This window comes from Aristolochia californica, unplaced genomic scaffold (assembly GCF_029961685.1).
Source record: "Aristolochia californica isolate CCGP_79_NKW_82.1479 unplaced genomic scaffold, dmAriCali1.0.hap1 SCAF_13, whole genome shotgun sequence".
Classification (NCBI taxonomy): domain Eukaryota; kingdom Viridiplantae; phylum Streptophyta; class Magnoliopsida; order Piperales; family Aristolochiaceae; genus Aristolochia; species Aristolochia californica.
Window position 1 is genome coordinate 25,030,981 of NW_027181804.1, and position 72,089 is coordinate 25,103,069.

Below are 72,089 nucleotides of genomic sequence, written 5' to 3' on the forward strand. Positions count from 1 at the left end.
ATTAGGCTTCAATCTTCTTTTTCATGAGGGGTCGGCCTACAGTTTACACAAATTCAAATTGTGCAGATATCGAGTAGTGAGCAGGAGAGGAATCTTACATAGGCAAGGCTTCCTGCAGCAGCAGTGCTGTGTCAGTACAATTTTGAATCGTATCTGGAAGTGAGGTTTGTGCAGCAGTGTCACAAATTCAAATTGTCACTAGCAGTAGAGCGTGTCCAGGCTACCATATCATTTGTGGTGGCAAAGCTGCCGGGGCCAGTTCATTTTAAATGATTTAACAGCCCAAACAATTGACTAATCAATGCTCATAGCTTATATTAGTCACGACTTTGCTGACAAGGGAATTAAGGAGAAAAAGATCTATGAAGGAAGCAATAGAAGTCTCTACAGAACAATAAGGAAGAAAAAAATAATTGGCCATTTTTTCATAGACGAGGAGAAATGTATTTATAGGATTACAACAAGTGTCGTAGCATTTAAAATTCTTTAGCTACGTGTCGTAACTGGATACAATTTGAATTGAGTTCATCCGTTATCTTTGATCTCTATCATGCCTTTGCAAGATGGAGCTCTGAGAGGAGAGTCCAATCTTGGTCTTCAAGAGGATGAAGTGTGTTCATGGAAGCAGTTTGGTGAGAGCATATACTAACTGATTAGCAGATGAGACATGAGTAACCTGAAGAGCGCCACTCTGGACTTGTTCTCGAATGAAATGGTAATCTAAAGCTACATGTTTCATTTAAGAGTAAAATACTGGATTGGAGCACAGATTTATATCACTGATATTGTCACAATAAAACACCAAGTTTATTGAGAAGAGAGCAGATCCAACGGATCTCACCTGCAGTGGTTGCAACAGAGCGATATTCCACCTAATTAGAGGATTGAGCCACAATTCGTTGTTTCTTAGAACTCCAAGAGATAGGATTGTGACCTAGGTAAACAAGATAAACACTTGTAGAAGTGAAATCATCTTTGTTTCCTACTCGGTCAGCATCAGAGAATGCATGGAGAAACAAAGAAGATTGTTGATGAAGTACAATACCATGATTCAAAGTCCCACAAAGATAGCACAACAATCGTTTGACAACATCCCAGTGGTCAGTAGTAGGGTAACACAATTCACCATATAAGCAATGTCAAGGCGGGTAAGAGATAAATATTGGAGATTACCAACAACAGTCTGATATTCAGATGGATCAGAGAGTGTCGTACTAGGTTGAAGTGTGAGTGTAGATGTCGTGGCAAGAGGCGTAGCTATGAGTTTTGCATTTTTCATGTATGTACGAGCAAGGAGATCAGAAATATACTGTCATTGAGACATAAGAAATCCTTGAGAATGAGGAACAACTTCAATTATGAGAAAGTAAGTCAAGGAACCAAGATCCTTGAGTGAAGATCTCTGAGCAAGAAGTTGGATGAACGTTGTCATAGTTTAATCATTGTCTCATGTAATAATAATGGCATCCACATAGACCAGAACATACAACACAACAGTAGTGAGAGATAAATAGAGAGGAGTCAACATGAGAGTTAGTGAAGCCAGAGGTGATGAGAAACTGGCGTAACTCATGATACCAAGCAAGTGGAGTTTGCTTGAGACTATAGATAGCCTTGTAAAGTTTGTAAACATGATGAAGATGATCGCGATCAATGAAGTTCGGTGGTTGTGCCATAAAACATTCTCAGATAGGGTACCTTAGAGAAATGCCTTATTGACATCAAGTTGTCAAAGTGACCAACCACAACTTATTGTAAGGCTAAGAATAACACAAATAGTGGTAGGCTTGACAACAAGACTTTAGGTTTTATAATAATCAACCCTAGGGCACTGGTGAAACCCTTCGGTAACTAAGTGAGTCTTGTACCTATCAATAGCGCCATCAAAGAGATATTTAGTACGAAAAATCCATTTGCAACCAACCAGATTTTACGAGAGATCCAAGGGAACAAGTTCTCGTGTCCCATTCCGAACAAGAGCATCATACTCATTAGACATAGCCTGACGCCATTTGGGATCAGTGAGAGCTTGAGTCACAATAGTTGGTTCACGGTCGACAAAAGTAGGAAGTTGGGTTGTGAGGTTTAATTTTTGGATGGGCTTGTAAATGTTGTTATTGGATCTGGTGACAATAACATAGGGAGGGGAGGAAGCAGGTAGAGATGATGGGTGTGGGTCAGCCAATGAGGGAGGTGTTTGAGTGGGATTAGGTGTTGGAGTGGGGTTAGGTGCAGATCAACAAATGTCCAAATCTTCAAGGACGAACTCCATCCAAAAGCAATGATCCAAATAACAAAAAGGTCTTGATCTCAACTTGGGATGCAATAGAAGATGAATTTAGCTACTTAGAAGAAAAGGAGAGCAATGTTGGACTCATGACATTTGAAGATGTTGAGTCTACTACTTCCGAAGAGGTAAGTAACTCAGACTATGAAACTAAACTTGAATTATTATTAGAAAAATTAATCCATAGTCTAAACAAGTACACAAGTACAAAGAAATTGCAATGCTCAATTACACGAGATTGCAAAGCTAAAGGACGAGTTTAGTGTCGTAAGGGAGGCTAATGAAAGCCATATAACAAATGCTTCAAGACAAAGTGGATTGCTAGACAAACTATCATGTGATAGACTTGTATTGGAAAATAAGTGTTTAGACTTAGAACAACAAGTCAAAATTCTATCTTTCAAATCCACATCCAAGAGGAAAGTTGGGAAGAACAAATAGAAGCAAATCAAGAAGTTTTCTCTCATTCCTCACAATCGATGCTACTATTGCAATGAAGTGGGTCACTATGCCCACACTTGCAAAATTAAGAATGGAAATGGCATCAAACAAACTTGGGTACCCACAACAATTAAAAAAGTTGTGGTAACCCAAAACAACATAGGAAAACAAATCTAGAAACCCAAATCATCTAGGGCTTCAATTGTTATCCCAAAGTGACTCAACCTAAAATGGATCTCTAAGGATTAAATCTTTGGTGATGTGGGCTTGTCTTCGAACCAAGGCACCAAAAATGTTTGGATTTTGGATAACGGTTACTTAAGGCACATGGCCGGTGATAAGAAAAAGTTTGTTGAACTCATTGGAGGTCATGTAACATTTGTTGTAAATGTACCATAAAAAGAATCGGTAAAATCAGTACCTCAACGTCTTTCATATCCGATGTGTATTACATAAAAGGGCTGCATGATTTACTTAGTATTAGTAAATTTTGTGATAAAAGGATAAATACTTAGTAAAAAACAAAAATAATGAACTAATTGTAGAGGACATAGAAATAGAAATCTCTATATAGTGAACATAGTTAATTTGCCCTCAACTAGTGGCATGTGCTTGGGTATGAATATCGATGAATCTTGGTTATGGAATAAGAGACTAGGATGTATAGGAATAGATTCATTGAACAAATTAGTGAAGAAAAACCTAGTGAAAAGACTACAGGATCAAACATTTGCAAGAGAGAATCCTACTTGACTTCCCCAATGCTCATCTTCTTGGTGAGGCCAACACTTTCTTCATCTAAGAAATATCCAAAGCGATGGAGGATGGAGGTGATCTGTTGAGAGAAGGGTAGTCCATCGGCCCAAGCACTCATTGCTACATCCATCATTTGATAACCTATGAAGTATCCAAAGACGATTTCTACATGTTGGATAATCCCCCATAACCAGAATATATTGGTTGTATTCAAACGATAGAAGGTGCCCTTCCTAGGGTTGAGGATGCGGGTCACTCTCTCCACAAAAAACTGAAGCTCCATATAAAGATCCTTGAAGTTTATCTCATAAGAGCTCCTCCCAATCTGTCTGAATACCAAAGATATGGTGTCCTGAAAATTTTGAGGGTATTTATCAGACAAGTCTTGTAGCTAGCTCTCTTTGATGTACTTCTTCAAGCCCATAGAGGAGGTGCCAAGAATTTCGTTAAGGTCTCTATAGTATATATAGATGGTGGTCTTCTTCACATAGGATGTGATTTTCAGGTTCCCAGGTGAGGTATCTTCTATTTCTAAGTTGCTATAGAACATCTTCACCAAAGTGCAGTTAATGGGGTTTTGGCATTCGAATAGGCTCTTGTAAGGTGCAAATGCTTCTTTAAAATCCAAAACCTCTACGGAACAAAATCCTAATTTGAGCCGGGTTGGCTCTACCATGCTCAGAGATGGGAAAGACTTCAAATACCTGCTTCTTTGGCTCTTGGACTGAAAATGGTCCCTCCAGTGACATTTCTTCACAATGTTCCTCTTCTCTTGGAGGAGATCCTTCCTTGCTGTCCTTTTTATCCTAACCAAGATGATTTGGCTACTAAGAGGCTAAAATCAAAATGGGAGTAGCTTCCGATCTAATTCGATTGATCAATCAATCATTTTAAGTTGATCGATCAAGCTTCTGCATTGATCAATCATACGCCCCATGCATAGTGAACAAAAGTGATCTTTGGAATTTCTTTTCTCTCATAACATGAAATATTACAGCAGGTAACAGGCAAGTAGTTCTTTTTTCGTAAAAAATTACAGCAGATCTCCGTCTCTCCTTTTCAACAATGAATGCAATTACCCTCTTGTTACCTGATACAACAGTTAATACGAACAGCTAACCAATAACTTAGATTCCATTATCTTTTCGAAACTATTTTTCCCTTTATATATGTTGACAGAAACTACTTCCCTGTCCTTTTGAGCATTGTCAAAAAAGTAAAAAGAACATAAGGAAGACTATCAAAAATAAAATAATCACCTTTATAGAAAGATTGACAAAGTGACTTCCTGAAGAGTTCCTCCTCACGTCCTAAGACTCCAAGAGATAACAACCAAAGATTTATGATACAAAACTATGCAATAAGTAATAGCATACTACCGCATGCTCAAAAGGAGAGAGCTGCCACTTCGGCCAACAGTAACAAGAGATGTAACAGGGAAATGTTGATCCATGTCTGTGGATTGACCGAAATTATGATTAGGAGAAAAAAAATGCCTACAAATTTTAAAATAAACAACTCTACATAGTTGAACAAAAATTTTAATGCAATGATCAGTTTTTTCACTTTGTTCTGGTAATAACTCTGTGAGTGAGATCCACAAGGGCTCGTCTTGAAATTAGGATATCCTCATCGTCACTTTTTGGAAGAGCATAAATTGCTGCAGCAGCCTGTTGTGCGTGTTGGGATGCAAGTTCTCTGGTTCTCTGTATCCCCTGACTCTTTCCAAGATAATCTAGAGCCTGTGAAGGTTTGAGCTGGTCAACCAGTTGATCTCACACATGCACTAAAATTTTAGCTCCAATACCTAAATAGGAGTATGTATTAGCCGATGCATGGTATTGTTGATTAGGCATGGCAATGAGGAACCCTCCCAACCCAATCCATTTGAGATGGAGATAGGTTTCCCACTTTACACTGCAGGGTGGGGAAGGGTTTCCCCTGAAAAACCTGTGAGGAGTCAGGTTAGGGACGAGTTCTCCTTGAAAACTCAACCCAACCCAACCTGGGCTATATATAAGTAGGTATCTTTCTCTACCACTTTTTTTCTCTCAGATTTGTTTAAATGACAGCTCAAAAAGTAGAAAAGTAAATGAAACAAGGTAATTTTGAGAATGCATAAATGAAAAAAAGGAATACAATCACTTTCACCTTCTCCATCAATTGGGTGTCGTCTGGGGACAATCAGGGATGGGACAAAGTTTACAGAAACCCAACGGGGTTGGCAGGGACAGGGCATGGATAAGGTTCAGGGGTGGGTTAGCAGGACAGGTACAAGGGCCAAACCCATAAAGGGTTTTTGCATGAATTTGTTTATGTGGCAGGTTAGCAACAAAGGATCAGGTTTCCTCAAACCCGACCAATTGCCATAACTACTGCTGATAGTGTTCTAAATTGGCCATACCAGCCCATCAACACTCAATGTGGTAACTTAAACTGATCCCACAACCACATGTATGAGAACAATATGTTTCAAAGATGCATACCCATCCTAATGCAGACATTTGTTCTGTTTAGTCCTATTGCAAGTGAGACAAGAAGTTGAAGATTAATACAAGCATTTCCGATGCATGCTTAAGGTGCCGCCCTGTAAATACCACACAAAACTGGCTCTCCTCACACCAAAAATAGAATTGAGTAATAACACTTACAAGATCAACGTTGGAGGGGTCATCAAACCCTCGATCAACCACATCACGTAATTGAGGGAACTCTTCCATGGCAAACAATATTGGAGCCGTGATGATTCCCTGCATAAACAAGCACAACAGACCTTTAGGAGACTGCCATAAGTAGAACAGACAATTAGTATCACTTTTTTTTATGCACACGCATTTCAAAGTTTAGTAAAACCTATTCAACAAAAACAAATGTGTCAGAATTTTTATCACCATGAGCAGTTTGACATCTCAAAAAATTGAAACTAAACAATGAAAACAGTGTTATTACACCCAAAGTAGACCCACCAGTAGAACTGGGTTCAATCAAACCTGATCCCTGATCCGCGTATAATGTTATAAATCCAAAGAGAAGACAAAACCAGCTGACTCATCTTGTTTTAGTGGTTAAACTGGCAAACTAAAAACATAAATAAATCGGTCCTCATCAGCCCCCTCTTCCACTTCAACCGTGCAGATGCATGGAGTGTCCTGCTCTTCCACTTCTTGATGATGGGGAGGACAGTGACCTGCTCCTCCTAGTAAGGTGAGGGGTGACCAGGAGGGGACTCCGCCCCCTCCCCATACCATCATCCTGATCATGGGAGAAATTTCTTCCTGGTCTTTCTTTAAAATAAAAAATAAAAACAAACAAAAATACATCATTTTGAGTCAAGCAAGGGGCAGACCTGGTTGAACATGGGTTGGCCAAACCCAATCACCTCACCCAATTGATAACAGGGTAAGTTTTATAACATTGACAAAGACAATGCACTTACATCCCCGCCCCCCAAAAAAACAAAGGTTGGCCAAATCCAATCACCTCACCCAATTGATAACAGGGTAAGTTTTATAACATTGACAAAGACAATGCACTTACATCCCTCCCCCAGCACCCCCAAAAAACAAAAAAACAAAAAAAAATCATTCTTGTCAAAATAGGAAGGGAGACTCAGCCAACCCTCTCCCTTCTTGATGATGGGGAGGACAGTGACCTGCTCCTCCTAGTAAGGTGAGGGATGACCGGGAGGGGACTCCGCCCCCTCCCAATACCATCATCCTGATCATGGGAGAAATTTCTTCCTGGCCTTTCTTTAAAATAAAAAATAAAAACAAACACAAATACATCATTTTGAGTCAAGCAGGAGGCAGACCTGGTTGAACATGGGTTGGCCAAACCCTATCACCTCACCTGATTGATAACAGGGTAAGATCTATAACATTGACAAAGACAATGCACTTACATCTAAATTGAACGCATCCATTCATAAAAAAATAAGTGTAAAATAGAAAGTAAATGTAATGATCAAACAAATGAAAGATTAACAGAGTGGAGTACTACATGATGAATATCAGATAATGAGCCTTTGCCAAGGGAAGCTGATGTGCCAGTGAAATCAAGGACATCGTCAATCAACTGAAATGCCAAGCCCTAGAGCATACAAAATTTTGTTCAGTTCCTAACCCACCAAAAAAAGCTATGACCTGAAGATCATGCAAGTACAAACATTAATTTGAATGGATGGAACTTACAAGATTACGACCATAGTCAGAAGCAAATTTTGAAACTTCTGCTGTTTGTCCAGCAAGAACAGCAATGGCTTGGCAACTGTTTGAAATCAATGAAGCTGTTTTACAGTATGTCTTTTGCAAGTAATTCTCCATGCTGCAGGAAAAGAAAAGAATTAACCTCTATTTCAACATCAGATGATAAAACCAATGAAACGATATGACTGCTAAACAAGGGCAAGGCATGCATGAAGCAGTTCTGGTGACAGGCTGTTTAACTTTTATGCTTTAATGTGACAAAGTTTTGTGGGTTCTTTTGAATCCTCATCAAGATAATGTTATCCTACAGAATACAGAATCCCCTACAATACACCTATAGAATTAACCAATTATAGATAATACTGTGACAGCATTACTTGTAAGCAACAACAAAGTACAAAGCTTAGGCACTAAAGCAGTTTTTTCCCCGTTTCTGTAAATGTGCTAAAAAGATCAAATATTTTGTCCAAGCAGATAAGTAGTTGAAATAAAAACAAGCAAGCGAGCATCTCCATAAATGAGCAAAAATGACAGTTGCAGACTTGCCAATGGATTTCATTGCAATTTGCTTCATTTATTTTGCAAATATTATTTTTCTGCAAGTTGAGAACTATCAATCATCACAATAAGTACAAAACAAGATGCCTAGTTTTAAAGGAAACTTGCTTTCAAAAAGAATTTTATAAGCATATAATTATCTGTACCTACAACGCTGATCAGCTGTAGTAGTCATCTGCATGGTCTCACCTGTAACTAAATGCTCTATAGCAGTTGACATTAATGTTACAACCTGCAAATAGAAAATCAATAGAATAAATAACTAAAAAATATAAAATATGAAAATAAGTAACCAAAACGCATTTAAGAAGGAAGAAACAATGATCAATTCAGGTACATTGACGCAATCACACAAGAAAACTGAGTAAATTTAAACCAAACACTGATAACATATCCACCACCATCACATAACAGGAAAATCCAAAACAGCAATTGCAATAAGTATCTATTTAATATACATTGCAAAAAGTAGAATGATTGTCACGGGGAGTCCAGCAATTGAACCAGAAAAGAAAAAATTGTGTTGAAGAAAATGCCAAGAGACCTTCCACTGCAAAGCTTAATTCAGAAGACAGACTGATTACTTGTGAGTGCAAGCCAAAATCAAGTTTCTGAAATCAAAATGACCACCTTTAAGATGGCAAAAATTAGAAGTCCTTTAAAAAAAAAAAAAAAAGTTAAAAACGTTTGGTTTCAACTGTTAAATACTTATAGTCATAAATGTCACAACTGGCTTAGAAACCAAAATTGATAAAGATGGAAAAGGGAAAAAAGCATCCAATCGAAATGATTAGTAAAGATACCTCTGTGTTCTGTAATGATGCAAGTGCTACACAGGCTCTGGAAAGTAGAAAATCTCCTGCTAATACAGCAATCTGTGAAACATGTGATGAAGGCAAGATTAGGATTTAGGTTATTTCTCATTTCTTCCCAGGTGTACATGTCCATCTCAATCATTTGGATGCAACTTCTTTTTCTCTTTCATGTTAGTCAAGCAGTGCTCTCGCTATTTCTATTAAAAATTGAATTAGTACCCTGTACATCATGAGATAAAGACCACAAACAGAAAACAACAAGTAGGTTGCTTGATCAGAGTGATAAGCTGAAATAAAGATTATGTTACAAACATAACCCTGAAAAAATAGCTACCAAATAAAGAAAATTAAAACATGTGCTTGCCATCAACTTCTGTTAGTTCACTTAAACTAGAATTTTCATCAAACCAAAACCTTAAACTATGATTAAGGGGGAAAAAAAGGTGCCCTGGTAAAAAGTAGGCAACTTTATATAGTTTGTGACCCGTGGGTCTGTTATCTTAATGCAGCCCGTACATCTTATGTCAGAACCACCCACAGGGCCATGCACAAGCTATTATCCTATTTTGTATGAGCTATTTTGTATGCCCTGTACTAATATTGCATGCAAAGAATTCCACTAACACAAAAGTCCATGTCATGAGGTATTTTTGTCTTTCTTGAGGTTCCGATCTGAGGCAGCTAATGGAAACAGACACAGAGGGCGTATAGATTTATTAATTTTCAGAGGGTAATTGTTGAAAGTTATTTTCCAGAGAAATTTGTCTATAAATACCATTTTTTATGTGTTTAAATATAGGTATCAGTTTTATCTATTTACCATTAATTCTGTCCAATAAAAAACTTACCCGATTAAGAATTTAGATTAAGAATTTAGGTAAATTATTAGCTGCTTAATAAATGGAAGGATACCCAATATAGTTACTTGAGCTCACCATTCTCCTCCCCTTTCTCTCTTTGCCAACAAGGAGTGATAGGGCTTAATGGGGGAGTCACGGCGGCAGAAGGGCAGGGAATTCCTGATCCGTCAACAGGAAGAAGGGAGAGGGGGGCTGCGGTCCCTCTCCTCCACCTTTTTGTTCACTGACAGGGGAGGGACCCCGCCTCCTTGTTGTTGATGGCTGGGAGTGCCTTCCCCTTTGTGCCAAACACAGCCTCCTCCCCTATTGTTTTGCCAAGTCACAGAGAAGATCTTCCCTCACTCAACCCAATAGCTAGCTGACCTGATTGGGGTCAGCCAGTTTTCATAAGTTCATTGTTTTAATTGCTGTAATACCACAGTAAAAGACCTGGTGAGTTTGAACCTGGTTCAACTGGCCAGTTCAATTTGAGACAGATAACACTGCCCAAACCCCAAAATTGTATGTATTTCTCTCCTCTAGCTCCATGATCCTTCAGTATTCGACTGAATACAGTTTCCACTAGGTATGGAAATGACTTTTTGGTTGGCTGGGGGAGGGTAGTACGTGCCCTTTCTTGCCACGTAACAGGCATGCAGAACAAGGGAAAGCACTGCCCTCCCCCTTTTTCTCATTTTAGAGTCAGGAGGAGGGCTGAAGGACTTGCTCTCTTTTTCTTTTCAATCTCTGTTAATCAGAGATTGGAAAGAAAAATAAAAAGGTGGGTGGAGCCTTCCGACTGCACTGTCTGTCATGCAGAGGAAGGAGGGAAGGCCCCAACCCCTATTTATTTTGAGAAAGGGGGGAGATGGTGCCTCCCCTTCCATAAAAATAAAAAATAACAAAATCATTTCCATGATTTCCAGTTTTACATTTTCAATTTTTTAAAACTTTATGGATAAAAAATATTATATTAATTATCCACTTATTTACCATTTACCTCATTGTTAAACAGGTAAATAAGCAGAAAAGGATCACGCTAATAGATAATCTGACAAAACAGAATAAACTACTGGTAATGACAGCATACAGCATAACAATTCCTCCATGTACCATTACAAAATCCTCACAGATAACCAGATCAAATTATTCACCTTATTCCCCATAACAACATTCAATGAACCAATACCCCGACGAGTATCTGCATCATCTAAAACATCATCATGAAGCAGGCTTGCCACCTAACAGAAAAACATGTTGGGTAACTACATTAGTGTCAACAGTTTCCATACATGAGACCCAAAAGAAAAAGAAAACAACAGCCTGTATTTGATGAAAAAACAAACATGAATCATTTCAGTGATCTCAGCAATAGACTGTTGCCTGGAATATAGGTCCTTCGAGACATTATGATCCACACTGTCAATGGTGGATCCTGGTATGGGCATATTCAGAGCTGATGACATCAACAACAGCACCTGTACATATGCAAACAAGTATGTCATTCCGCTACCACATTCAATAATGACGTAGAGCTCTGGTAATATTTAAACAGGGTTGAATTTTCAGAAGTAAACTAAAATAGGTAACAAAAGATTTGGAGCAAAGCTTACTGTGGGCCGAAATCTCTTTCCTTCAACCCCCATCCTGAAGAAGTATTCAGCAGCTGAGGCCAGCTTAGGCACCTGAGTCAAATTGTAAATTTTTTATACCACAAATGTGTACTTGAGGAATTATTAGTTCCTTTTGTACCCTTAAAGACAAATGAAAAACTAATTTTAAGCACTTGGAAGAAGGCACAACAACAAAAGAAAAAGGGAAAGCAAAAAACCTCAGCTATAACCATCGAACGCAATTTATTGGCCACAGCAGACAACTCATCCGCAACAAGAGAAAATGGATCTAACAATTCCTGCAAATAAGCATACATTCTAACGAGACAATCAGTCAACAGCCAAAAAGTAAATAACGTATGTATTGGTCAGCAACCAAAACTTAAACGATGATCACTCGCTCATCCAGTAACAGACACAGGCAAAACAGATCATGGCAGTGGCAAGGAAAAAAGACCCAAATCTTGGGAAGGGGCCGCTTACTGATGGATAACAAACATTGAATAAACCTCAGCCTCTTAACACCTGACTCTGCATCTTACAGTTCAATGCACGAGAAATTTTTTATTTCTCCTTTTAATTAATGACTTCAATGAATGAGAAAGGCATCCTTTGTCTTGACAGTTGAGTATATTCCAAAGCTGAAAACCTCTTCTTATTTACCATCCTTTTTTGAATTATTAGCTGAAGACCTCTTAGAAGAGTGTATATGCAGGTAGCATCACACTGATCACCTTCCAGATATGATATGCTATTATAATTCCTTTATATATACTACACAGAAATTACGTTATGTCAGAAGTAAAAAAATTGCAAAAAGGCCAAAACTAACCTCTTCAGTAGCACTCCTCTCTTGGTGGATTTGAAACCTGACATTAAAGTAGGAATGTAAACTGTGATACTGAGCTCCCGTATCCAAACCCTACTAATCATAAAATATCAAAGTTACTGTGAGTCCCTAAAAAAGTGAATTTAGGATAATCACTATCTCAACACAAACAAATAAATGAATAGAAAAGACAAAACACAATTCACATAGAAAATTTTTTGAACATTAATCATAAATAACAACAACTTAAAGTTCCCTTCTAAAACTTTCAGGGGAGAAGGTGGAGACAGTAGCTGTAGCATTTGAAGCATTCCGGTATTTTCTCTCCTTACAGGCAAGAAAACATGACCCTAACCCTTTATTTAGTATCTCAATGATGCTAAGGGATTTTTCCCAGACGCAATAAATATGACGTGGAGCTTTTGAAAGGACTGTAAAATATCCAGCTGGAAACCTAATATAGAGTTCCTAAAGATGATTTGAAAAAGCTTCGCTGCCACTTTGAATGTGGAGCCTTAGCCGGCAACTCGGCTCTTTATTACAGAGTTAAGAAGGCAAAACTGTATTTCTCAGGATATAGGTAGAACTCAACGTATGTCCTATTCTGGAATCCACAAGGAGTGAGCACTCTCTAGCAGCAGTTTTCGTTCCAGGCATAGTGGAGATCAGCCTCTTGATACTCAGTGGATCACGTTCTACCCTCAGATATTGTCAGGGGCAGTCGTAACCTCAAATGCTAATTCGATTCCAGTCCCACACTCAAATGGATGACTGCACTTGAATCTCGTGTTTCGCCCTCATCTTATTCTTAAGATGAAACTCGGATGACAATACTTGAACCTCGCCTTGCTCCTTCCGTTTCTCCATTTGACGTACGGTTTATGACTTTTACGTTTGCCGTCTTTTCAAAAAGAATCGGAAAACCCACCCCCTGGATCCTTAGAAAGGTGACCAGTTGAGAACTTTCAACGACCAAATTATGTCCCAAAAAAATAGCGCCTATTTCGTACTCCTTGACGACAGAAGAACGATCTCGAAATTAACAGGAAAGAGAGAATTCGCATCTAAAAATCGAAATGCAGAAGAAAAAGAAAAATCAATTACATTAAGACGCACTCCAAAAGTAACAAAGAAGATAAACAAACCAAGACACCAACAACAACCGAAAGCCTTGTCTTTTACCCCTAAATGGGGAGAAGCAAGGATAAAAAAAAAAAAAGCTGAAAGAATCTCAAAATCGAACAAGTAATTACATTCTCAAAAGCCTCACCTTCGAACCATGAGGAAGACCTGAAGGAATCTCAAAAGGTCGTGGAAATAAGAAGGTGTACGAACTAGCTGAAAATAATTTCAAATACCCATGCTGAAAACCTCCATGGAATCTCGTATTGGAACTCAATCTCCTTAAAACCCATCTGAGAGACATCTAAAAATCTAATCGAAGTCTCGAATTCAGAGACACGCAGATCAAGCAGACGTCAATAGACGGACCGGGAAGAAAGCAATTATAGAGAAGACGGATTCAAAGACCTGAGATGAGAGTTATATGAAGTTTGACGGCTCAGAACTAGGACTTTTTTTTTCAAAGAAGAAAAAGGCGGAATCCGTCATTGCCAGTGGCAGTGAAAAATTCAATTCATCTTAAATGAATTAATTCAACTTCAATTCATCATTGGGTGTTAGTGTAGACGATGCATTGGAATCAGATTCCAATGTTAGTACCCCAAATGAAAAGTATGATATAAACAAGAGAATGAGTAATTTTACAATATACTTAAATAGAATATATATCTAAATAGATAATTCACTAAAATAAGCATGGTTACTACACTTATAAGTAATTTAACGTATAGTATTAAAATATATATAATATCCTAATTAATAAAAAATTATATTATATTACTTAATGATTATATTTTATTACAAATTAATACAATAATTACGTGTGACTAAAATAAATAAATAAAAATAAAAAATAACATAAGCGCATATAATAAATAAATGAATTATTTTTTAATAACATAAGATATGTTTTAACATTAAAAACCACTAATTCAATACAATAATAAAAATTAATATAATAAATATATATATATATATATATATTTATCAATAACATAATATATATTTTTATGTATTATTAATTAATAATATATTATCACAAAATTTAAAAACATTGGTTTAATTAATTATAGCAATTGGATAATTAAACCAAAATAATTTATCAAATATTTATTTTAACAATATTTTAATTATGACTATTAAATCACTAATTTAATATAGTAATTATAAAATAAATATATTAAATGAATAAAAATAATTATTTATAAATAAAAAATATAAATTACTATTTTATGATGATGGTTTAATTTTTCCTAACGTAGGAAAAATTAAACCATCGTCTTCCTCACGGCACGTGTCGTCTTCCTCAGCAGCGGGCCAACGGGCAACGGTGACGGAGGCGGCTCTTCGACGGTACGCCGAGAGAGAGAAGAGAGGGAAGCCTAGAGAGAAGAGAAGTTGGGAGGCCGAGAGGCTCTGCAACGGAGGTCGAGAGGGAGAGGAGACGGAGGTTGAGAAAGAGAGGAGAGGGAGGCCGAGAGGGAGGGAGGCTGATGGGGGGGGGGGGGAGGAGCGATGCGCGTCCCGCACTTCAAGTGTTTGATTCGCAAAACATGTCTAAATCCAAATTCCCCCTTTTTTGCCTGAACGAATGAATTGATGTGATTCACTTGAAGTATAATTCATTGTACACTAACCCCTTAATCTAATGAACTAAATAATGCGGGAGTAATTCATCTCACTTCATTTTGGACTAACCCCCCCTTAGGTAAGATATATTGCCCTTGAAGGAGAAATCTCCTACAAGAAGCAACTACAAAATTTTATATTGGGGTTAATCAACATCAAACAAGAGATGAAGTTCATCCCAATTACTTAGGTCAAATATATTGCCCTCATAGAAGAAATCTCCAACAAGAAGCAACTCCAAATTTTTAGATTATTATTTATAAATTGATTTAATATTTAAATTTTATAAATTGATAAAATAGAAATGCCCTTATTTTGGTATCACTCTTTTAAAATTATAAGGGCTTTTACCTCTCACAAATGAAGGAGAGGTGGGTCCAGTCTTAAAATATTCTAAAATCATTAGAATGTTATAATCAAAAGATAAAATTTGAGAAAGTAGGGTGCCCCTCCCCTTTACTTTGCTTGTCATTAGTGTCTGTTGTTTTGTTCCCTCGACCTAGTTCTCTCCTCGTTGATTATATATAAATGATATCTCACTTTTCTTCCCAATTTTATGTTAAGGTCCCTAGTCATGGATCGAGTAACTCGGTGTGGGATTTGTGAATCCAGCACTGTAAGTGAATGGTTGGTCTCAGTAAGGAGGAAGAAAGGCCCTTTCTTTGTGTTGATCTCAAATAGGAGAAAAACAACTCTCTTTGAGAGTCTATACTATTGTTTAGGGTAAAGGCAGAGAGCCCTTACTGCTGCTGCTAGAACAGGAGGACAATGACTCTCCTTTTTATCACAGAAAAGAGGGTTTGGAACCCTCTTGGCTGTTGTTCGTGATAGGACTAAAAGCCCTCTAATTTCTATAACTTTTGGCTCAAGTATTTGGGTATCCTTACCTTCTTCTTGCTTGCCTTGATTCTGCGATTAATTGAAATTGGTGCTGCTCGTGCTAAGAAGGTTGAGGACCCTATATTCTTGCTCAGAAAGGAGGGTATAGCTCTCCCTTGCTGCTGTGATGAAAAGGAGGTTGAAGCCTTTGTTTGAACTTGAAAAAGGGACAGTAAACTCCCTTTTCTTCTTCGATATGGATCAATGGAATAGCAATCAAAGGATGACAGAGAGATATTCAGATTATAAGGGAACCTGGACCTATAGCTCATGAAGGAGACCTCCAAAACCTAGAGCTCGTCAAGAAAAAATCCAAATCCTGTTTACCTAAGTCAAGACTTGCCCTTTTCTCATTCATTTGCCCCCTAAGTAGGCTTGACATCCCCCCTAGTTTTAGGGTTAAATATTACAATTTCCCCCCTATGATAATTTAACTTAAATAATGAATGAAAAATGAATTTAAAACAATATGGAAAGAAAACTATTAACTTTGTAACTCAGTGCGCCTCCGTTGTATGACTTGGTTAGCTATTGTGTCCACAACATCTGCCTCCCCTTGGAGAAAGAGCTTGTCCTCAAGCTCGTAAGCTGGGTATACCTGGTTGAAGATGTCCAACCGCTCCCATGTAGTTGCTTTAGGTTCTATAGCGGTCCACTGGACGAGAATCTCCCACTAGTCATTGACCAAACGGGCGCGTAACACCGCGGCTGGTGTGTGGATCACGTGTCCGTTGTCCACTGGAGGAAGGAACGGAGTAGATGTAGGCAGTGACCCCGTATATGGTTTCAAGAGGGAGACATGAAACACATCATACAACTTGGTCGTGGCTGGCAGTTGTAGTTGATAGGCCACCAGCCCCATGCGTCGAATAATGGAGAAAGACCCAAAATACTTGGGGGAGAGTTTATGGTGTGGTGGTCCCGTAACAGACTGTTGGCGGTACAGTTGTAGGCGTAGCCAAACATAGTCCCCTACCCCGTATTAGACGTCTCGGTGTCCCTTGTCGTAGACATCTTTCATGCGAACATGAGCTCGTCGTAAGCATTCTGCAATATTCTGTAACACCAGGTCTCAATCCATGAGTGCCTGATCAATGGCGTCCACGCGGGTGGACCCTGGAGTATATCAGAGAAGGCAAGGGGGATCTCGGCCATAAAGAACCCTTAAGGGATTAGATTGCAAGGCGGAGTGGAACGAAGTATTGTAACAGTATTCAACCCACGGTAGCCATTGAACCCATTGCTTCGGACGATCGTCTACAAGGCACCGTAGATACATTTTGACGGTGTGGTTAACCACCTCGGTTTGACCGTCTGTTTGAGGATGATATGCAGAGGAGAATTTCAATTTCGTGTTGCTTAGACGAAAAAGTTCCCGCCAGAAAGTGCTAGTGAATACTAGGTCCCAATCACTGACAATAGATTTTGGAAGGCCATGTAATCGGACAATGTGCTCAAGGAAAGTCTATGCTACCCGTGATGTTGTATATAGATGAGTCATAGGAACAAAATGTGCATACTTGGAGAACCGATCGACCACCACAAAGAGTACTGATTTTCCGGCTGACTATTGAAGACCCTCAACAAAGTCCATCGAAATATCGGCCCATACATGTGTAGTGAGGGCGAGAGGTTGTAGAAGACCTGCTAGACTTAAGTGGTTGGCTTTGTTGTGTTGACATACCTGACATGCTGAGACATATGTCGCAATGGAGGTCTTCATGGCTTGCCAATAAAAATTTGCTCGAATATGTAGCTAAGTTTTCTGAATACCTTCATGTGTGTTGTCATGGTATGTAGAGAGGATGGTTGGAATCAACTCGGAAGTGTGGGGAAGATAAATCCATTGTTTGTAACAAATAAGTGACTCATGGATGTACCCTCTGTAATTTTTTTGTGTAGCTTCTGTAGGATCGGAAGAGTGGTATGGGCTTCTCTCACCAAGCCTAGGATGAGGAAACAAGGCTGGCTGATCGCATATATGAGCTGCTGATGTTCAAAACGTTGTGACAAGGCATCCGTTGCCTTGTTTAATCTCCCGATACGGTACTCCACCAAAAAGTCAAATCCCATAAATTTACTGATCCAATGCTGTTGTGGCGAAGTTGTAGACGTTGTTCAAGTAAGAATTTAAGGCTATAGTGATCAGTACGGATGAGAAATACACAGCCCTATAAGTAAGGGCACCAGTGTTGGACCGCCTTGGCCAACCCTATTAATTCCCGTTCATACGCTGCCAATTTGTGAAGACGAACTGCTAACTACCAGTTGAAATATGCAATGGGATGTGACTACTACTGTAAGACGACCCCAATGCCCCCATCAGAAGCGTCACACTCAACCACAAATAAGTCTTTAAAATTGGGAAGTTTTAAGACAGGGGTGGAGGCGAGAGCTGTTTTGAGGGCCTCAAAGGACTGTGTGGCCTCCTCATTCCAATGAAAGGAATTCTTATTGAGGAAACTGGTCAAAGGTACTGCCAATGGACCATAATTCTGAATGAATTTGCTGTAGTATCCGACTAGACCCAAAAATCCTTGTAATGTTGAGCAAGACTGAGGTTGTGGCCAATCATGAATTACCTGAATCTTCTTGGGATCAACAATGACCCCTTCATGTGATATAATATGGCCGAAATTAGCGACATGTGAAGCCGCAAAAGAACATTTGGATTTCTTCAAATAGAGTTGATGTGCTCGTAACAATTCAAAAATAATTTGTAAATGTGCTAAATGATCTTCTCCGGACTTGCTATATATGAGTATATAAAAAAAAAACAAGTACGAATTTCCGAAGATAGGTGCTAAATACCTCATTCATCAGTGCTTGAAAATTGGAGGGTGCATTTGATAAATCGAATGACATGACCACAAATTCAAAATGGTCGTGATGTGTGCGAAAGGTTGTCTTCTCAATGTCGGAGGGGTGCATACGAAGCTGATGATATCCAGAGCGTAAGTCCAGTTTAGTAAAGACCCACAACCCATGTAATTCATCTACGAGCCACTACCGGAATAGGAAACTTATCCTTCACTGTTTGAGCATTTAACTCTCGATAATCAATACAAAATCTCCATGTGCCATCATGTTTCTTCACGAGCAATACGGGTGAAGATAACGGGGACCGGCTACTGCCAATAAGGCCCTGTTGTAACATAGCCTGGCACTATCGCTCGATTTCATTTTTCTGTAGGTGTGGATACCGGTACGATCGAACTACTACCACATCAGAACTTGGTTTTAAACAGATCCTATGATCACAGTGCTTCAAGGGAGGCAATCCGGAAGGCTCTTGGAAGAGGTCAGAGAACTCGTCGATAAGATTTTCAATAGTGTTATCCGGTTGGTCCTATGTGTGCATGGTATGAAGGTGGTTTGTCCACCTAATTGCCCTGTAATAGCACTTGGCTACCGCACAATACAAAACTCATAGTTAAAGCAGAGAAGTTCCAAAGAATGGGTCCCAATGTTTGCAACTATTTAATGCCTAACACCATATCAAAGCCGGCCAGATGTATGACAAAAAAATTTGCATGAAATAAAGTAGTACCAATGGAAAAATTTACCGCTTTGCTGACCCCATAGCTAGGGACTTTCTCCCCATTGGCCACTGAAACCGAGGTTGTAGGATGTGGAAGGATCTGTAATTGAAGATGATGAGCAGGTGTTAAGCTAAGAAAATTGTGTGTACTTCCCGAATCTACTAGTCCCACAAGTTCTTGGTCGAGGACTTGAGCTCTGATTTGCATAGTTTTAGTAGATTTCTGCCCTGTAATAGCATGCAAAGAAATTGTTGGTGGTTCCTCCTCAATAATATCATCAATATCTTCTGTATCCTCTATTTCATCCACTTCGAGTGAAAACAACCTTTTACATTGGTGACCTACCCGGTACGGTTCATCACAGTTGTAGCACAGATTCTTGGACCTTCGTTCAACCATCTCAGAACTTGTTAATTTTTTTATATACTGAGTACGATAGCGCGTGTCAACTGCCAGAGTAGTAATCAAATTGTTTTTGGGAGGAGGTAATGCTAGATGTGGCACCTGAGGAGAAGTATTTCGTCGCCCTTGCCAAGTGGAGGAAGTGTTCCGTTCCCCTTGCCAAACAGGCCTACGATGCTAAAGTCATTGTCGTTGTTCCATTGCCCGAGCCAAATCTGAAGGGGAATGAAGTTCCACCTCTAACCTCAGAGATTCATTGAGGCTTGCTGTAAATAAGCGGACCTGCTGCTCGACTCGTACCAACCGGCCAGCGCGAGCCAATTTTTCTTGGAACTGTTTTTAATACAGTTCAATAGATCTGGTTTGTCTCAATAGTACCAAATCGCCCAAAGGGTTGTTGTGGGTGGGAGGGTCAAATCTAATTGTACATAATTCTTTAAATTCCACCCAATCCAGCACCAACCTTTCTAGTTCCACCTGGTGAAACCATAGTTGTGCCTCCTCTAACATATGCAAAGAGGCAAGTGCCACCTTATTAAACTCAGCAGTCCCTTGATTTAAAAAAAATTCTCTCATTTATGCAACCAAATTAAGGGGTCCTCTGACCCAGTAAAGGTATGAAAATTTAATTTTGTGTACCTTGGTATTGAACGTCCTCTCTGCGGTGCTTGGACAACAATGCTCCCAACCAATTGTTCTCCCCTTGGATCTGGAATAGAACGTCTCTCTGCCATTAAACCAGAAAACATGCTAGTTAGACGTTGGATACTAGATCGTGTTTCCTCATGTCTATCTTCCATCTTTTTTTTCAAAACTTCAAGTTCTTCCTTGTTGGATGTATCTCCCATGTTACCCTGCTCTGAGATCAAGTTGTTATGGTCCATAGTCATGGATCGAGTAACTCGGCATGGGATTTTTGAATCCAGCACGGTAAGTAAATGGTTGATCTCAGTAAGGACGAAGAAAAGCCCTTTCTTTGTGCTGATCTTGGATATGAGAAAAACAGCTCTCTTTGAGAGTCTATATTGTTGTTTAGGGTAAGGGCAGAGAGCCCTTACTGCTACTACTCGGACAGGAGGAGAAAAACTCTCCTTTTGATAATTGAAAAGAGGGTATGTAACCCTCTTGACTGTTGCTCGTGATTTCAGCCCTCTAATTTGTATAACTTTTTGGCTCAAGTATTTGGGTATCCTTACCTTCTTCTTGCTTGCCTTGATGCTGCAATTAATTGAAACTGGTGTTGCTCGTGCTAAGAGGGTTGAGGACCCTCAATTCTTGCTCGGAAAGGAGGGTAGAGCTCCTCCCTTGTTGTTGATATGGAAAGGAGGCTGAAGCCTCTATTTGAACTCGAAAAAGGGACATCAAACTCCCTTCTCTTCTTCGATATGGATCAATGGAATAGCAATCAAAAGATGATAGAGCGATATTCAGATTCTAAGGGAACCTAGACCTAGAGCTCATCAAGGAGACCTCCAAACCCTATAGTTCGTCAAGGAGAACTCCAAACCCTGTTTACCTAACTCAAGACTTGCCCTTTTCTCATTCATTTGCCCCCTAAGTAGGCTTGACGTTCCCCCTAGTTTTAGGGTAAATATTACAATTTTTCCCCTATGGCAATTTAACTTAAATAATGAATGAAAAACGAATTTAAAACAATATGGAAAGAAAAATATTAACTCTGTAACTCAATGCGCCTCCGTTGTATGACTCGATTAGCTATTGAGTCCACAACATTTTACATATTTTTTTCTCTACTTGGTAGAGAGTCCACTTTAATGTAACTCTTAATTTTCTTTTAAAATGTCATGAAGACTAAGTATTTAAATATGTGAAATCCTTAATTATCTATACCCATTCTTATGAAATTTTAATAAAAATTTTACTCACTTTGGATAACATTTCCTCAAGGCTCCACCTGTCATAGGGAGAAAAAAGAAAAACTCATAATGCATAAAAAAAAAAGTAATTTGTTGATATTATGGGAAATCACATGGAATGTACACATGGGAAATGTAATTCCATTAGGTGCTAATGACAATATTACAATGGTGAAAGAAGAATATGGAACTAGTTTGAAGGAAATATCAATAGGGTTTACTTGATAAATGATAGGGTTTGAACTATTAAAGGTGAGAAAACAAAAGAATGTCAGGAAATAAATACTTTCAACCCAATAGATGGAATAAGCATAAAAAAGCAAAAAAAAATGAATAAGATATTGAAACAAAACATGTTATGAGGAGGCAAGAGAATGCCTCTTTATGGAAACATTTTTTTTCTAAAATTTTGAAGCCACTTCAATGAGGATAATGAGAACAATGATATTGTTTAATACGACAACTCTATAGAAATCATACAAACATGAAATAAAACATTAGAGAGATAGCATAATAGACAAATATGCATTTGCTTCAAAGAAATAAAATGGAAACACTATTTTAGCTTCATAACTTTAGATTACATGAAATGGAATTTTTTTACCACAAATAGGATATTTTTTTGTTTCTCTTGGATATCTGTAATTTCTCCTATATATAACTTTCCCTAACTTCAGCTAAAAAACCCTCATGCCTTGAAAAATGTACTAATCTAGTGAAGCAATGTGCCAATAAAACTTGAATTTCTCACAAAATGAAGTTTTTGAACAATGATTGCTTGTTTATGAGAGACTAAGAGAGAAAGAGACGAAGCATGCAAACCCAAACAAAAAATAAAATGTAATCTGAATACTCTGTTCAAATCAAAAGATAATTAAAGAAAGATGAAAATTTTGAATATCCATTATATTATTATTAAATATTATACTTTATTAATGCACCAAATACAAGTTATATAATAAGTAGGACCCACATCAAAGCAATATGAACTCTTTTTCATACTTTGGTTGCAAGTATTGATTCATAAATCTCATTGAGCATCCTAGAAATGTCTTCTTTTTTTTTTAAGTTGAAATCAATCTTTTTCACTTTATGGATTGGATCCATCTATCCACAAAGAGATAAAGATAACTCATGTTTTTCAAGGAATTTGATTTCGACCAATATTCTTTTATTCTAAATTGAATTTAAGATGCGAAAATACTAAACAAATGCTTTGGTGAGATTCAACTTAGAGTTTATAAAAAAACCTCGTTGAAAATTTGAAAAAAGGTAGTTAAAAAGCAAACCATAATGAAAAGCAAGAAAATGCAAATTTGGAGGACTGAAAATAGAGAGAAAAAAAGTTCAATGGAAGACAATAAACTTGTGAGAAAGAGAGAATAATTAGTAACAGAAAACAAAGTATTAGCTTTTCTAAATGGAGATTGAAAATAAAACCAAATTCCTTGTTTGGAACAATCCACCATGACTCAACCTCTTCTAAATGCAGATCACCTCCCACCTTTGGTTTCTTCTCAAGTTCCAGTAAATAGTTTTTTTGGAGAAAGTCGAAAAGCACCACCAAAAGTAATCTAATTCTTCGCATCTAACCATCGACAACCAAGGAATTAACAATTGGTCAACCGAGATCTCCTCTCCTACCAAAGCCTAGAGTAGCACATAGAGAAAGGCAACCATCGATGGTAATTGCGAAGTCATAGACTCTAAACTTGAGGGAAAATTTAAGTTTTATAGGGCAGATATTTCACATAATAATAACATTTTCAATACATTTTCAGGCTCCACTATTCACCTACACAGTCACGAAACATCAAAGCAAAGACCAAATCAATGGAGATTGGCCTAGGAAAAGGCAAGAAGAGCCAAGGGAAAGAGGAGAAAAGGAAAGGGTGTACCTACTTAGTAACATAGTTGATGGTGATCCTGATATCCTCTCTTGATTGGAACTCTCCCAATTTTCTCTTTCAATTTGAAACTTTATGGGTGGGGCACAATTTCAAAAAAAAAAAAAAATTATGTCACAAAATATAATGAACTAATAAAAAATAGAAATTCGATTTGGTTTTTCATATTATTCACTCATTATATTTCATAATTATTTTACTTTTCTCACATCTATTTAGACCTAATTGGGTACTTGCGTAACAATAGAGGCTATGTAAGAAAGAAATGTATAAATTTATTATATTTTATTAAACTTGAAAGTTTTAGGTGACTACATTATCTAACAGTTCTTATAACCTTTGTTACAAAGTAAAAATTAAAATGTCTAAATAAGTAAACACATGATATATAAAAGTAGAGGTAAATGTCATATTTGATAAATAAAAGAAAAACATAAAAAAAGTAGCAGATAATGTAGTAATTTAGAGCTATGACAACTTGGGAAATGATTCAAATCGATTGACAGCTTTACTACAACACTTTCAATTGGAAAAGAATACACGTAAAGAGGAGAAAATCCATTTGATAATACACTTGAAATAACATAAAACACAATTTTCAATTATAAAATATTTGTATATAAAATTTTAAACTAAATAACAAAAGAGATAAAAGAAAAATAATTCATGGTATGAAGGCCAGTATTAATTTTTCATATATTTTTATTTTTATGTAAATAATTTATTATATTTTAATTTCAATACTCTTTTCTTCATGTGATTCTTTTTTGAGTTGTTTCTTTTGACTACTATGTTTGTATGCACTTAAAAATAAAATTAGTAAAAACAAAAAATATATTTTTGAAGCATTGTTTTCAATGAAATACGTTATGTAGACGAATGTATGAAGTAAAATAAGTTATCCTTCAAAAAAAATTCGTCAATTCTTCTTTTTAACATCTATGTTGGGTTATTATTTTTTCATGATCTTGAGGTTGCTTGTCATGAATATTTATGCTTTCTGTTCGACTTTCTTGTTTTTCTATGGAAGTATTTGATGCTTTCTTGCAAAAACAATAATAAAAATAAAATATTTACTACTTGGGCCTAAATTTACTTGATTTGAAGAACCTTTGAAAGAAACTAACTTTAATTACAACTAACTTTAATGAACCATAATTTTTGTTTCTCCTTATTGTATTATCTATCAAATCAATTAACTATTGCATTAAATCCCTACATCTAAAAACATAAGTATAATGGGCAAACGTATATTAAGAAAACACGCCAAAACTTGAAAACCAAAGTTTATCTTTATCAATCACGTTATACTGTCATGCCATTGCGTGGTTATTATAGGACCTCAATCCATTTTCCTATAGAAGGCAAAGATGCCTAAGTATATGATTTGGTTTCTTAAAACCCCAGGGTTTCATTATCAATCAAGTTGGGTTGTTTTATTTATTTATTGTTAATGAAAATTTAAAGCAAATTGAGAACAATAGGACAAATGCCAATCCACAGATCAAGAAAGATTCATAATGTTGATAGAACACAATGATACAACTTGCGTAAGTTCACAAAAGACCTCTAATCATTTATTCTCAAAAAAAAGAAAAAAAAAAGAGGAGAATAAATTAAGAAATGTTAAAAAAAAAAAATACCATAACTAATGGATTCCTCTTTGCTTTAAGAAATGTTAAAAAGGATACGAAAAATGAACTTCCTATTGCTCCAATAGGAAACTATGAGAAAAATAAACTAAGGAGCACTAAGTTCTTGATCACTTACCTTTTACTTCAACCTTATTTTTATTATTTATGAAAATATTTTATTTCTAATATAAAAGAAAATACCATAACTAATTTTCCTATTGTTTCATATGGTGGCATAGATATAAGAAAACTAGTCAAAGGGATTTTTTTAATAAAAATATTAGTCAAAGAGAAGTTAAAATTTCCTTTATTTTATTTTTCTATGGTGGTACAAACGGTCCTTTAGTATCCCTGTCCCATTTTACTCATAATGAAGAAAGGTTGACACGTAATAAAGAGAAGACGTACTCCAAGTTTGAAGGAGCCTGGTGATAACAATAAATCATGTTAGTACCGGGAATTTATTTGACGAGTTATTAATTACTTTATAAATTTTATTTAACTAAATAAAAGATTGAAAATAGTAATTTGGTTTCAATTTTTTTTTATGTTAATTACACATTATTTTCTCTCAATTAGATTTGAACCCAAGACCTTACACTTAGAACACCTAGTGTGGTGATTGAGCCAAGGGCTTAAATCATAAACATAAAATTTTTCATGGTTCCTCTTATTTTAAAGTTTCTATTTTTTGTGTTTTTTTTATTTTTTTATTTTTTAATTCCACTTTTCCATCTTAGCACATGCACGTCTGCTTCAATCGATCCCAAATTATACGACTTACTTCAAATTCAGAACCTCTCTTATTGAAACAAAACTGCCACCCTTGTGTTGCTGATAAAAGAATCCAAGCAATTTGGACATAAACTCTAGCTTCTACGAAAAGAACTGTTAATATTTTCGTTGAAAGATGAACTTGGTGACATGAATGGAAATTGAGCATAAATGTCTACTTACTAAAGCAATCAATTCAATCAAAAACATGAAATAAGCCTACGAAGTTCCTAGAGAAATTTTCCCTTGGAGATATTTCTATTAATGAAATTTTAACTTTTGCGAGTGAAAAAAATCGCTGATATAAATCTTATTTCTTGTAGTGACCGGACAAGCATGCACACTTGGTTCCAGGATTGTGGGGGTCACCCTTGCCTTTCGACCCCTTATATAAGGATTTTCCTAGAGGACTGGTAGTGGCTATGCCAAAATGTATTTCAATGACCTAGGGTTTAGGTAATTTAAATTTGTAAGATATTAGTTTAGAAGTTTAAGTTATTATTTTTTAATGTTTAACTCTATATTGTGGAGATGTATGTTCTTGTGTGAATGTTGAAAATGTTAGAAAATAAAATGTCTAACATACCACTTGATCAAAGTCTTTTATGTGCATTCGAGAGGAGATGATATGTATTTAAATTGAAGTATTTTTTTAAAATTTTATTATTAATGTTGCAAAATTGAAGGGTGAAAATTGCTATGAGATTGTGCAATTTAGGATCACCTATAAGTTATAGTATAGGCGGATTGAAGGGTATGAAGTGCATACATTAGTATAACAACTTAGTTTTTTATATTTTATATATTTTATATATTTTCAATATAAAATATAATATTATAACTTTTCTTGTTAGTATTAATAGGAAGAGATGCAAGAGGCACAAGAGGATGGTTAGCCAATCAATGTGCATGCCATAATGTAGACTGTACATGGAGTTAGGTCTAGGTACATCGAGGGGATGAGTTTAGCTCAACCACTTGTACCCAAGATGTCTCAACCATCTTTTTGTGAGACAAACCTTGACGACCATCTATGTTAGACATGGGGTGACATTGAGTCAGACTCAAGAGCATCCAAGATATGTACACCGTGAGAATGAGGAGTCTCACATGCTACTAAAGAGCAGTTGAACTATTTATGAGTCAGCTCAAAGTCGGCCTTGTTTGAATCCTCCCCTATACCTCCCCTCAGATCATTTATATTTTTTATTATTTTTATACAGTATTTTATTTTTATATTTTTTTAACATTTTGCATAGTTTTTGTTAACCAGGAAGATCTAATTCAAATAAAAAATTATAATATAATTTTTGAACTATGTCAATGAGTTTTAAAAATTCTGTGGAAAAAAATCTACGGGAAAGAGAAGTTTTCTAGCAAATCTTCGTTAGCAAATCTTTGATATGTGTTTTATGTTAATCGTTAATGAAACTCAGAAATACGGAAGAATTACAAACATCACGATAAAAGATCTCAACAACACTTGTTTATTCATCAACAGCTGATAATTTAAAGCTACAACCAGTAGTTCTCATTAACCACGCTTAATCCAAACTTCAAAAATTACCACACTACTCCGAAGTTACGAAATTTCAATCAAATATGATTTTATACTTAGTTCAGCCTCCTGCAGTTCTTCCTAATCTCCCCTTTGGAGCCCGTCAATGGCTTGATGTTTCCCATCTTGATCATCGCCGCTACGAAGTCCACGTTGAAACTGCTGGGATTGGTGCTATATGATCGTACTTGGGAGTCACTCGATCCGCCATTGAAGAGCACTTGATCGGAGTGGAGGAGTCCTTTCTTGTTCACCAGGTTCTTGTAGTAGTTGTTGTCGAAGCCGGTGGGAGTCTGGAGATCAAGAGGCCCCAAGTTGTTGTCTCCCGAGCCAGATGTTCTTTGGGCAGTTTGATCGTCTTGAGGTGGCGAAGGATCTGTCAATGTTGCTCTCGTTGTAAATACGAGCTCTGAAGGTGGTGCAGCGTGCTTGTCCAATGGTGTGGGCGCCTGTCTCCCAATCAAAGCCTGGGTTAGAGAGATGGAAAGAAAGGGAAGGAGAAGCAGGTTTTTGGTTTTTGTCCTACCAGACAAGGCAACCATTTCTTTAGCAGACAGACCCTGGGCACTGAATTTGGAGACGAGGTTGCTCAGGCTAGAAGTCGGTGGCGGGATATTGTTGTTAGCAGCAGAGAGACTGGCAGTTCTTGCATCTCTTCTTCCCAGTTTGACGTCCCAGGAAGGTCCTCCCAGCTGCAAATCAAATCATTTTGCATTCAGAGGGTTAGTTTCGGAGAAGATGAAGTTTACTAACTAATAAAGCAGAATTAACGAGGGAGAAGCCTCTGCTCTTACAGCAGCCACAGAGTCCCTGGTGGCAATCGTCAGAATATCAGCGCACGACACCACACCCGGGCAGACCTTCTCAACTGCCGACTTGATGTCATCTATCACATCGAATCCCCGGGCAGAATTCCGATTAGGCAGCGCTGTCTTCTCCCCGGTGAAAGACGTGGTGTCGTCCAGGAGAATAGACCCATCACATCCCTGTATTAAAGATCACAGAAAATTAATTGAACTGCATATCGCATGCAAACATTAAGAGTTCGAGAGGGAAGACAAGCTGACATTGACAAAGCAGTCATGGAAGTGCAAACGAAGGAGCGACGCCCCCATCCGTCGTTCCTTCGAGATGGCAGATTGGACTGAAGATTTGACAGTGCAAAGAAGTTTCGGGCATGATTTGGAGTAAAAAGTAGTGGAGAGCTGTGCAGAAGAGCTTCCTACCAAGAGAAGGACAGCCAAAGTGGAATAGGCCAAGAAAGAGCCAGCCATGGCTGCAGCAGCAGCAGCAGCAGCAGCAGCTACTAAAACCAGTGGAACTTGAGAAGCTGCAGGAGTTTGAGTTTGCAGGGTGGTAATTGATAGCTTTATGTAGCAGATGTGGGAGTTGATTATGTTGGATACCGTCCAAGCGACCAAGGCTTTGCTTCTGGTCAAAGATCGAAGTACAACTAGCAAATAGACTACCGGGGGGGGGGGGGGGGGGGTTAGTGTAAGTTTAATGGGAAATTAAATACAATGAAAAGTACTTTCCCGGGGGAAAGTGAGAGGAGAGTGAATGTAAAGTACTTCTTTATGTTAGGGGGGTTAGTCCACAATGAAGTGGAATGAATTCTCCCCCGCATTACCTAGGTCATCACAAATAAGGCGTTAGTGTAAAAAGACTTGAATTGAAGTGAGATTACACCATTTCATCTGTCCAGGCAAAAACGGAGGAAAGTTGATTCCTACCTTTTTTCCGAATCATTCACTTACCACGAGCGACGGCGTCGCTTCTTCCCCCCCCCCCCCCCCCCCCCCCCCCCCCCCCCCCCCCCCCCCCTGAAACGAAAAAATCCCTCTCATTTCCTCTTCTCCTCTCCTCTCGCTCAGCCTTCATCTCTTGACGATTTTTTTCACCCCATTTCTTCCCCTCGTCTTCGCTCTCTCTGCTTTCTCCGTTCGCCCCAACTTCATTCATCCCGTCTCTCTCGCTGTGCAATACCTAGGGTTTCTGCCATCGGTATCAGCGATTCACAGGATTTTAGGGTTCTTACCGAGTCTATGATGCTTCAGAGAACGGATTGGGACAGGAACCTCGTCGGCGCAGAGCAACGGAGGGACATTTGTTGCCGTGAGGTCGATCTTCACGCCGTAACAAAATTTCACGGCGGTTTCGAAGGTCTCAGAGCCGCCTGGGAAATCCAAAATCGAAGGTGTCGGAGCCACAGGGCTCTTCGATGATGACGATGACTTATTTATTTATTTTTTTTCACTTTTTAAAATTTTATTCTAATAACACGTAATTAGTATATTAATTTATAATAAAGTTTAATCATGAATTAGTTTAATTATAATAAACTTTAAACCACTGGATTTACATTTTGTGTTAATATATTATTAATTAATTATACGTAAATAAATATATTATGTTATTGATAAATTAATTTATTTATTTATTTATTATATATTTTTTATCTTTTATTAAAATAGTGAGTTTTAATGTTAAAAAATATCTTATGTCATTACAAAATAATTTATTTATTTATTATATTCATTTATGTTATTTTTAAAATTTTATTTATTTTAAATAATTTATTCTAGTTACACGTAATTAGTATATTAATTTATAATAAATTGTAATCATTAATTGGTTTAATTATCCAAATTTATATAATTAATTAAACCATTAGGTTTATTTATTATATTCTCTTATGTTATTTTTTATTTTTTATTAATTTTAATAATTTATTTTAGTCACACGTAATTATTGTTTTAATTTATAATAAATTATAATCATTAAGTAATATAATATTTTTTCCTTAATTAAGATATTAATATATTGTGGACTACACGTTAAATCACTTATAAGTGTAGTAATCAAGTTTATTTTGGTTAATTATATGTTTAGGTATATATTCTATTTAGTATATTATAAAAGGTTACTAATTCTCTTCTTTATATCATACTTTTCATTTGGGGGCACTAACACTGGAATTTGTTTTCCAGCCACTTGAACTCGTCTATACTAACACCCAAATATGAGTTGAAGTGGAAGCAATTCATCTCACTTCAATTCAATTTTCCACTTCATTTCCACTTCATTGTGGACTAACCCGTGTGCGCAATGGAAAATGTGATATAAAGTGCATATAGATTATTTATTAAATAAAATATTTTGATATATCTGATTATTAGAAAATTTAATTAATATTAGTTAATAAATAAAATATTTTAAATATAATAATTAAACAAATGTTTACTTTTATATTATTAAAATTGCAATCAAATTTTAATTTCATAATATCTAAATATAAAATAATTATACAAATATCATACTACATAGAGTACTACACAAATATCGTAATAATAAAAATAAAAATAATACAAATATAACTCAATTACCTTTTTAATATAAAACATTATATCTGTTCATACAAAAGTACAACATAAAAAATATTTAGTAGCGTTAAAACATAATAGTCAATAATTTTGCCATATCTGAATTGTTAAAACATCTCGATAATATGATGCTCTTGCAGATTGTATTGTAGACTCCCTCTGAGTATCTGCGAATAAAATAAATTATTAAAAGTAAATAAAAAATAAAAAATAACATAAGTGAATATAACAAATAAATAAATTATTTTTTAATAACATAAGATATGTTTTAACATTAAAAACCACTAATTTAATATAATAAAAAAAATATTTATCAATAACATAATATATTTTTATGTATTATTAATTAATAATATATTGTCACAAAATTTAAAACCATTGGTTTAAATAATTATAGCAATGGGATAGTTAAACAAAAACAATTTATCAAATATTTATTTTAAAAATATTTTAATTATGACTATTAAATCACTAATTTAATATAGTAATTATAAAATAAATATATTAAATAAATAAAAATAATTATTTTATAAATAAAAAATATAAATTATTATTTTTATGATGGTTTAATTTTTCCTAACTTAGGAAAAATTAAACCATCGTCTTCCTGCACGTGTCGTCTTCCTCAGCGGCGGGAGACTACGGCGACGGAGGCAACGGGCAACAGCGATGGAGGTGGCGCTCCAATGGTACGTCGAGAGGGAGAAAAGAGGGAGGCCAAGAGGCTTTACGGTAGAGGCTCGGCCTCCCGTGCTGTACGACGGAGGTCGAGAGGGAGAGGAGAGGGAGGTCGAGAGAGAAAAGAAGCCAAAGGTCGCGAGAGAGAAAAAAAAATTTCTCCTAAACCTCGTTTGATAGAGGTTCCTCCCCGATCCTCCCTGATAGCGAGATGTATTTGAACGATGGTAAGTGAAATCCGAGGGGTTGAGCTCCAAATCGTTTTATGCCTGAAACGAGGGAAAGCAAAATACAACTGTATTTCACTTTCCCCCGTCACTTACTAGGCGCACTAACGGGTTTTGGCCAGTTTCCCTAGTGTAAGTGAAATACACTTCACTTACGTTGCGCACTAACATGCCCTAAAATTCAAACTCTGAAGAGTTATAATATCTACCGTATGTTGTAATTCTATAAATACTTGTCTCCACATCAATGAAAAATAACGGCAAATATTATTCTCAATTCCTTAATTCCTACATAACTTCCACCAAACGATGTGATTCCGTTTGTGCTACCAGTACCGCTGCTCTTCCGGTCCTTCCTCTTTTTGAAGACCAAGATTGGACTCTCCTCTTGGAGCTCCATCTTACGGGGGCATGATAGAGATAAGGATAAAGACTCTCAAGACCCAAGTTTGAATACCCAAATAAGATGTCAAGATCTAAGTTCTATTACTACTAGTAAGAACCTCAAATCCTGATTTGAAATGTTCTATTCGTTCTGTGTATCACACTGCATCAACCTCAGGAGAGGATTGCCCTGTATGAATTAATGGAAATCTTATATCCGGCACCTCAAAATCTGATACAGAAAACTATAGCTTTCAGCCAAAGATTTGTTGTCTATCTGACACAAAAACGAATAAAAGGCAAGAAGAGCCAAGGGAAAGAGGAGAAAAGGAAAGGCTGTACCTACTTAGTAACATAGTTGATGGTGATCCTAATTTCCTCTTTTGATTGGAACTCTCCCAATTTTCTCTTTCAATTTGAAACTTCATAGGTGGGGCACAATTAAAAAAAAAAAAAAATTTATGTCACAAAATATAATGAACTAATCAAAAATAGAAATTCGATTTGTTTTTTCATATTATTCACTCATTATATTTCATAATTATTTTACTTTTCTCACATCTATTTAGACCTAATTGGGTACTTGCGTAACAATAGAGGCTATGTAAGAAAGAAATGTATAAATTTATCATATTTTATTAAACTTGAAAGTTTTAGGTGACTACATTGTCTAACAGTTCTTACAACCTTTGTTACACAGTAAAAATTAAAATGTCTAAATAAGTAAACACATGATATATAAAAGTAGAGGTAAATGTCATATTTGATAAATAAAAGAAAAACATAAAAAAAGTAGCAGATAATGTAGTAATTTAGAACTATGACAACTTGGGAAATGATTCAAATCGATTGATAGCTTTACTACAACACTTTCAATTGGAAAAGAATACACGTAAAGAGGAGAAAATCCAATTGATAATACACTTGAAATAACATAAAACACAATTTTCAATTGATAAAATATGTGTATATAAAGTTTTCAACTAAATAACAAAGAGATAAAAGAAAAATAATTCATGGTATGAAGGCCATGTATTAATTTTCATATATTTTTATTTTTATGTAAATAATTTATTATATTTTAATTTCAATACTCTTTTCTTCATGTGATTCTTTTTTGAGTTGTTTCTTTTGACTACTATGTCTGTATGCACTTAAAAATAAAATTAGTAAAAACAAAAAATATATTTTTGAAGCATTGTTTTCAATGAAATACGTTATGTAGACGAATGTATGAAGTAAAATAAGTTATCCTTCAAAAAAAATTCGTCAATTCTTCTTTTTAACATCTATGTTGGGTTATTATTTTTTCATGATCTTGAGGTTGCTTGTCATTAATATTTATGCTTTCTGTTCGACTTTCTTGTTTTTCTATGAAAGTATTTGATGCTTTCTTGCAAAAACAATAATAAAAATAAAATATTTACTACTTGGGCCTAAATTTACTTGATTTGAAGAACCTTTGAAAGAAACTAACTTTAATTACAACTAACTTTAATGAACCATAATTTTTGTTTCTCCTTATTGTATTATCTATCAAATCAATTAACTATTGCATTAAATCACTACATCTAAAAACATAAGTATAATGGGCAAACGTATATTAAGAAAACACGCCAAAACTTGAAAACCAAAGTTTATCTTTATCAATCACATTATACTGTCATGCCATTGCGTGGTTATTATAGGACCTCAATCCATTTTCCTATAGAAGGCAACACTAAAAAATACTATAACCAGCTAGGAAAGAAGCCTAAGGATATGACTTGGTTTCTTAAAACCCCAGGGTTTCATTGTCAATCAAGTTGGGTTATTTTATTTATTTATTATTAATGAAAAGTTAAAGCAAATTGAGAACAATAGGACAAATGCCAATCCACATATCAAGAAAGATTCATAAAGTTGATAGAACACAATGATACAACTTGCGTAAATTCACAAAAGACCTCTAATCCTTTCTTCTGAAAAGAAAGAGGAGAATAAATTAAGAAATGTTAAAAAAGAATACCATAACTAATGGGTTTTCCTTTGTTTTCTCTTGATTTCTCTTGGCTGTAAGAAATGTTACAAAGGATACAAAAATGAACTTCTGTTGTGGACTCAATAGTAGGCCGAGTCATTCAGAGGCGTCGTGGTTGAGTCATTGAGTTATTGATTTATTTGTTTATATTTCAATTTATTATTAAGTGTAGCCGTAGTTGCATAACTGTAATTTCTTCCTCATGAACTCTTGTATTTGTGACTCCTACTTAAAGGGGAAAGGAAATGAGAAAGGGAAAACTTGAATTCTCAAAAGCCAGGATCAACATTCTCCTCTAATGAACCCATGGATCAACGTTCTCTTTCAATGAACTCAAGGTACTTTTTCTCTTAAACGAATTTGGATTGTCATCTTTCATCATTGGGTGCTCAAACAAATTAGGCAAAACCCCAATTCCACCATCCACTCTGGATCCCTCTTCTCAGTGGTGTGTTACACAATCTATGACTTGGGACCATAACAATCTGGTATCAAAGCTGGTGAACATGGGTGATTCATCCAACAGTGACTAGTTGAGAGGAATTATCAGAGAGATGCAGACAGAAAATGAGGTGCGATTGGTAGCATTGGAGACTAGATTCCTCAGTCAGGTTGATAGCATAATTAGTCAGTAACTCGACCAGCATTTGGAACAACTCACGAGTAGGTTTTTAGATATGTTGGCTGGAAGAAATCTGCCCCCAGATCGAAGGGTGGAAGACAATTCGAACAACAGACGGGGAGAGTAGTTTGCAGGACGCACAAAGTTCCATGCACAGGGTGGAGGCTCGAGTCAATGTGGAGGTGCAGTGCCTAGTTACACCAAATTAGATTTTCCCACCTTCACTGGGTCGGACGACCCCTTAATTTGGTTACACCGTTGTGAGAATTTTTTTCCAATCAAAGAACATCTGAATTAGATAAGCTGGGATTGGTCGCCTTCCATATGCTCAATGAAGCGCAATTGTGGTTTCATCAAGTAGAATTAGAGAGACCAGTGTTAGATTGGGAGAAATTTGAGTTATGCACTATAAGATTTGGGCCACCAGCACACAACAATCCGTTGAGGGTTTTGGTCCTGTTGAGACAGACCGGATCCATGGAACTTTATCAGAAACAGTTTCAAGAAAATTGGCAAGAATAAGCAGGTTGGTTAGATTTGACCAACATGCACGCACCTGCTAATTTGGCCAGTGCAATGAATTTACCTTGAGCATTAGAAACAAAGCAGAAAGTTCAAATTCGGAGGTTTGGTTGGTAAGGGTGGAGGAATAATTCACCTCAGGTGACATTTTCAACAGTGCAGGCGCCCAAAAGTAATCTGATTAATAGTATGGAAGCAGAGACAAAGACTAGCAGTCCAACACCCCAATTCATACGAAAAATTAACCAGATCAGAGTTGGGTGATCGAAGGGCAAGGGGTCTATGTTATAACTGTGATGAGGCGACATCAATGCAAAAAGTTGTTGTAGTTGGTGGCAGATACAATGGAAGAAGAAGAAACTAATCAATGGCCTCAAGGGGAGGACGCACCAGTAATTTCCTTGCATGAAATTAATGGACAGAAGTCAGCCAAAACAATGCAAGTGCGGGCAATGGTTCAAGAATATGCACTGGTGGGGTTAGTGGACTCAGGCAGTAACCATAACTTTTTAAGCATCACGGCTGCTCAACATCTTCAATTTCGGGTACAACCACACCTAGTCGCCTCAGTTTCAGTGGCTAATGGGGAGAAAGTGCTGAGTTATGGGGTTAGCAAATTGGTAATGTTTTCTATTGGACCTAGTCACTTTACTGCTGAATTCTTTGTCATTCCATTTGTTGGTTTTGATATGGTGCTTGGAGTGAAGTGGCTGCAAACTTTGGGTCTTATATTATGGGATTTTGCTGCCTTGACAATGAATTTTGTATTGGGGGATCACCAAGTTATGTTGCATGGTAGTCAATCTGACATTACACATCACCTTCATTTATTGCATGAGCAATCTTCACCAGACCGGACTTTAGAAGAGTTCTTAAATGAATTGCAAATTTGTTTCAAGAACCTTCAAGTTTGCCACCGTTGAGGAGTTGTGACCATAGAATATGTTTGAAACCAAGTTCAGAAGTGGTGGTTGTTAGACCATACCTGTATCCCTACCTCCAGAAAGATAAAATCGAACGATAGTGCCGAGTGATACTAGAACAGGGTCTTATCCGAAGTAGTTGTTCCCCATTCTCTTCACCAGTCCTCCTAATTAAGAAACGTGATGACACGTGGAGATTTTGTGTGGACTATAGAGAATTGAATGCAAAAACCATGAAGGAAAAGTTTCCTATACCTGTGGTGGATGAGCTCTTGGATGAATTGCATGGCTCATGGGTTTTCAAAAAATTAGACTTGTGTTCAGGGTGCCATCAAATTAGAACGCATCCTTTAGACATCGAGAAAATAGCCTTCCACAGTCATCACAGCCATTGTGTTAGTGGTGATGCCGAGTGGCTTGTCCAACTCCCCATTCACCTTCCAGGCGTTAATGAACGAGGTATTCCGAGACTATCTCCGAAAATTTGTGTTAGTATTCTTTGATGATATATTAATTTACAACAATTCATGAGACCAACATTTAGAGGATTTACGTATTGTATTTCAATTACTCCGGGCACACTAGCTTTGTTGAAAACAAACTAAATGTTCCTTTGCCAAGTCCTAAGTGGTCTATCCCGGCCATGTTATTTCAGATACAGGGGTGACCGTGAACTCAGAAAAGATTCAACCCATCTCCGAGTGGCCACAACCTCAGACTATCTCAACTTTGAGAAGGTTTTTGGGGTTAGCAGGATACTAAAGAAAATTCATAAAGAATTACGGGCAATTGGCATCACCATTGACCATCCTCGTAAAGAAAAATTCTTTCAATTGGAGTGAAGCGGCATTACAATCCTTTCAAGCTCTCAAAAAAGCACTCGCGTCCGCCCTAGTTCTGCAACTACCTAATTTCAGTGAATTATTTGTGGTGGAGTGTGACGCGTCTGGTGGGGGGCACAGAGGTTGTCCTTCACCAAAACAACTACCCAATTGCATTTTTTAGCAAACAGTAGGCAGAAAGGCATCGTAAATTGGCCGCATATGAAAGGGAACTGATAGGTTTGGCCAAGGTTGTTCAACACTGGCGATCTTACTTGTGGGGGTGTACATTTCTCATACGCACAGGTCATTATAGTCTCAAATTTTATCTAGAACAATATCTCCTAAACAACATTGGCTACGTAAGTTGATGGGATTTGACTTTTCTGTGGAATATCAAGTCGGTAAGTTAAACAAGGTGGTAGAAGCTTTGTCAAGGAGACTAGAGGATCAACACTTTGTCTATGCAATGAGCCAACCTCGTGTACTTCTGTTAGATTTGGTTAAGGAGGAAATTTATAGTATTTTTGCCCTCTAGAAGCTGCACAAACAAATTACACAAGGCGTAATGGACTCTAAGTGGTCTATCTAGGACAATCTCATCTTCTACAAAAATCGTATCTATTTACCTCACACTTCCTGATTGTTTGCAATAATTCTATCTGCCTACCATGACAGTGCCCACGAAGGTGTCCATAAAACATTGCATCGTATTCGAGATAACTTTTATTGGAAGGGCATGAAGGCGACCATTTCTGAATACATGACAACATGTCAAGTATGTCAATGCAACAAGGCAGAACACTTGAGTCCAACAGGAGTTCTGCAACCTCTTGCCCTCCCTACACAAGTTTGGGCTGATATATCTATAGATTTTGTTGATGGTCTTCCCAAGACTTCCGAAAAATCAGTATTATTGGTGGTGGTTAATTGCTTATCCAAGTATGCTCACTTTATTCCAATAGCACACCCCTATACAGCCTCAAGAGTGGCACAAGTCTTCTTTGAGAATATTGTGCATTTGCACGGGATTCTGGAATCAATTGTCAGTGATTGGGTGCGGTCTTTACCAGCCATTTCTAGAGGGACCTTTTTTGACTGTGTGGCACCAAACTAAACTTCTCCTCCTTCTATCATCCTCAAACCGACAACCAAACCGAGGTGGTTAACCGCACAGTGGAGATGTACTTACGGTGCCTTGTGGATGATTGACCTAAACGATGGGTTGAATGGCTACCATGGGCAGAGTAATGCTATAACACGTCATTCCACATAGCCTTGCAGGCCACTCCATTCTGAGTTCATTATGGCAGAGATCCACCCCGCCTGCTCTCTTATGCTTCAGGCTCCACCAGAGTTGAAGTAATTGATCAGGCCATCCTTGACCGTGACCAGATGTTGCAAGATATTACTGCTTGTCTCCCTCGCATGAAGGAGTTCTATGACAAAGGTCACATGAACGTCACTTGCAATGTAGGTGACTTGGGGTGACATTGAGTTAGACTCTAGAGCAACTAAGAGATGTGCATCGTGAGAATGAGGAGTCTCACATGCTACTGAAGGGCAGTTGAACTCTTTACGAGTTGAGTACGAGGACAAGATCAAGTAAATGCAATCATATCTTCGAGATAAGATGCGTCGATTCTTATTGCAAATGCAGTAAAGAGCCGGCCTTATTGAAATCCTCCCCTATACTTCCCTCGGATCATTTATAGTTTTTTAATACATTTTTTTTATATTTTTTAACATTTTGCGTAGTTTTTGTTGTACATACACTTTTTGGTTATTCTTTTTTATATATATACATTTTAAATTAAATTAATTATAAACAAATATATTTTATCAATATTATTTTTATTTTTTTGTTAACCGGGAAAATATAATTCAAAAACGAATTATTATATAAATACTTCGAAATAACTTCTGCCAACGAAGTAGTAAAATTGTTGGCAGAAAACTACTATATTTTTTTTCACCTGTACAAACAAATTTTAAATTTTGTTAGAAGAAAATTCAACCTCTTCCATCGAATTTACTAATTCCTTGGAAGAGTTTCCAAATCTCCTCCATCTAAAATTCATTGGAAGAGATTGAATTTTCTTTTAGCAAATTTCTAAATTCACTAGTAGAGATTCAAATTCTTTGCCAACGAACTAATAATTGCCCGGCTTAATTTTTGAACCATGTCAATGAATTTTAAAAATTCGTTGGAAAAAAATCTACCTATAAAAATGGGAAAGAGAATTTTTCTAGCAAATTTTCGTTGGCATAACTTCTGGTAGTAAAGTTCTTACTTCCATGAGCAAAAAATATTCACCCGTAAAAGTTAAAACGAAATTCCATCCTATTTGCAGGTCGTCGTTACAGCATTTCAAGCCCAATTTTCTCATTACCTCAATATATTTGATATGAGTTTTATGTTAATCGTTAATGAAACTCAGAAATACGGAAGAATTACAAACATCACGATAAAAGATCTCAACAACACTTGTTTATTCATCAACAGCTGATAATTTAAAGCTACAACCAGTAGTTCTCATTAAGCACGCTTAATCCAAACTTAGGAATTGCATAAAAAATGACCACACCACTCCAAAGTTACGTAATTTCGATCAAATTTGATTTTATACTTAATTGATCCTCCTGCAGTTCTTCCTAATCTCCCCTCTGGAGCCAGTCAATGGCTTGATGTTTCCCATCTTGATCATCGCCGCTACGAAGTCCACGTTGAAACTGCTGGGATTGGTGCTATATGATCGTACTTGGGAGTCACTCGATCCGCCATTGAAGAGCACTTGATCGGAGTGGAGGAGTCCTTTCTTGTTCACCAGGTTCTTGTAGTAGTTGTTGTCGAAGCCGGTGGGTGTCTGGAGATCAAGAGGCCCCAAGTTGTTGTCTCCCGAGCCAGATGTTCTTGGGCAGTTTGATCGTCTTGAGGTGGCAAAGGATCTGTCAATGTTGCTCTCGTTGTAAATACGAGCTCTGAAGGTGGTGCAGCGTGCTTGTCCAATGGTGTGGGCGCCTGTCTCCCAATCAAAGCCTGGGTTAGAGAGATGGAAAGAAAGGGAAGGAGAAGCAGGTTTTTGGTTTTTGTCCTACCAGACAAGGCAACCATTTCTTTAGCAGACAGACCCTGGGCACTGAATTTGGAGACGAGGTTGCTCAGGCTAGAAGTCGGTGGCGGGATATTGTTGTTAGCAGCAGAGAGGCTGGCAGTTCTTGCATCTCTTCTTCCCAGTTTGACGTCCCAGGAAGGTCCTCCCAGCTGCAAATCAAATCATTTTGCATTCAGAGGGTTAGTTTCGGAGAAGATGAAGTTTACTAACTAATAAAGCAGAATTAACGAGGGAGAAGCCTCTGCTCTTACAGCAGCCACAGAGTCCCTGGTGGCAATCGTCAGAATATCAGCGCACGACACCACCCCCGGGCAGACCTTCTCAACTGCCGACTTAATGTCATCTATCACATCGAATCCCCGGGCAGAATTCCGATTAGGCAGCGCTGTCTTCTCCCCGGTGAAAGACGTGGTGTCGTCCAGGAGAATGGACCCATCACATCCCTGTATTAAAGATCACAGAAAATTAATTGAACTGCATATCGCATGCAAACATTAAGAGTTCGAGAGGGAAGACAAGATGACATTGACAAAGCAGTCATGGAAGTGCAAACGAAGGAGCGACGCCCCCATCCGTCGTTCCTTCGAGATGGCAGATTGGACTGAAGATTTGACAGTGGAAAGAAGTTTCGGGCATGATTTGAAGTAAAACGTAGTGGAGAGCTGTGCAGAAGAGCTTGCTACAAAGAGAAGGAGAGCCAAAGTGGAATAGGCTAAGAAAGAGCCAGCCATGGCTGCAGCAGCGGCAGCAGCAGCAGCAGCTACTAAAACCAGTGGAACTTGAGAAGCTGCAGGAGTTTGAGTTTGCAAGGTGGGAATTGATAGCTTTATGTAGCAGTGAAGGGTATCAATTATACAATTATAATAGAGAAATGGAGCCCAGATGTGGGAGTTGATTATGTTGGACACCGGTTGCTTACCTAATCCAAGCGACCAATGCTTTGCTTCTGCTCAAGATTTCACATCGTTTTCTCATGAAAGACTTGAATCAATCAGACATGTTGGCTTTGAAAATGTCTAAATGTTTGAAATGTCAATGGATTTGATATCAGATTTTAAAGAGACATGGAGAAGACCAGAAACCTTCAATATACAGAATAGTTTTTAAAGAACTGTGCAGACCTACTGGTTAGGTGGCTCTACTGCTCTTCCAAGCTCCAGCATTTGAGCATCCAAGCATAATTCCCGGATTCACTAATACCCATTGTGTATTCAGCATGGTTCTTTTGCTCAAGACTCTCAAAACCCAAGTTTGATTACTCAAACAAGATACAAGGATCTAACCAAGCTTCCTTCCATTACTACCAGTAAGAACCTCAAATCCGTATTTGAAATGTTCTATTCGTTCTGTGAAGAAATTTGCAAATGATAACTTCAAAAGAGGATTGGCCTGTATGAATTAATGGAAATCTGATATCCTGCACCTCAAAATCTCATACAGAAAACTATAGCTTTCAGCCAAAGATTTGCCGTCTCTTTGACACAAAAACGAAAAAAAGACAGGAAAAAATAAATGATTCAGGCAACAAGACCGCTGTGATTGTGATGTTGTGCAAGAAAGTCAATAATAATGAATGGAAGCCTTTTCACCTCTGCATTATTTGTTCCTACGAAGCCATGGTGATTAACTACTTGATCAAAAAGGGAAGATTGCTCGTCGTTTACCTTTCAAGTTACCACGTTTGATTAGTCTAACGAATTTCTTCCTCCACATCTTATAAGAAAGGAAGACCATCTCGTAGGCTAATGGCATTTATTGAATACCTAATCTGGACAGATTGTCAAGGTGGGAGGAAAAGAGACAAAGTCATAGGCATCATTTTCTAGAATTGGCCAGAATTGTTCGATTCCAGTAGGGAAAAGTTCGGCAGTTTGACTACTTCTTACTCTCTTTTTTACTTATAAAACTTGAATATCGTTTGACATTTGATCATGTCTAGCCTGTGTCTAGCTTAAAGCTTAACTTAAGGGCTATAACTCTGATCAATATAGAGTTTCTAGTCCATGCAGCTTGGTAGTTTCCACCACCTATCCACTGGGATTTGACAGCAGACTTGAAAAGCCACCTACATACGCTTTACACCCAATCATTCTGGATAACGCTTGCATCCTGTCTTACCACGGCTGCTGACATAGAATTAGTCCATGCTTATTCCTCAGATACTGTCATTGCTTCTTGTCCGAGAAACTAGGGCTATTAATCTAATCACTATTGTTGGGTGAATAGATTCCATTCACATGGAGCGATGGGTCTCCTTTCTCCCTTCTCTTGCAAGATTAAGAATTTGGAAGATTAAGAAAAAACTCAATGTAATTCAGGTCACCGTCATAACGAATAAACAAAAGAGAGTAATTTAATTTGTCCCATCACTTTATAACAGAAACTGGTGAAAATGAGTATGATTAGAGCAGATTTGACAGTGCCCATGCTGCTGGGTCAAATCCCATGCATCTAAGAAATCTGGGGAGGGAAGATTTGCTTCATGAAAGCATATTAAAATTAAATAATATTTTACTTTGACTGTCACTCCCATGATTGGAATGGACATATCCAGAGTTTACTTTCTGTTACTTGGATATCTTTCATGGAATTACGAATCTACATGCAGTGCACAAAGTCTAAATCATCTTCATGTCAACTAAAGTTTCATTTAAAAAATATGGAAGTTTCGTGGGGCCCTGCAGGTAGCCAAATATTTATGAAAGAGCAATAACTTCTGTCTTTTCAGTACTCTTTTTGATTCACACTACTCGACACATTGAGTTTTCAAGTTCTTCCTTTTACCTTTGGTGAACTTGAGCCACTCTTTGTAGGAAACTCAGATGTCAATTTTACTATAGTAGGTGGAGAATTTATGACAGTTTGACAAAATACTTCTATCTTGGCCTTATCTTCCTTCAATTAGGTTGTCATGGCCTCAACTTGGCCTGCATTCCTTGCTATTAGGAGTCAAGCAACTCTTGAAGTTACTATAGATAGACATGAAATGTCACCTGCTTGCTGTGTTTAAACCTCTTAAAGCCATTATTGTGTTGTTGCAACACTTCCGTTACTTATGGCAGTGAACTCTCTTAGGCATGTCCTAAGAAACTCGACTCTCAACCCCCGGATTAGCTTTCGATTGGGCCACATACTCAGCCTGTCAGGGCTCATCTTGTTGAGGAGGATGGCTAGAAGAGTGAGCACGAGTTTAGTCTTCAGTTAGTAGAAGAGTAGTAGGACTTATTTTAGCAATTATCTTTCTTAATGAGTAAGAGTTTATGTTAAGTAGGAGTGTGTGTTAGGATCGATGAGGAACAAACATAGGGAAGGTGAATAGGTTTATTAAATTTGTTACTAATTTTAAACTCTCTTTTTATTCTTTTGTGTAGCCCTTTAAGTATTTATAATCTTGTACAATTCAATCGTGTACTGTAATTATCAAAATAAAAAATCAAGCACAAGCTATAACTTAACCGACAAACCCACAATTAACACATCAATTTATAGTGGTTCACAATCTTCTTACTGGATTGCAACTCCACTCCTGAGGTCTTTGCACCTCAAAGTTAATTCACTATGTTAGGGTTAACAAACGACACTTACAACAAATTCCCTTTTAAGCTAATTATCTTTTAAGTATAATCAATAGATTTTAAAGTAAAAACAAGTAAGTACTTGGGTTTTTTAAAATTCTGCACCCAAATTTTAATAGCTATGCAAAATCCCCTTCAAAATAAATTTCTAGATGAAATACTAAGTTTTCAAAGAACAAGATCAATTCCTCTAGCACAAAATATGCTAAGTAAATACATATTTTAAAGTAAAAAATATCTAGTTCAATGAAGAAAGCATTCAAATTTAACTTCCTTTTGGGGGTTAGTCAACTTGAAGTCCGAGATGATCTTCAACCGCATGATGCCCTTCAACACTTGAAGTCGTCAGTGGAGCGCAGATGACATTTCATCTGGATGCAAGGGATGAAGCGGTTATTCATCTCCACGATTTAAAATCCTTCATCTCAAAGAAGGCCATATTTGATCTTCTTTGAGATGAATGATGCGCGACGCTTCCTTTTCCCCTCTCTCTCCTCGCACCCCCCCTCTCTCGCATCCTCATTTTTCTTTTTTTCTTCCTCTCTTCCGTACTCCCTCTCTCATCTCCTTGCGCCCCCGACGTCACTGCTGCATCTCTTCTCTCGAATTCTCGTCTCCGACCTTCGTCTCTGCTCCCTCTCGTCTCCGACCTTCGTCTCTTGGTCTTCTCTCGGACTCACCCTCTCTCTTGTCTCCGTACCTCCCTCTCTGCTCTCGGACTTGCTCTCCATTTTTCTCTCTCTCTTCTCCCTCTCTTCTCCCTTTCAGCCTCTCACTCCCTTCTCTCTCTGGCTATTCTCCTTTTCCCCCAAAATACCTTCCAATTTCGTTCGATTTCCCCATTTCGATTTTGATTTTCTTCAATTTTGACACTTGGGCATCGATTGCTTAATTTCTACTTCGATTAGGCATCTATTTCCCCATTTGGCATTGATTTCACCCTTCGGCTTCAATTTTCCCCAAATTTCAGAAGGAATGATTAAACCCTAATTTTTTTATTAAATTAGTGTTTTATTTGATTTAATTTTCTTTTCAGTGCCTATTTGGGGGTTATTTATGCATAATTGTGGGATTTAGGGTCTAAATTCTTGATTCGTGTTAGGGATTATTTTTAGGGTTTGGTACTCGGTATTTAAGTGTCTTGTAATTAGGGTTTAGGTTTTATGGTTAAGGATTTAGGGTATTTTAGGGATTAGGGTTTTTAAGGTTTTGGGGGTTTTGTGTTTTTAAGCTCTAGGGTTTTTTGGGTTTAGGGTTTAGGGCTTCTAAGGTTTAGGGGGTCTAGGGTTTAGGGTATTATGTTATGGAATTAGTGTTTAGGGTTTAGAGTTTAGTATGTGATAGGGTTTGACTTTAGGGTTTGATGGTTTATGGTTTAGGTTTTAATAGAGGGTTTTTAGTCCAATTCAAACAAGGCTGAGTCGCCTACACGGGCGTCCATTAGCCAACGAAACCCAACCCCATCACTGACGAGGTACAGTTCGTAGTGACTGCGAAGTTATATGGGGCTCTACCAGGGGTGTTCGGTGAATTTGGACTTGATGTGTGTGTTTTCTGATTATTTAGTGCACATGCAGTAGTGAAAATAGTTTAATTAATTTTGAAATGTTTGAGAATATTGTTGAGAATTTTTGAAGTGCTATAGAATGTTTTTGCTATGTGGTGAGGAGATTCGGGTGTTATACATATCCACCACATGGTATTCTTTTTTTATGGTTTGTGTTTCCGTGACGAGTAAAGGTTGTCTAATAAAGTTTTTTCCATGAGGTTCATCTCAGATTTAGATTATACATGGCTGCAAGAAGACAACTAACTGGTCGACCATATGACATTTGGACCTTCGAAGACGATAGCAAAATGCTCGATCTCTTGGTTGAGCAGGTTAATCTAGGGAAGAAGTTGTTTAACGGGGTATGGAAGCATGAGTTAACTGTGTTAATAAGTTCAATGAAGACGCAGTCAATAAAAAAACTATTGAGCAGGTGAAGAATCGAACAAGATCATGGAAGAAAACATACCAAACGGTAACGAGCCGTATCAACACTAGTGGGTTCAGTTGGGATGCAACCACACAACAAGTTAATGCATGTAATTTTGTATGGCTTGACTACATAAAGGTTAGTAAATCATGATGTATTATAAAATATTTTTTATGTTTTCTGTGTTAGTATAACTCTATTCCAAGACGTATAAAGGATGTTTTATTTTTGTAGGACCATAAAGATGTTGAGAAGTACAGATGTGAAGGCTGCCCCTTGTACGATAAATTAACTGTGGTGGTGAGAAACACAATAGTCGTAGGGTCAGGAGGTGCAACCTTTGTAGATCAGGGCGATGAACTCATCCGTGAATCAGAACATGTCCCGATGGATGAGCCCGAGGATGTTGATATAGTTAGGGATACTCCATCACCATCATTAAGCATGGATGAGTCTCCAGGTAATCAATCTGAAAGAAGTAAGCGGTCATCTTCAAGTCGTCGTAGAAAGAGAACCGAAATGCCCAATGATGAAACTAGTAGATTCATTGATGCAATGGATCGAATAGCTCAGACATTTGAGAATTTCATGATGAAGCCTAAAGAGAAAGAGCCCGATATTGAAAGAGATTGGGCCAAAGCCCTCAGGGAAATCCCGGACCTGTCTGCAGAATTGAAGTTTCACGCTCCTTTATGGTTGGATATGCCAAATAAGAAGGTCATGTTTGTGGAGATGATAGTGGAAGAGCGAGTCGAGTGGCTTAAATTTTGTTTTGAAAACTAATTGTAATGCATTATAAATACACTATTCTTTTGGAATATTGTTATGTATTAGGTATGATGTTTGAATTATGATGTTGCAAGACTTATTAGTATGGTTAGTATTTAAATTTGATATGTTGTTGTGTTTATATATTGCATGGATGAATATGGTAGATGAGTATGGATGTGGACAATTAAATGAATATGGTTGTGTATAGGTGTGATTGCAAATAGGTTATGATTGAAGATTGATGTTTACTTATGTTTATGACATTTAGGCGATTGAATTTGTAGATTTCCATGGATACTATGACAGACGAAGAACAAGTTGCAACTATGGTTGCATTCACAACTTTGTTTATCGCCATGGGAAGATACTCCATTGCAACAAAGGCGTACCACGTTCTTGTGGGATGAATGGTCTATTGTATTTGCAAAAGGCACTAGACAAATCACCAGTTAAATTTTGGAAAGTTTACAGGATGAATCAATTGGTATTTCAAAAATTGGCAGATATACTTACTAGTAAAGGGTTTTTATCAGCCACAAAGACCATCTCAGTTGAAGAACAACTTGCAAATTTCCTCCTAATTGTTGGTCAACAACAATCTTATAGTGTCACAACAAAGATGTTTGATAGATCAAACTGGACCATAAGTAAGTATTTCAACAAAGTGTTGGATGCAATCCTCAAACTTCACTCCGATTACGTCAAACGACCTTCGGAACGCACACACTCGAAGATTTTAACCAGTTCAATGTTTTATCCGTACTTCAAGGTAACATCACTTCCTATAACTAAATAATTTTAGATTAATATACAAAGTTAGTCAATATTAATTGAAAATGTATAATTATGATTGTATTGGAGCTATTGATAGAACTCATATCAAAGCGAACATTCCACTTGAAGATCAACCAAGGTTCTGGAATAGAAAAGGCTATCTCTCATAAAATGTGATGGCAACATGTTCATTTGACATGCAATTCACTTATGTACTTGCTGGAGGGAGGGATCAACAGCTAATTCCCGTGTACTGAAGGACGCATTGACTCGCTGAGATAAAATCTTTGTACCTGAAGGTAAGTAATATATTTTTATGCAGTCATTTTTATCTATTTTATCTTCAATTATTTTATGTGGTATATAATTTCTATTATAGGAAAATATTATCTAGTCGATGCTGGTTTTGCAAATCTTCCGGGATTTTTGGCTCCATATTGGGGAACCTGGTATCATTTGCAAGAATTTGGAGATAATATTCCTAGAAATGAAAAAGAATTATTCAATCGAAGACACTCATCTTTACGAAATATTATTGAACGAACTTTTGGTGTTTTAAAAACTCAATTTCAAATGTTAAAAGGCACTCCTCCATTTTCTTTTAAGAGCCAGGTGAAAATTGTACATGTTTGTTACATATTGCACAATTATATACATGGAGAAGATTATGATGATATATTTGAAGATGAAGATGATGATTCGGGTGGCGAGCTCGGTGGAGGAGGTGATGCGGTCCAATTAAGTGCAATGGATGATACAGACAGTGACGATTGAGATGGTCTTGAGGATGTGGGTAGCCAAGTAACATGCTTTCGAAGGCAAAGTGCATTAGAATCCACAAGAGTCGCACAATTTTGAGATGCCATATCGACTTCCATGTGGAACGATAAATGATGGTTGTATCTTATTACTTTTGAACATGCGTCGTTTATATGTACTAAACTTGTAACTTGATGATTTTAATATTAAAGGCACGAACTCGTTATTAGAATAATCTTTCTTTTAGGTTATTAATAAAGTTGTATATGTATTTATTTATTATTTTTTTAATTTTATTACAATATTAAACTTCATATTTAAGTCTCTAGTAAATAAAATATAATTAAAGTATGCATTTGATTAATTAATTACTTTTAATTTTTTCAAAATATATTATTAATTAATACCATGTAAAAAATCTATCTTATGTTATTAATATAATATTTTTTATTCATTAATCATATTTATTTTTTATTTACTCTATTGTATTAGTGATTTAATAGTGGTAATTAAAATATTATTAACTCAAATACTGGGTTTAATTAACTTATTTTTATAATTAATAAAATCAATTGTTTTAAATTTCGAAGATGAAGATGAATATGAACTTGTCCACACTAACACCCTATTTCGAAGATTTCGAAGATGAACTTGTTCACACTAACACCCATTTCGAAGATGAAGATCATATAGATGCATGAGATGAAGTTGAAGATGAAGATCAAATTTTCGTTTTGTTGACTAATCTCCCCTTTGAGCCTTAAGTACACAAAATCTCAAAATTGTGTGTGAAAGCTTAGAGGGCTTCAAAAGACACTATAACTCAGAGGTCTCTACATTTGGGGTGAGTTTGATTAAATAGAAAGCTCCTCCAATATTTAAAAAAATCTATTATTTTTAGCAAACAAAAATAGGTCATAAATTCTGAAAATAACATGTATTAAATGCTATTTTTGTTGTTAAACACAATCGTAGATCACTTACAATTTTTGGAGACCGACAACTCCCAAATTTGGACTTGAAAGAATACCCAATTTGAATTTCAATGAATGCGGTCGACTGCTTTTCCACTTTCTGCCTTGTTATTGTATGTGGTCGACTCCTATGTGATTGACTCTTTTTTGCTTCTATTACTATATGTAGTCAAATCCTTTTGAAAGTGATCGACACCTGTTTTGCTTTTCCCAACAACTTCTCTAAGAGCATTAAGTCAATTACCTTTCTCTTCTATTTCTTTATGTAGTTAACCCCTTTCTTTTTAAATTGAAAAGTGGTCGATTCCTTTGACTTTTTGTAACTTTTAATCGACTCCTTTGGGATTTGTTACTTCAAGACTTCCATTCCCTTACTAAAGAGGTTGACTCCTTGCTATGTGGTCGACTCCTTTTACCAATTTTACTCTTCTTGCCTCTTTTTGGGTAGTTTGTATTAACGTTTGGGCAACATAGCTATTATGATCCTATTTAGAGGCAAGGCAAGAAGGCTTAGTTTTGAGACCTAGGCTTACCTAATGAGTATAAGGGATATGAGATTTGTGAGGATTTTTAGATAGGAATAAGGTTGGACCAAGACAATAGACACTAAAGATACAATTAGGGTTGGAAGTTTAAAGTTAAATGAATGGGTTAGGGAGGCAGAAGAAGAAAAATGACATGATAAGTTGATAATTTTAGGGAATTGGGAATCTATGGTATAGGTTTAATTGGGGTTTGAATAACGGAAGGCGAAAAATATAAGTGTTTTGGGATTGAAGGTTAAGGACTTGACATAGTTAATGATTAATTTTAGGCTTTATAAGACTCGGGTGGAGACAAAACTTGGTATTTAAGAACTAGGAAAGTTTAAGAGGGTTTTTAGACGTGGTTGTGGTTTAGAGGGCTTAGAGAAACTAATAGAGAAATAGTCTAGACAAGGAAGTGATTATGGAAGGAGGTCGCCAATCTCCTAACTTAACCTTATTCTATCCTACTATTCATGAGACTAGAGGGATTTGAAGTAGACTAGGCTAGACTAGATTAGAGGACTAACATGCTAATTTTGAGAATTATAGAACTTTTATACTTTAATATAGGTTTTCTTTATTTAACATACACTTAAGATACTTGTGTTAGATTCTTGGGTTTCGTGTTTAAAAGATCTAGAGTTGAGATGAAGAAGAGAGTCAAGAGAGAAGAAGAGAGGAAGGAGAGAAACTTAGAAGAGAAGAGAGAACAAGAGCATGATTTGAGAGAAGCTAGGCTTTCTCAAAGAGAGCTCATGTATGAGCTTGCTCTCTCTATTAGATCTTATTTATTGTGAAGGGTAGAAAATATTTGTAAACAAAAAGAAGAATTTTAAAAAATTAGTAATTACAAGGTATGCCACTGAACTTCTTAATTACAAGCAATGCCATTAATGATTCTTCAATTGTCTCCCACAAGCTAGTGCAAAAACATCAAATATTTCAAGTTTTGAGCAAGTAGTAACAAATGGACCAGGTGCAATGGCCTTTGTGAAAATATTATTGGCCCAGGTGATTTCTCAAGAGAAGGGTGAATTGAGATTCCAAGTTAAAATTTAATGCACATGGAGTGAGAAAATAAAGCATGACAAATAATAAAACAAGCACACACCGTAAGGAAACAATGATTTTTTTGTTGTTAATGTTCTCTAATGATAGTCACAGTCAGACAACCCTTGCTTGGAAAAATTTCACTAATTGCTCTATTAGCTAAAAATATAAAGAAATTTCAGGCTCTCATTAAGCCAAGTGTAATCCCTAGTTACACAAATTGATATCTTCCCAAGAGATTCGATGCAAGCTTGATTCCAGCTCTAGTTGACACTCCCTTTCTAGATTTCAGGCTTTAGAATGTCAATTGTTTTAGTATTAAGGTACTAGAGAACTTCAACAAAAGAAAGTCTAAAATACAAAAGAACAAAAACAAACTTACAACTTTTGTTGTGGAGAGATGAAATGTGTAAGAGCTTGATGGAACTTTGAATGCGAAGAATTAGAAAAGAGATGGAAGATTTGGGCAATTTTGAGGTTTTTCTCTTCTAAAGGGTAAAATCAAAATATGAAACTCCACAATATTTTACAGAAGTTTGGTATTCCAACAAAAATAGTCATTTTTTGCCCATTATAAAAAGATTGAAAAAAAAGTGTTGATCAATCAAAGAATAGGTATGATTGATCAACTATATATAACAGTTATATTTTTTTGGTTCCCTAAGCCTATTGATCTATTAGGCCATTAATCAAAAAGTTTTCCACCTTTTAGAATTTTGTATGATTGAACATGTAACAGAGGATGATTGATCGTGTTTTATAGCATTTTCTTGCCAGAATTCTACATGATCAATCATGCTTGAGCCACTGATGGTCATGCTTTATAAGTTATGCTTGACTTCATTTTAGATTATCGAAAGCCCATGCTAATGTACTATTTTGACATTTAAGCATGATATAGGCTAGTAAAAAGGATTTATCATTGTAAAATATTTATGTGCATTCGTTTAAAATATGGTTTTAAAATATTTCATGCCCTAAAGATCTATAACATAAATGTGTTTAGGAATTGAAGTTTGGTTGGTTATCTACTTCTATAACTAGAGTTCTTGAGATTTCCTATTTGTCTTTGACTGTAGTATTTTTTTTTGTGTAAGTTCTTGTTCACTACGACAATATTTAATATGTTTTTGCTTCAGGTCTTAACTTGGCAACTTGATTATTCATTATTTTGTCTTGAACTTAGTGTTAGAAGGTATATGTCTAAAATACACTGATAACACTGTTAGTAGCACACTTTCAAGCTATCCATTTTGTTATTATCAAAATAATGGAGATCAATATGATAGTACCATTGGTCTAACAGTCTGTCCCTTTCTTATGATGACAAAATCCCTAGCTTGAACTTATATACATGAAAAATATATGTTGATAATTTTGGAAATGGTATGATATTGCCAAATAATCATATTTCTATGCATGTTCTAAAATTCATCAACCATATGAAAAAAAAATCCAAAATGTCCTAGCATTACAACACAAGCGCTTAACTCCCTGAATTTGGACTCCCCTAGATTGTTTTTTACATGCACGGTAATTAACTCCCCCTTAATTCATTCTAATGTATTTCTATTTGGTGTAGACTCCCCCTTAATCTATGTTACACTTTTTCTTCCCCCTTTTGTGATACATAAAAAAATATTATTTAAGTAAGACACAAGTAGATAAATGTCTAGTTAGGTTTTAAATTTATGTTTAATGGGATACCTTTAATTATCAGTAATCTTGAGCTAACCAGTTTAAGGAGGGTTGTTGATGCCCATTCTCCTCCTAGCTTAGATAATCAATCAACTCCTAAGGGTTTGTAGAAATGTCCATTCATTATTTTTTTGGTAAGAATTGTTAGAGTTTATGGTTTGGGTTAAGTACTTGGATTTCCGCTACCTAACAAATCGGTCTTTTGGGTAGTATTGGCTAGGCGTTTGACATGGTATCAGAGCCAGACACCACGTTCCACGTTCGAATCCCGAAGGGTAGTGGTAGGAACCCTAGAACGGTGGGTGTTAGAGTTTATGGTCTGGGTTAAGTACTTGGCTTTTCACTACCTAACAAATCGGTCTTTTGGGTAGTATTTGCTAGGCATTTGACAAGAATAAATTCAATTTTGATTGGCTTAACGCGAACCAATTCTCAAATAAATTAATGTCCAATTTAATTTTGTTTGGATCTTGATTGGTGAATCAAGTTCTTACTTAAGCTAATGACACTCAAATTGTCACATTTAGATAGGAGTTTCATCTTTGATTCAATCCATAGTCTTGGAATTGTTGTTTCATTCATACGAGTTGTGCACAACGACTTCTCAACTATAGTGGTAGAAGAGCCATAGAATGTTGTTTCTTGGTAACCCAAGAAACTGACAAGTTTGCTGTCATTTTGCAATTACCACAAACACTCTTCTATTTACAATTAGTGAAATCAGCATTAGAATACCCAATTAAGTCTATGGTTGAATTGTGAGTACCAATACCTAAGTACTGAAAAAAATCTTTTTACAACCACTAGGTGTGATTCTCTAAGATGGATTAGAATCTAGTGCATAGACAAAATTATAAGCATAATGTACTAGCTACCAAGGGAGAAAAATACACTATTATATTTCTATATAATTTGGCTTATATGAGTCTAGCAATCATCCTAGTCAACTTTCAAGGATGCACTCATGGTTGTGCCAATAGGTTTCAGGTTACATTTTTTTTAAAGCGTCCATTTTGAATGCTTGGACTAATTCATAAAGATTTTATTTTTTAGTTTAAACCACTAAAGTCCAAGGAAGAATGAAATTTCACCCATCAACTTCATTCTGTATGATTTTAGCTAATTCTTCACAAAAGAAGGTGACAGTAGAGCCAAAAGATTATAACATCCACATATATCTGGACAATAATCAAATCTTGTTCATGAATCATACTAAAGAATATTTTATCCACACCTCATCTCTACCCCATTTTTATAGGAATTCACTTAGTCATGAGTTCTAAGAGCTTGCTTCAACCCGTGCAAAAAATTATGCAATTTGCATAAATGGTTTAGATTCCTCAATGTATCATTGAGTATTAAAGATTAACTAATATGACTTGAGACTCAAAAGAGAGTCACACTGCTCTAAGTACAATGACATGATTTTCAATTTTATCTTAGTCTAAATTTATAAGGTTTTATCATCTACTTGTAGCCCTATGTGCTTTATGAAGATCATGTTCATGCATTTAAACTACCTTTCATTTGGATCTTCTTGACTCTAGGAAGGGTGAATCTCAAATTCCAATTTAACATAAGTAGGCAAATTTGAATTGCACTAAGAAAATTCAAAGCACTCTTTAAACTATTGTAGCCAATGAGACAAGAATTACTTATGTTTAAGTTTCTATACAAGTATAAGAATCAAGCATAAAAACTTTTTTTGTTATTTTGCAATAATAGGACAAAATAGGTCATAAATTCTGAAAACAACATGTATTAAATCTTATTTTTGTTGTTAAACACAATGGTAGATCACTTAAAATTTTTGGAGACCCACAACTCCCAAATTTTGGCTTGAAAGAATACCCAATTTGAATTTCAATGAATGCGGTCGACTGCTTTTCCACTTTTTGGCTTGTTATCGTATGTGGTCTACTCCTATGTGATTGACTCTTTTTTGCTTCTATTACTATATGTAGTCAAATCCTTTTGAAAGTGATCGACTCCTATTTTGCTTTTCCCAACAACTTCTCTAAGAGCATATAGTCAATTACCTTTGTCTTCTATTTCTTTCTGTAGTCAACCCCTTTGCTTTTTACATTGAAAAGTGGTCGATTCCTTGGACTTTTTGTAACTTGTAATAAACTCCTTTGGGCTTTGTTACTTCAAGACTTCCATTCCCGTACTAAAGAGGTTGATTCCTTGCTATGTGGTTGACTCCTTTTACCAATTTTACTCTTCTTGCCTCTTTTTGGGTAGTTTGTATTGACGTTTGGGCAGACAACCATCAACATAGCTATTATGATCCTATTTAGAGGCAAGGCAAGAAGGCTTAGTTTTGAGTTCTAGGCTTACCTATTGAGTATATGGGATATGAGATTTGTGAGGATTTGTAGATAGGAATAAGGTTGGACCTCGACAATAGACACTAAAGACACAATTAGGGTTAGGAAGTTTAAAGTTAAATGAATGAGTTAGGGAGGTAGGAGTAGAAAAATGAGATGATAAGTTGATAATTTTAGGGAATTGGGAATCTATGGTATAGGTTTGATTGGGGTTTGAATAAAGGAAGGCTAAAAATATAAGTGTTTTGGGATTGAGACTCAGGTTAAGGACTTGACTTAGTTAACAATTAGTTTTAGGCTTTATAAGACTTGGGTGGGGACAAAACTTGGTATTTAGGAACTAGGAAAGGTTAGGAATATTTTTAGAGGATTTTAAGACGTGGTTGTGGTTTAGAGGGCTCAGAGAAACTAACAGAGAAATAGTCTAGATAAGGAAGTGAGTAAGGAAGGAGGTTGCCAATCTCCTAACTTAACCTTGTTATATCCTACTACTCATGAGACTAAAGGGAATTGATGTAGACTAGGCTCGATAAGATTAGAGGACTAACTTGCTAATCTTGAGAACTATAGAACTTGTATACTTTAATATAGGTTTACTTTATTTAACATACACTTAAGACACTTATGTTAGATTCTTGGGTTTCATGTTTAAAAGATCTAGAGTTGAGGTGAAGAAAAGGGTCGAGAGAGAAGAAGAGAGGAAGGAGAGAAACTTAGAAGCGAAGGAAAAAGAAGAGCATGATTTGAGAGAAGCTAGGATTTCTCAAAGAGAGCTCATGTATGAGCTTGCTCTCTCTATTAGATCTTATTTAGTGTGAAGGGTAGAAAATATATGGTAAACAACTACAAGAATTTAAAACAATTAGTAATTACAAGGTATGCCATTGAACCTCTTAATTACAAGATATACCTTTAATGCTTCTTCAATAGTCTCCCTCAAGCTGGTGCAAAAATATCAAATATTTCAAGCTTTCAGCAAGTAGTAACAAATGGACTAGATGCAATGGCCTTTGTGAAAATATTGTTGTTGGAAGATAGGCCCAAGTCCACACGACCAAGGAAGACCTACATATCTAAGAGTATTATAAGATGAGCAATACGACCAAGGAAGGCCCACAAGATGGGCCCAAGCACATAAGAAGTAAGATCCACTATGATTACCACGAGCTGACATCCTTATCACATAAGTTGGAAGATCAAGAAGGACTCACAAAGGCATCTTTATCATATGGTCACGTCCTAGAAGAGTTCTAGTTTGAGTTATGTTTGTCTTTTATCTATATTGAGTTATTTAATTATGCTAGGACTTATCTTTAAGTGTTAGAGTTTGGGTGTAATTAGGACAAAGGTAGTTTTATTGTAATTGGACTCTACTATTTTCCTCTATTATAAATAGAGGTTCATGTACTCTGATAATAATAAGTTAATGAAGTCACTGAAGTATTTTTCTTTTCCATAAATTCAACATGGTATCAGAGCAGATTCTGTGAGTTGACTTGGTTAACCCATGAAGATAATGAGATCCTTTTCTCTAAACCCTAAATCCTAAGTCTAATTTCAGAAGGAGAAAATATCATGTCAATCTGATCAATATTTAAAGATATATTTGCCTTGGAAGAATCAAATGTCATGCTGGTATTCTGCTGTTGAAAAATCCAAATTTATGCCCTTTGTTTTGCATCACTATTTGAGTTGCTATATCAGAAAAATATCTCACTTCTCCCTATTTTAAGGGCTTATTACTACATTTATGTTATTTGGGCTTATTGTTGCATCTATGATATTTGGTTCAAGTTGGAATCACTGTCATTACCTCCCAGCTTGAGGGGGAGAAGTAGAAGTATAAGAAAGAGGTATTTTATTCCATATGTTGTTGATAAATTTATGTGACCAAAATATTCAAGGAAGGGGGAGCACAAAAGATGAAGAAGGACTCACAAAGGCATATTTATCTTATGGTCACGTCCTAGAAGAGTTCTAGTTTAAGTTATGTTTTTTTTTTATCTATATTGAGTTATTTAATTATGCTAGGACTTATCTTTAAGTATTAGAGTTTTAGTGTAATTGGGACAAAGGTAGTTTTATTGTAATGGGACTCTACTACCTTCCTCTATTATAAATAGAGGTTCATGTACTCTGATTATAATAAGTTAATGAAGTCAATGAAGTATTTCTCTTTTCCATAAATTCAACAATCGTTGGCCCAGGTCACTTTTCAAGAGAAGGGTGCATTGAGATTCTAAGTTAAAATTTAATGCACATGAAGTGATAAAATAAAGTATGACAAATAATAAAACAAACACACACCATAATGAAACAATGATTTTTTTGTTGTTAATATTCCCCTAATGGTAGTCACAATCAGACAACCCTTGCTTGGAAAAAATCCACTAATTACTCTATTACCTGAAAATATAAAGAGATTCCAGGCTCTCATTAAGCCAAGTGTAATCCCCAGTTACACAAATTGATCTCTTCCCAAGAGATTCAATGCAAACTTGATTCTAGATCTAGTTGACACTCCCTTTCTAGATTTCAGGCTCTAGAATGTCAATTCTTCTAGTTTTAAGGTACTAGAGAAGTTCAACAAAAGAAAGTCTAAAATAAAAAAGAACAAAAACAAACTTACAACTTTCTTTGTGGAGAGATGAAATGTGTAAGAGCTTCATGGAACTTCGAATGCGAAGGATTAGAAAAGAGATGGAAGATTTGGGCAATTTTGAGGTTTTTCTCATCAGATTAAGGGGTTAGTGTAGAATGAATTACACTTCAATTGAATTACATCAATTCATTCTCTCAGGCAAAAATCTGGGAATTTGGATTCACACCTGTTTTGCGAATCAAACAATTGAAATGCACGAAGACCATAGCTCCTCCCTCCCCCCCCCCCCCCCCCCGAGATCCTTTGGCCAAATTTTTTTTTTTCTCTTCTCCCCGCCCCGCCCCCCCCCCCCCCCTGAGATCCTTTGGCCAAATTTTTTTTTTCTCTTCTCCCCCCCCCTTGAGATCCTTTGGCCAAATTTTTTCTCTTCTCCCCCCCCCGGTCGGCCTTCCTCCCTCTCGACCTTTGTCGCAGAGCCTCCCGACTTCTCTTCACTCTCGACCTCCCTCTCTTCTCCCTCTTGGCGTACTGTCGGATCGCTATTGCCCGCCGCAAAGGAAAACGACGTGTTCTATGAGGAAGACGATGGTTTAATTTTTCCTAAGTTAGGAAAAATTAAATCATCGTCATAAAAATAATAATTTTTAATTTTTAATTATTTAATAAATTTATTTTATAATTACTATATTAAATTAGTGATTTAATAGTCATAATTAAAATATTTTTAAAATAAATATTTGATAAATTATTTTGGTTTAATTATCCCATTGCTATAATTAATTAAACCAATGGTTTTAAATTTTGTGATAATATATTATTAATTAATAATGCATAAAATATATATTTGTTATTGATAAATATATATATATATATATATATATTTATTATATTATTTTTTATTATGTTATTAAATTAGATGTTTTTAATGTTAAAACATATCTTATGTTATTAAAAAATTATTTATTTATTTATTATATTCATTTATGTTATTTCTTATTTTTATTTTTAATAATTTATTCTAGTCACACATAATTATTGTATTAATTTATAATAAATTATAATCATTAAGTAAAATAATATAGTTTTTCATTAATTAGGATATTAATATATTCTAATACTACACGTTAAATTACTTATAAGTGTAGTAACTATGTTTATTTTGGTTAATTATCTGTTTAGATATATGTTCTATTTAAGTATATTATAAAAGGTTATTCATTCTCTTGTTTATATCATACTTTTCATTTGGGGGCACTAACACTGGAATTTGTTTTCCAGTACACTTGAAATTGTCTACACTAACACCCAAGGATGAGTTGAAGTTGAATCAATTCATTTAAGATGAATTGAATTTTTCATTTCATTTCAAGTTCCTTGTCGACTAACCCCCCCCCGCCTAAAGGGTAAAATCAAAATATGCAACTCCACAATATTTTACATAGTCATTTTTTGCCCATTACAAAAAAACTGAAAAAAAGTGTTGATCAATCAAAGAATCGGAATGATTGATCAACTATATATAACGGTTATATTTTTTAGGTTCCCTATGCCTATTGATCTATCAGGGCATTAATCAAAAAGTTTTTCACCATTTAGAAAACTCATTGATGGATCATGCTTTATAGAAGTGACTATGTAGATTTTTGTATGATTGATCATGCAAGAGAGGATGATCGATCGTGTTTTATAGAATTTTCTTGGCAGAATTCTACATGATCAATCATGCTTGAGCCAATGATGATCATGCTTTATAAGTTGTGCTAGACTTCATTTTAGATGATCGAAAGCCCATGTAGGTCGATCGATCATGCCATATGCTAATGTACTATTTTGACATTTAAGCATGATATAGGCTAGTAAAAGGGATTTATCATTGTAAAATATTTATGTGCATTCATTTAAAATATGGTTTTAAAATTTTTCACGCCCTAAAGATCCATAACATAAATGTGTTTAGGAATTTTAGTTTGGTTAGTTATCTACTTCTATAACTAGAGTTCTTGAGATTTTCTATTTGACTTTGAATGTAGTGTGTTTTTTGTGTAAGTTCTTGTTCACTACCACAATATTTAATATGTTTTTGCTTCGGGTCTTGACTTGGCAACTAGATTGTTCATTATTTTGTCTTGAACTTAGTGTTAGAAGGTATATGTCTAAAATACATTAATAATACTGTCAGTAGCACACTTTCAAGCTATCCATTTTGTTATTATCAAAATAATGGAGATCAATATGATAGTACCATTGGTCTAACAGTCTGTCCCTTTTTTATGATGACAAAATCCCTTGTTTGAACTTATATACATGAAAAATATATGTTGATAATTTTGGAAATGGTATGATATTGCCAAATAATCATATTTCTATTCATGTTCTAAAATTCATCAACCATATGAAAAAAATATCCTAAATGTCCTAGCATTACAACACAAGCGCTTAACTCCCTGAATTTGGGCTCCCCTAGATTTTTTTTTACATGCATGGTAATTAACTCCCCCTTAATTCATTCTAATGTATTTATATTTGGTGTAGACCAACCCCAACCCCACCCCTCTCCTTAATCTATGTTACACTTTTTCTCCCCCCTTTTGTGATACATAAAAAAAATATTATTTAAGTAAGACACAAGTATAGACAAAAGTAGATAAATGTCTAGTTAGGTTTTAAATTTATGTTTAATGGGATACCCTTAATCATCAATAATCTTAAGCTAACTAGTTTAAGGAGGGTTGTTGATGCCCATTCTCCTCCTAGCTTAGATAATCAATCAACTCCTAAGGGCTTGTAGAAATGTTCATTCATTATTTTTTTTGGGAAGAACAAATTCAATTTTGATTGGCTTAATTCGAACCAATTCTCGAATAATTTAATGTCCAATTTAATTGTGCTTGGATCGAGATTTGTGAATCGGGTTTTTATTTAAGCTAATGACACTCAAATTGTCACATTTAGATAGGAGTTTCATCTTTGATTCAATCCATAGTCTTAGAATTGTTGTTTCATTCATATGAGTCGTGCACAACAATTTCTCAGCTATGGTGGTAGAAGAGCCATAGAATGTTGGTAACCCAAGAAACTGGCAAATTTGTTGTCATTTTGCAATTACCACAAGCACTCTTCTATTTACAATTAGTGAAATCAACATGAGAGTACCCAATTAAGTACTGAACAAAAAATTTTTACAACCACTACTAGGTGTGATTCTCTAAGATGGATTAGAATCTAGCGCATAGACAAAATTATAAGCATAATGTACTAGCTACCAAAGGAGATAAATACACTATTATATTTCTATATAATTTGGCTTATACGAGTCTGGCAATCATCCTTGTCAACTTTCAAGGATGCACTCATAGTTGTGCCAATATGTTTTCGATTATATTTCTTTAAAGCATCCATTTTGCATGCTTGGACTAATTCATAAAGATTTTATTTTCAGTTTAAACCACTAAAGTCTAAGGAAGAATGAAAGTTCACCCATCAACTTCATTCTCTATGACTTTAGCTAATTCTTCACAAAAGGAGGTGACAGTAGAGCCAAAAGATTATATCATCCACATATATCTGGACAATAATCAAATCTTGTTCATGACTCATACTAAAGAATATTTTATCCACACCTCGTCTCTACCCCTTTTTTATAGGAATTCACTTAGTCATGGGCTCTAAGAGCTTGCTTCAACCAGTGCAAAACTTTTATGAAATTTGCATAAATGGTTTAGATTCCTCAATGTATCACTAGTACTAAAGATTAACTAACATGACTTGAGACTCAAAAGAGAGTCACACTACTCTAAGCACAATGACATGATTTACAATTTTATCTTAGTCTAAATTTATAAGGTTTTATCATCTACTTGTAGACCTATGTGCTTTATGAAGATCATGTTCATGCATTTAAACTACCTTTCATTTGGATCTTAATGATTGTAGGGAGTGCAAATTTGAATTGCACTAAGAAAATTCGAAGCAGTCTTTAAACTATTGTAGCCAATGAGACAAGAATTACTTACGTTTAAGTTTCTATACAAGTATAAGAATCAAGCATAAAAATTGTGCATAAAGTCAAATTCTCAAGTGAAAATTGATTCATAGCCATGAGATGAGATTCTCAAGACCTTGATAGTGATCCAAAAACACAAACACATTAATTCTATAGTAAAGTCTACCCTGGTAATAATGCCTAATAAGTAAAGCTAATGGCAATGTAAGCTTAATTTGCTTATACCAAGAGATTTCAATAATCTTTTCATGTTCTTGACTTACGGGATTTTCACTATACTTTCATAAACTAGGCCAAAATCATCCAAAGTAGCCACACATGTTTGAGAATAAATAATCCAATAAAAATAAGAATAAAATCCTTTTTTATTTCTAATTTTTTTGTAAGTGATCATATAAAAAATACTATGAAGGGTTAACTTATCATTTTCTTTAAAAGGAGATATATAATTATTTTTTCACACTTCAACCTAAAGCAACAAAATGATTAGGCATTAACCAAAACCTTTAACCAGTAACTACAAATTTTCCCTCCAATAACAGTAGGACATGGCCAACCGGTCCATTTCACAATCAGATTGGTTTAGTTCACATTTGAAAAACTTTATTGGACTTTTTGTAGATTGGAGTAGGATAGAACCTACAAAGCCTAACAATTAGCAATTAGCAATATACATTTGAATTATTACTATTTTTTTATAATGATTTAATGTTTGTTTCACAAAGGAAGAGTTTGATATTGATTTATTGAATGAAAATGTTGCAAGTGACGCCATGCATTCTATTGGGGCATGGCATTTCAATAGAAATGGACCAGTATGCACACATAATTCAGGGCAAATGGCGTTCATCCTCACGGTTGGTCGACGCCCTTTCATAGAGTCTCCCTCTAGGATTTATGTTAATATGAGTACATTATTTTTGTTTTATCTTCTGTTTATAAGCCTCTTATTCATGTTATGCTCGTATTATACCGCTGCTTAAAGTGCCTGCGGATTCTCTTTCCTACTGTGTAAATAAACTCTTCTCTCTCTTCATTACAGTTTTTGCAATGGTGATATGTATTCACGAAGAGGGTTCTCGGAAGTTTTTCAAAAGAAAGGTTGCAGTTTGAGAGAAGGAAACGGTAAGATATAAACTGGGTCTTTCCATCTCCTACCCTTTAGGTTGGGAAGTCTGTGACAGTGTTTAGTTTTTATTGATTGTTGATATGTGATGGGGTTTCCGGGGTGCTTCGCAGAAAGACAAACCAAGTGGACGTTGGCCCTGCGTACATGTCCCTCACTAGGTAGCTGCCTCTGCTCAAGGGATGCTCCGGCTTTGAGCTGGTCAGCTGGACTAGTTTGGGAGCCGTAGACAGCAAAAGTTCATCAAACGTGTTTTTTTGTGTGACTATTCTGTGGGAGGTCAATTTTACGAACAAATTGCCCAAAATTTCCCATTAGGGTGGCTTTTATACCTTCACCCTGCTAAGCATCTTGCAGGTTTGCTGTTTTCGTTTATTACTGTGTTTCAAAGCTCCTTGTAACTTGTTACGATTCTTTCTTTCGTTTCAGTCTCGACTTGCATTGGGAAATTTAATTTGAGAAAAAAAGAGAGAGGGAACCAGAATATGCTCTCTCGGCATAATGTTCGGAGGTGTTATGCTGCAATAGATATCTCCAGTGCTCTTTCAACTGTTGCTGCCAATTGTAAGCAACAAGTCAAACTTGAACCACCTGCTCTCATTAGGCTTAAGGCTGAAAGGGACCCAGAAAAGTTGTTCCTCCTATTCAAAGCCAATTCTCACAATCGCCTTGTTATTGAGAACCGTACAACATTTGAAGACATGGTTTCTCGCTTAGCTGGGGCGCGCCGCTTTGATTACATTGAGGAACTACTTGAGCACCAAAAGAGCCTTCCGCAGGGTCGTAGAGAGGGGTTCATCGTTCGTATTATTATGCTGTATGGTAAAGCCAGAATGTTTGACCAAGCTCTCAGAACATTCTATGATATGCACTTATTTGGTTGCCAACGCACGGTTAAGTCATTTAATGCAGCTCTCAAGGTTTTGTCTTTAACCCACAATTTTGATGAAATTTGTTCCTTTTTCTACAGTGCACCTAAGAAATTTGGGATATCTCTGGATGAATTTTCATATAATTTGGTTATCAAGGCTTTTTGCGAAACAGGCTGTTTGAACTCGGCTTGTCTGGTCATGGTAGAAATGGAAAAGTCAGGGATTAAGCCAGATGTTGTCACGTATACTACACTAATATCTGCTCTTTATACTCACAATCAACATGAAGTTGCAGATGGTTTTTGGAATTTAATGGTGTTGAGGAGGTGTTCTCCTAACATTGCTGCTTTTAATGTCAGAATCCAGTATTTGATAAATAAAAGGAGAGCTTGGCAAGCTAGAAGCTGGATGCAGAAGATGCTTGCTTTTGGAGTGAGACCTGATGAATTAACATTCAATTTGATTATTAAGGGATTTTGCTTGATCGGTCGCCTTGACATGGCCAAAAGAACTTTTGATGCCTTGGGTCATTGGAATAGTGGATGTAAACCTAATAGTAAAATATATCAAACTATGATTCATTATCTTTGTGAGGGGGAGGAATATGATTTAGCTTTCAGGTTATGTAAGGATAGTATGGTGAAGAATTGGTTTCCTAGTGTAGATACTATTTGTAAACTATTCCAAGGTTTAATGATGACTTCAAAGGATAGAAATGCTAATGAGATAATGATGTTGATAAGAGGAAGAGTGCCTCCTTACTCAAAGGATGACTTGACAATGTTTCAAGCTATCTTGTCAAGGAAAGCTGCTTTTGATGCTAGAATACAGTATTTGATTAAACAGAATAGAGCTTCATATGCATGGATTGTGTTGCAAAAAATGATTGTGCTTGGTGTAAAGCCTGATGAGTTAACGTTTAATTTGGTAATAGAAGGATTCTGTAAGATTCGTGATCTTCATATGGCAAAAAAGGTTTATGATGAAATGCAAGCTTATGGTTGCAAACCTAAAAATGGGGTCAATCAAATCATAAAGTCTATGTGAGGGAGAGGCATTTGATTTGGCATTAAACATGTACAAGGAAATTATTGTCTAGAACCAGCTTCCAAGTGCTGATAGCATCTACAAGCTACTTGAAGGTTTAAAGCAAATTTTGCAGTAGGGAATTGCCAAGGAGATTTGGATTTGGTACAAGAGAAACCAAGCAATTATTTATCTGATGAGCGAAATATGTTTCTATTTATTCTTTCATGGAGAAGAAAAAAATGACCATGTGAAAAATGAAAGCAAACACGTGTAATTGTAAGTCATTCTTTTATTGATTCACAATAAGTGTACATCTTTGGGAGAGTAACAAAGTAAGTTGCTGCTTAAATATAAAGCTTTTCACAAAGAAGTCATCTTGAGCAGCTTTTGTGGGATCACGTTGGTTAACTTCTGAATTTAATGCACAGTTCAAATAAGAAAATGACAAGATGGATTCATGTTCAATATTACATCAGTTCAGCTCCATTGTAAGTTATTGGTACTCTTCTTTTTCTGAGAAAATGCTAAAGCTAATGATTGCCTTTGTCATGAACTTTTGAAATTAAATGTACAACTAGATAAGATCTATTTCCACTATGTCGTAATTACTATTGTTTTTTTGCATCATATGTTACCTGATAAATTTGAATTGTTCCATCATGTTGTCAAGCATATCCTTGCCAATGATGAAGCGCTTACCTAAAATTTTCCAACTTTCAAGGCTGCGAAAGGGATAGAAAGAAAAATTATGTGTTCTCTTGTCACTGAACAACCAATGTGGTGCTTCAGTTATTTATTTGTTTTGTGAGAGAATCATCAATAAAGTTGTCATCGTTGCTGGCTCATCTGCATGGCATTGAGAAAAGAAGTGGAAAATTCACAATAAAGATGGCTCTCTTTGTAGTGAGAGAAAAATATAAAAAAAATCCTCTAAAATTGGAAAGTGATCATACTCATGATATGATATATCAGAAAAAAAAAACAATTTAGCCTCTGAAAATAGCAAAATCAATCCTGGTTTTATTTTCTTAACTAATCTAGTTGTTTATCGCCATCATAATACAATTACATGGCCATCAAAATAAAGACTGAAAGGAACACAACAGACAAGTTGGTTGGGCATTTATGAATTGTTCATGAGATTAATCTTTTGGATTGAAGTGACTCACAAAAGTGGAAGACAAGAAATCTGGTGGTGCCATTGTGATTTTCCAAAAGTGTGCATTGTTCTTAGTTTCACTATAAATAATCTCTAAATAAGTAATCATTTGAGAAGATAACATCATGGTACCCTGCATTATTCATTGTTTGAAAATTCTCCTTGATGAACTGAAATTGATAGAAATATGTGTATAATAAAGAGAATTTGACCAGGACACACCAAAGCCCTCTTAAACACCTTATTTAACATTAAAAAAATTGTTTTAATTAAAATTGTTCTTTTTGCAATTTGTGTTCCTTGAGGCTAAGTGAATAAAAGAAATTGTACTTTCCCAACTTTCTCAAAGTATGTTTATAACTGACTGAGACCACTTTAGCAATTGAACAGATGCAAGTTACCTTTGTAATTCCGAACATGAGGAAGTCTTGTGATGAATTTCTCTTGTTAACTTTCTTTTTCTTCCTCAGGACTTGTGTCAATCTCAATACTTTTTCTTAGTTATATGGGCATTAAATAGAGCTTGACAATTTTGGTTTGTGGCTGATCAATTCTTTTCTCGATGATATATTTTTATATATGATTAATCATTTACTTGTATTTTGACACTCTCAATATTAGCTTGACACTGTACTAGGACGAGAGAAACAAAGAGATGGAAAAAAAGATTAGCATGGAAGGAGAAAACACACTATGGTGACCAATGGAGGCAAATTAAAAGGAACTTTGGTTATGGCTGACTTCATGTCAGCGGATATTTTTCCTTGCAGAATTTGTTTTTTTCTAAATCATTTATTCATCCTTTTGTGACGGTCTATAGGTCCTAGCTTAGTTCCCTTTCACTTTACTGCCTCCATTCACCTTGTTGAGTTTACATTTTACTTTTCTGTTTTTTTAATCTCTTTTTCATCCTTTTCATTATGTGAAAATGGGTGAAGCATGAGTTTTCTATTGCTTCTTTGGTTGAAATTGTTTGGCCACGATTGGTCGTCCTAGGACACGATAAGTTTTTTTTTTTTTTTGTGCTCAGATTGGTGGAATACTTTTCCAAAAAGAGAAGATATTAAAGGTGGAATTGTAGATTTAACAAGATCAATTTGTGTGGATTTAATTTTGCATGGTGTAATATCAATATTCCTATTAAAAGTTATCAAAAGAAAAAAAGTTTCCCCACTAAAGATTTTGGTGTAACATTGTTGAAACTTGGTGGTTTAGGCCTTTGGCTGAATGTCCACATTAGAGACTTCCTAGTATGATCTCTTGGTTCAAGTCTTATGAAGAGGTGTGATTGTATAACCAATATTCAATAAAAAAGAAAAAAAGAAAAAACAAAGAGTTTTTGTTGTCTTAAGTTAGTCAGGTAATATGTTTCTGAGTAGCACTTCACTTGTTTGAGGTTGATCATGTAGTAAGATCCCTTTTGGTATGGGTTTTATGAATTTGTTGAAGTGGCTGCCAGACAGCCTTCATCTGGCTACAAATGGTTCTCAGCTTTATCACAATTTGTTACTTTTAATTTCAGATATACTTTTGACGAATCTTAGTCTATAATAGTGGGTTGCACATATTTTGAGTGTTTGTGATTATCTAATTTGGAGGACAGATAGTATAGACCATTGATGAGGTAAAGGCACATCAGAATGTTCAGGAGATGGTTATAACGCTGTTACCAGACTCATGCATCTACATTATGGTGAGTCTAAGTCTGGTCAATCAGTATGACTTTATTTGGGAGATTGTTGATTGGAATGACCCCAGAATGTCTATAACTGATCAAACCAGCCAACCTGCTGTTTCTATTTTTGTGTTTGAATTTCTGAACTTTTCATGTAAACCAGATGTAAAGCTTCTGGACCTGTTCAGCCAGCAAATAGGACTATACTAACAACACCGGGTGAGATTTGTCAACTTTGAAATCCAATTTCCTTTTGCCTTATGCTGTACTTGAGTTACTGGGTTCTGCTTAGGGTGGCAAGCCACAGTGGCCAGTCACTGTCTCAACTTCTTGAAACTTAAAATTCACCAAGCTGTGTCACTCATGCAAGGCTGCATGAATACTGTTTTTCATTTCTGAGTTTTGATTGCATTTGTTTATGTGCTCTAATTGTTCCCTCTTCATTGGACATCATCTTCCTTTCGATGTTATAACTGTATACTTTCCTATGTCATGGTTCTGGCCTGCTGAATCATGTTCATAGTTACAAGAAAGACTTTTTTAAGGGATTCCAATGGAAACTGATTTTAGGAACCAAGATGAAACATTTTCCAAATTTTTAGAAATTTTTTAGAAATTTAAAGAAAATTTTCCAGAACTTGTAGGAAACCTTTATTGAAATTCAGTTGAATTGTTTTCTGAACTTTTTAATGAAACAATACATTTTTTGGAAATGCTGATTCATTAGAGGCCAAAAGGCCAGCAAGCAAAAAGAAGCAAGATTGGAAGGCTAGAGGATTGACCAAGATAATGAGAGATTTCTGGTCAACCCTCTTCCTTGGCTAAATGATCTCCAATACTATTTGCAGATCTAGTTATATAGGACCATTTAACAACAATATGTTTAGACAGTTCACTACTTTCATGCTAAATATCCCAATTCCTCCAAGGGAGGGCTTAACGTGTTACTGCACCAACTAATGACAACCTTTACTTCTAAGGGGATTGAGAAATGATCACAGTAGAGCCTTAACCCATCTAGGATAGCATTAATCTTTGCTGAAATAGCATCTGTGTTGCCTATGGGCTTTGAAAAAAATAGAGCTGAAAACCAATCATTGCACATGAAAACTCCAATAATACCTTCTGAGCCTCGATTTCCCCAAACAAACTGTCAAAACTGATTCTAATGCATCCTTCACTTTGTCAAGACCAGCTTGCAATATTCAGTTGTGTACGACTAGAGACTTCTGAAACCAGCAGCCAAGACCTCTTTATTATCCCCTTGACACATTAACAAACTCTCTAAGGCTACGAACACAAGTAATGACATGCTGAATGACATCTTCAGTTATCCATTCCAAGGAGAAAGCCATGTTGTTGATGTCTTGTATTCCTTTCATTCCAAAGACTCCAAGGATTATTTGCTAAGCAAGACTTCCTCATCATCTTCCCTAGCTTTGGAAGGGGGCACTAACTTAACTGAGTCATTTAGATCAATGAAATTTGAAGAAAAGAATCGCTGAACCCCAAATTTTGTAAGGAATGTATTTAATACACTGGAGAAGCGAGATTGCAATGACCTACATGTCCAATGTGTCATCATATGATTCATATAGAGTGCAAATTGGGCAGGCTATATTCACTCCCCTTTTCATGATATTTTTGAAAAATAGGCTCCTGTTATTGCACTCAAGATGAAAAATTTAACTTTGGTGGATCCACCAGCTTCCAAGCTTCAGCAGCATTTCTTGATTGAGGTTCTAGTTTGGCTAGCATATTATACATTTAACCAAGTAACATTCCAAAGTAGAAGGTCCCCAAATGAATTTGTCTTGACGAGGCCCATGCAGGTAATTAGTATGTAGAATAGAGTGCAATTCCAGGCCCACCCTCTCACAGATTTCTTATAATTGAGTATTTGAGCCATTCCATTGCTTTCAGCATCATGGGCTTCAGAAAGCAGCCTGTCCGGCCTATTTCCTGCAGAGAATTGACCTGGACATTCTTTGCATTATGGCTTATACCCAACCCAAAAATCTGTGAACCCAGGTCAATGCGCCATTACCAACATGAATTCTTGATTGGCATTGGAAGGTAGGGTAAAATTTATTGTCATCTTTCGGATTAGTGAGAGCTTTCTTTCTTGAATACACCTAACCACTATATATTATCAGGTAGGTTTAGTTTGGACAGATTAATGTCTTCATATGGCATTCTTTGTGTTGCAAGCTTCCATATCCATTTTGTCATAAAGGCATAAAAAACAAGAAGAATTGAGAAAATACAGGAGAAAGAAGAAAAAAGAAAGAAAAGAAATTTCTGGAGTGCTGCAGTGTGCTGCACACTTCTCGAGGTCAGAAATTCGACCTATTTCTTATTAAATAGGATACTTAAGTGAAAACCTTGTAGAATAACATAAATACCCCTCTAGTCTAAAAACACTTATCTCTTCTAGAATACATAGCATATTAACTTAAAATCTTAACCCAATGTTCACCACAACTAGATAAATACTATCCTAAGCTTAGAGGGGAAATTTACATATGTAAAATGACTAAAATACCCTTGATACATATATTTCAACACTCTCCCTTAAGTTGTCGAGAAGCCCTAGCTAGTTACAATATTCCCAAATTCTTTCTTTCTCAAAACTTTACTAAAAACATCACCAAGTTGATCTATGGATTTGACATAGGGAGTGACTACATCACTACTCAACCACTGTTCATTGTTCTGCTTCTGCACGAGAGAGAGCTACTATATTCTGTTTCTTGCTTTTCCAGCTAATTATGTTTCCACCTACAAAAACATAGGACCCTGATGTAGATGTTTCATTCGATTTAGACCCTACATAGTTGTCATCCAAATACCTACTAATCTGCAAGTGATTACATGGTGCATACACTGACCTTTTTCTTGTGCACCCTTCAAACATTGTAATATCCTGTACGCGGCTTCTAAATGTATCTTCCTCAAATGCTCAATAAACTGACTAGCCATGCTCACTGCAAATGATATGTTAGGTTGAGTTACTATAGTATAAATAAGTTTGCCTACTAACCTTTTGTACATACATCTTTATAGAGACTATGGTTTACCTCCATTGGTGTTTAAGCTGGCTTAGCTCCCAATAGTCTATATTCATTACCTATATCATTAACATATTTTCTTTGTGTCAGGACAATGTTAGCTTTACTTCTTGCTACCTCAATCCCTAGGAAATACTTTAGAGAACCTAAATCCTTGATTTCAAAATTTTGCAAGATGTCATTTGACTTCTCCAATGTCTTTCTCGTCACTGCTTGACAATACTATGTCATCAACATATACAATCAATACCATAAGTCCAACAAGTCTCTTCAAAACAAACAACGAGTAATCATAGTGACTTTTGACAAACTCCAATGCCATAACTATTTGGCTGAATTTTTCAAACCAAGTTATTGGCCTCTACTTGAGGCCGTAGATAGCTTTATGTAGTTTACATACATTCCCTGTCTCTCCCTAAGTAATATATATAGGATGTTGCTTCATTTAAACCTCCTTTGCCAGATCAGTATACGAGAAGGTGTTTTTAATATCTAAATGGAATAGTGGTCATCCCTTGTTAACAGCTAAAAAAATCAAAATTCGAACTGATGATTGGTGTGCAACTAGTGAAAAAGTTTCAAAGACATCCACTTCATAAGTTTCAAAGCCATCCAATTCATAAGTTTGTCTATCTCTCTATAGAACCATCAGCCTTGTACTTTACTGCGCAAATCCAACGACACCCAATTATAGAAGCATCCGGTGATGGGTGACATAATGTCCATGTTCCTTTATCAATTAAAGTTTTCGTCTCTGTATCCATAACTTGTTTCCAAGGGGGAGAAGACAAGGTTTCTTGTAGGGAAGAGGGAAGAGGGAATAGAACAAGAAGACAAGAATAATACAAAATATTAAGGAACTAGACTGTTAAGTTGGGTCCAAGGCCTATCCCAAAATGACTAGCAAACTTAGGAAACCTCTTTCCCAGCTAATAAACTAAGATCTTTGTACTCAGTAATCCATGTGGGACTATTCCTTAACAAATGAATAAAAACAAACAAACTTGGAAATAAGATTTCTAGTTCTATGTTGAGTACAAGCTTGAACACGTTTATGAAGTGAAATAGGAAGATAAAAATCACTTACCTTAGAATATGCAGTCAAAGAAGACAATGGTGTTGGTGGAGGAGAGGGTGTCTATATGATGGCTTAGGAAGGTGTCCTTTGCTTATACACCTATAGTGGCTTCCGCGTTGGTGGATCAATAAATGGCAAAATGCTAGGAAAATCCTCCACAGGTTGAGGTACACAACCATCTACTTCAATTGAAGAAGAAGCACCAAAGTCAATAGATTGTGGAAAATATGGGACATCTTAAAAAAAAGTAACATTTGTAGACACAAATTTCTTGGTTATTGGATAGTAACATTTGTACCATTTTAAAGTAAGGAATAACCCAAGAAGACACACTTGACTTATCAAGGAGATAATTTATTAGAAGGTTGATCTAGTATATGGACACAACATAGACCCAAACACATAATGACAAAGAGAAAACTGCTCACTAGAAGGCTTGAGAACTTGTAAAGAAATCTTATCACCAAGCACAAATGAGGGCTAAACCTTAATAAAAAAAAAAAGCATTTAGGACAACATCCCCCTAGTAGGACTTGAGAACTGTCATCTAAAAAAGCATAGTGCAAGCAACATCAAGCAAGTGGCGATTTTTGCATTTTAGAACTCCATTCTATCATGGAGTATAGACACAAACAGACTTATGTATAATGCCATTGGCAATACAGAATGCATCA

At 36.0% G+C, this 72,089-nt stretch overlaps 3 protein-coding genes and 1 pseudogene across 5 annotated transcripts; 1 reads left to right on the forward strand and 3 right to left on the reverse strand.

Moving 5' to 3' along the window:
• Positions 1 to 4,753: 4,753 nt before the first annotated feature.
• On the reverse strand, positions 4,754 to 13,963 carry LOC137948122 (solanesyl-diphosphate synthase 1, mitochondrial-like). 2 transcript variants are annotated; one of them, XM_068794077.1, is made up of 12 exons: positions 13,614 to 13,963; positions 12,347 to 12,436; positions 11,733 to 11,813; positions 11,515 to 11,586; positions 11,248 to 11,379; positions 11,056 to 11,142; positions 9,051 to 9,122; positions 8,394 to 8,479; positions 7,675 to 7,807; positions 7,484 to 7,573; positions 6,136 to 6,234; positions 4,754 to 5,226 (listed from the first exon to the last, which is right to left on the reverse strand). In XM_068794077.1, the coding sequence occupies exons 1-12, from the start codon at positions 13,767 to 13,769 to the stop codon at positions 5,047 to 5,049; spliced, it is 1,278 nt and encodes a 425-aa protein (XP_068650178.1). In that variant the 5' UTR covers positions 13,770 to 13,963; the 3' UTR covers positions 4,754 to 5,046. The 2 variants fall into 2 exon arrangements, with proteins under 2 accessions (XP_068650178.1, XP_068650179.1); XM_068794078.1 differs by having other exon boundaries at positions 11,733 to 11,832; positions 13,614 to 13,701.
• A 13,760-nt stretch (positions 13,964 to 27,723) lies between these two features.
• LOC137947862 (peroxidase 4-like) lies at positions 27,724 to 28,962 on the reverse strand (annotated as a pseudogene).
• A 10,754-nt stretch (positions 28,963 to 39,716) lies between these two features.
• Positions 39,717 to 41,147, reverse strand: LOC137947592 (peroxidase 4-like). The gene is made up of 4 exons (XM_068793400.1): positions 40,888 to 41,147; positions 40,615 to 40,806; positions 40,347 to 40,512; positions 39,717 to 40,269 (listed from the first exon to the last, which is right to left on the reverse strand). The coding sequence occupies exons 1-4, from the start codon at positions 41,092 to 41,094 to the stop codon at positions 39,878 to 39,880; spliced, it is 957 nt and encodes a 318-aa protein (XP_068649501.1). The 5' UTR covers positions 41,095 to 41,147; the 3' UTR covers positions 39,717 to 39,877.
• Positions 41,148 to 62,426: 21,279 nt separating this feature from the next.
• Positions 62,427 to 66,339, forward strand: LOC137948726 (pentatricopeptide repeat-containing protein At1g80150, mitochondrial). 2 transcript variants are annotated; one of them, XM_068794878.1, is made up of 4 exons: positions 62,427 to 62,530; positions 62,645 to 62,810; positions 62,961 to 64,920; positions 66,213 to 66,339. In XM_068794878.1, the coding sequence occupies exon 3, from the start codon at positions 63,017 to 63,019 to the stop codon at positions 64,448 to 64,450; it is 1,434 nt and encodes a 477-aa protein (XP_068650979.1). In that variant the 5' UTR covers positions 62,427 to 62,530; positions 62,645 to 62,810; positions 62,961 to 63,016; the 3' UTR covers positions 64,451 to 64,920; positions 66,213 to 66,339. The 2 variants fall into 2 exon arrangements, with proteins under 2 accessions (XP_068650979.1, XP_068650978.1); XM_068794877.1 differs by having other exon boundaries at positions 62,645 to 64,920.
• Positions 66,340 to 72,089: the final 5,750 nt, after the last annotated feature.

Coding starts and splice junctions, on each gene's coding strand:
- LOC137947592 (XM_068793400.1), bottom strand. CDS start 41,094: ATGGCTGGCTCTTTCTTAGCCTATTCCACTTTGGCTCTCCTTCTCTTT. Junction 40,807..40,887: donor TCCATGACTGCTTTGTCAAT/GTCATCTTGTCT, acceptor TCTTTAATACAG/GGATGTGATGGGTCCATTCT. Junction 40,513..40,614: donor CCAGGGACTCTGTGGCTGCT/GTAAGAGCAGAG, acceptor TTTGATTTGCAG/CTGGGAGGACCTTCCTGGGA.
- LOC137948726 (XM_068794877.1), top strand. CDS start 63,017: ATGCTCTCTCGGCATAATGTTCGGAGGTGTTATGCTGCAATAGATATC.
- LOC137948122 (XM_068794077.1), bottom strand. CDS start 13,769: ATGTCTCTCAGATGGGTTTTAAGGAGATTGAGTTCCAATACGAGATTC. Junction 8,480..9,050: donor CATCATTACAGAACACAGAG/GTATCTTTACTA, acceptor TTCTATTTGCAG/GTTGTAACATTAATGTCAAC. Junction 5,227..6,135: donor ACCCCTCCAACGTTGATCTT/GTAAGTGTTATT, acceptor AAACCTTCACAG/GCTCTAGATTATCTTGGAAA.